At 45.0% G+C, this 71775-nt stretch overlaps 2 protein-coding genes across 5 annotated transcripts in view; both read right to left on the bottom strand.

Moving 5' to 3' along the window:
• Positions 1-528: 528 nt before the first annotated feature.
• On the bottom strand, positions 529-45922 carry LOC149320324 (uncharacterized). Its single transcript, XM_089500637.1, has 7 exons — positions 45693-45922; positions 44872-45016; positions 39636-40079; positions 17564-17690; positions 14104-14174; positions 5778-5904; positions 529-2845 (listed from the first exon to the last, which is right to left on the bottom strand). The coding sequence occupies exons 2-7, from the start codon at positions 44911-44913 to the stop codon at positions 840-842; spliced, it is 2817 nt and encodes a 938-aa protein (XP_089356763.1). The 5' UTR covers positions 44914-45016; positions 45693-45922; the 3' UTR covers positions 529-839.
• Positions 45923-55888: 9966 nt separating this feature from the next.
• LOC149320325 (uncharacterized) overlaps positions 55889-71775 on the bottom strand; it is a 21925-nt gene continuing 6038 nt past the window's right edge. For all 4 annotated transcript variants that reach the window (XM_089500675.1, XM_089500683.1, XM_089500659.1 and 1 more), the window contains 4 exons: positions 70776-70902; positions 69988-70058; positions 66215-66341; positions 55889-58609 (listed from right to left, as the gene is read on the bottom strand). In XM_089500675.1, coding sequence (XP_089356801.1) covers positions 56667-58609; positions 66215-66341; positions 69988-70058; positions 70776-70902 — 2268 coding nt within the window. In that variant the 3' untranslated portion in view covers positions 55889-56666. The remainder of the gene's footprint in view (positions 58610-66214; positions 66342-69987; positions 70059-70775; positions 70903-71775) is intronic.

Genomic DNA, 71775 nt, shown 5'->3' on the forward strand with positions numbered 1-71775 from the left:
TTACCTATAAAGCCGTAAATGGCTTGGGCCCAGGGTACTTGGAGGACCGCCTCTCCCCATATAATCCGCCCTGCACTCTCAGATCGGCCGGGAAGCAATTGTTGAGGGTTCCTAATACGAAGTACATCTCGACTGCACAGAGGGCATTTTCCATCTCGGCCCCACAGTTTTGGAACTCTCTTCCCGGCGAGCTCCGCTCGGCTACATCCCTTGACCTGTTTAGGAAGAAGCTGAAGACCTACCCCTTCCAACAGGCTTTCCCCCATGCGTTGTGACATCTGTTCTCCCCCCATTACACTGGCACTTTTAAGCTAGTTTTAGTTGTGGTTTTTAATGTTTGCAATTTTTTTATTCTGTTTTTAAATCGGGTTTTAAAATTGGTGTAGTTTCGTGTGTTTTTATGATGTGGATACTGTTGTAAATTGTACATTATTTTGCGCTCTTGTTGTAACCCGCTTTGATCTCTTTTGGAAAAGCGGGCTATAAATACAGTATTATTATTGTTATTATTGTTATTATTATTATTATTATTATTATTATTATTATTATTATTATTATTATTATGAAGGCTGTCCTCCAACCAAATGTTTTCCATAATGCTGGTATTTCTATAGTTTCTCTTTAATGTGAAAAGGCATGAAATTTCATAAAAATGTTTCCTACAGTCCTATGGTCCCTTTAGTTTTTCTCCTGTGTGGACTCCCTCATATTCGAAAGGTGTGAATTTTGAAGAAAATATTTCAGCTATAACAACTGAATGATTTTGCTCTTCTGTGAATTCTCTGAGGATTCAAAGGATGCCAGGTTTGAGGAAAGCATTTCTCACACTCCTCGCATTTTTATTGTCTCTCTCCTGTGTGGACTCTCTGGTGCCTCACAAGAACTGACTGATGACCAAAACCTTTCCCACACTTCTGGCATGTGTATGGTTTCTCTCCTGTGTGTACTCTCTGATGGATCACAAGATTTGACTTCTGAGCAAAACTTTTCCCACACTCCTTGCATGTGTATGGCTTCTCTCCTGTGTGGGTTATCTGGTGCCTCACAAGATGTGAATTCTGAGAAAAACCTTTCCCACACTTCTGGCATTTGTACGGTTGTTCTCCTGTGTGGACTCTCTGATGGGACACAAGACATGACTTCTGAGCATAACCTTTCCCACACTGCTGGCATTTGTACGGTTTCTCTCCTGTGTGGATTCTCTGATGAATCACAAGAACTGACTTGTAGACAAAACATTTCCCACAATGCTGGCATTTGTATGGCTTCTCTCCTTTGTGGACTCTCTGATGCTTCACAAGACCTGACTTATCAGCAAAACCTTTTCCACACTCCTGGCATGTGTATGGCTTCTTGCCTGTGTGCACTCTCTGATGGACCACAAGAAATGATTTCTTAGCAAAACCTTTCCCACACTGCTGGCATGTGTATGGTTTCTCTGCTCTGTGGACTCTCTGATGCCTCACGAGAGTTGACTTCTGAGCAAAACCTTTTCCACACTTCTGGCATGTGTATGGCTTCTCTCCTGTGTGGACTCTCTTGTGCATCACAAGACCTGTCTGATGAGCAAAACTTTTCCCACACTGCTGGCATGTGTACGGTTTCTCTCTTGTGTGGACTCTCTGATGGGACGCAAGAATTGACTTCTGAGCAAAACCTTTTCCACACTGCTGGCATGTGTATGGCTTTTCTCCTGTGTGGACTCTTTGATGATTCACAAAGACTGACTTGTCAGCAAACTCTTTCCCACACTCCTGGCATTTGTACGGTTTCTCTCGTGTGTGGACTCTCTGATGGGACATAAGATGTGACTTCTGAACAAAACCTTTCCCACACTGCTGGCATTTGTATGGTTTCTCTCCTGTGTGGAGTCTCTGATGGGACACAAAGGCTGACTTGTAAGCAAAACTTTTCCCACACTGCTGGCATGTGTATGGTTTCTCTCCTGTGTGGATTCTCTGATGGGACACAAGGTATGACTTCTGAACAAAACTTTTCCCACACTGATGGCATGTGCATGGTTTCTCTCCTGTGTGCATTCTCTGGTGCCTCACAAGGGATGACTGGTGAGCAAAACCTTTCCCACACTGCTGGCATGTGTATGGCTTCTCTCCTGTGTGGACTCTCTGATGCTTCACAAGCTTTGACTTCTCAGCAAAACCTTTCTCACACTGCTGGCATTTGTACGGTTTCTCTCCTGAGTGGACTTTCTGATGCCTCACAAGATGTGACTTTTGAGGAAAGCATGTTCCACACTGCTGACATTTGTACGGTTTCTCTCCTGTGTGGAGTCTCTGATGGGACACAAAGGCTGACTTGTAAGCAAAACGTTTCCCACACTGCTGGCATGTGTATGGTTTCTCTCCTGTCTGCATTCTCTGGTGCCTCACAAGGGATGACTGGTGAGCAAAACCTTTCCCACAATGCTGGCATGTGTATGGTTTCTCTCCTGTGTTGTTTATCCAGTTGGTCATAAGATCTCTATGCACTTTCAAATGTGCCATAAGTAGTGAATTGTATGCAAAGCATTTCCCACACGTCCAGCATTTGTGTGGTTTCTTTACTATGTGGGCTTCTTGATAGTTTACACTATACAATTTAGAAGCAAAACCTTTCACACATGAAATTTCACACCTGAAGTGTTTCTTTAGGGAATGAGACCTCTTGCAAAGCACAAGCCCCGTATTTTGGGAAAACAATTTCGCAGATACATTGTGTTTGTGGGGCTCCTCTCTGATATAACCTTCCTCTTCTGAATGTTGACCTTGCTTAGTAAGTTCCAGTTTTTGCCTAGAACTATGCTTCCCGTACTTAGGGCATACATATGTTTTCCTCCAGTCTTCTGCTGTGAAGAAGAAAAGCAGAAAATAATAATTTTGTGAAAAAGCATCTCAGAGTATGGGAAGCAGATTAAAGACAAATGAATCATCAGAACAAAAGAAGACATGCTATGCTTCCTTTTACGGCATAAATCCAGACTATCTAATAGCTTGTATCTTCCCACAAGAGCTTCTTTGAGTGTTACAAGCTTCAAGGGAAGACTCGTTCCAACCCTCCAGCAGATTTTGACCATAGAGTCATGCTGGAGGACCTCTAGATGCCTAGAGAGGCAACCTCTGAGGTTCTTCCAGCATGAATCTAGCCTCCAGCAGAAATATCAGGGATTGTAAATACATATATATATAAAACTTGCTCCTCAGCCAGCTTTTAAGCTCCACATGAATACATTTTTATTCATACACCACCCCCAGGATGTTTTTTAAACACTTTCTGTTTTAAATGCCTGTCTAAACAAAAAGCCTTAGCTTGCCATCAGAAGGATGATAAAGAAGAAGCCATTCTGGTCTCCCTGGGCAAGGAGCTTCAGAGTCCAGGGGCAGCCATGGAGAAGACCCTCTCTTGGGTCCTCCCCAACTGTGCTTGCGATGGGCCAGGACAGAGACAAGGCCCACTCCTGAAGATCCTAGTGCCCGGGATGGTTCATATAAGGAGATATGATCTGTCAAATAGCCCAGATTTGAACCTTTTAGGGCTTTATAGGTCATAACCAGCATGTTCAATTGTGCCCGGAAACAGACTGGCAGCCCATGGTGCTGTTTCAATAGGGGCATTGTGTGGGGTCTATAATCTGTCCCTGTTAAGAGTTTGGCTGCAGTTCTTTGGACTAGCTGAAGTTGAAGAACACTCTTCAAGGGCAGCCCCAAGGAGAGCACAGTACAGTCGTCCAAACTGGATGTAACTAAGGCACCTACCACCGAAGCCAGATCTACCATTTGAAGGAATGGGAGCAGCTGGCACACAAATTTTAAATGTACAAAAGCACTCCTGATCATTGCAGAGAACTGGGACTCCAGGTTCAAAACTGAGTCTAGGAGTAGCCCCAAACCATGAACCTGCGTCTTCAGGAGTACTGTAACTCCATCTAAGACAGGCTGAATCCCTATTCCCCGATCTGCCTTCCAAGTGACCAGGAACACCTCTATCTTGTCTGGATGTTTGCATCTGAGAAGAGATGTAGGACTTAAATCCTGGAAGCCAGGTGGAGAGCATCTGGATAAAAATTAGAGGGGAAAGAAGCAACAGTGGAACATACTGCCTCTGAGTGTGATGGAGTCTCCTCCTTTGGAGGTTTTTAAACAGAAGCAAAAATTCAAAGTGCTGGTTTTGACCTATAAAGCCATACACGGCTTATGGCCAGAGTATTTGAGAGACCATATCTCTCCATACGAACCTGTTAGAGCCCTAAGATATTCTGGAGAATGCTTTCTTTTAGTCTCACCAATATTGAAGACTCACGTGATGAGAACACTAGAGAACACTAGACACTAAACATCCTTTGGAATACCCTTCTGCAGGAGGCTAACCTGGCCCCTTCCCTTCTTGCATTTCACTGGCATTTTTATTGAAGCAAGCTTTTAAAGATAAAGTTGGACCTCCATATACATGGGTACGACACTTGCAATTTTGATTATTCCCGAGGTCAAGGCAGTCTATGTGTGCACTTCTCCTCCTCCTCCTCCCTCCCAGATTTTTCTCCTTCAGAGGAAAAAGCTCAGGAGGGAGAAGCTGGGGAGGGTGTACATCCAGCTCCTTTCCAAGTGGGAACAGCTTCCTTCCTAAGGCAGTTACTCCACTGGGAATGAGGCAGAGGGGAATAGATCCTCCTCATCCATTTCTTTGTGGGATAGGTGCCTTGGGTAGACATCCTTAGTAATACTCATACTTGACCTCTGCTCTTCAGTCTTGCAGAGATCCTCCATTATTGTCACCCTGTCACACACGCTATTGCTATTGCCCACTAGCTGTTGGCACATTTTGTCTGCCTCTTCAGCAAAAGCCTGTCTTAGGAGACTCTACTACCAGCCATACTCTGTCAGCATAGCTTCTTGCTTCACAGAAGCATGCAATCCAACTGCATTTTTAAATGAAAATAATCAATAAAGGAACAAGAGAGCCTAACTAACACAGCCTATAATCCCACAGGTTTCTTCCATGATCTGCATATACAGGGCTCATCCATTTCCCATCGGGATCCTCTTCAAAGTAATGCTGCCAGTACACACACGAACACACACTGATAATGATGGCACAGCACAGCGCAGAAAACAAACTAAAGACAGAGTCAGGATTCTAGAAGTCACAAAAGCCAGTTCAGTCCAAGGTCGAGGAAGTCAGAAGGTGTGGGTAGTCAAGGTTGTAGGTTCAAGGATAGCCACAGATCTAGGACGCCAAGGGTCCAGGAACAAGAACAGAGGAGCCAGCCAACAGCACTCATTGCAAGGAACTTGTGATAAACTCTGGCAAAGGGTCAGCGTTCTCCAGCTGCCTTAAATCACAGAACCACTCCCTTATCACAGCTGTTTTTTATTTACAGAATGCTTCTCCGCAAGCCTCTTTGACCGCCGCAGGCATGCCCTTTCAGCTCTCCTTTAGCTAAAGGAAGGAATCTCATTGCTTTGCTGTTCTAAGTCTCCCAAGCTTGGCACTTTCACTGGGGCAAGACTGGGCTGCTGAGCCTCAGACTACTCTGGAGGAGACCCCACAGAGCTAATCTCTGGCTGAGCCACAACCACTGGTGCTGGGAGATCATAGCTGGGGCCTGGCAGGGCACAACTGGAGCCTGGCACAGCCTCAGGTACCTCCTGCACCTCAGGAGCCATGTCCTCCTCCTCATCCTCCTCTTGGCTGGCTGTGACATAATGTATCTGATAATGGCATTATTATAAATGAATCTTAAAAGAGAATACATAATCATCCATGGAAAGACAGAACCTTACCAAGAAAGTGCATGATCCCAGAGATCTCTGCTGTGATCTGCCTGTGCAGGGCTCTCTGTTCTGGATCCAGTAGGGCCCACTCCTCCTGGGAGAAAGACACGGCCACCTCCTCAAAAGTCAACAGGCTCTAAAGACAGAAGAAAAAGGTTCTTGCTCACACTGGACATCAAGATGGCTGCTGGCTGTAGCAATTAGAACAAAGCATTCTCACCGGCTGATACAGCTCCAAAGGCAGCTGAGATGAGACTGATTCTTCTGCCAACACCAGCATGAACATCATAAACAAAGTCTGACAAACACAGGAGCCTGAGCCCATGACATATTCTACACCGTCAATAAAAGGAGACTGCCTTTAAAGAAACATTAGGCAACTGCAGATGGGGTGGGCAGCTCAAACGTGGGCATTTCAGCATGCCAGGAGGGATATGATGCTGGGTCAGTTCCAAGTGACATGTTGGCTAAATTTCAGCTGGTGTTTTTGGATTGTTTATTTTTCACTTTTGGGGGGAGGGTTGTGGAATTTTATGCCCTGCCCCCGAACTGTCCCAACTTGGCAGCCACAATGCTTCTGGCAAGGAAGAAGTACCATGGATAACTGTTTTACACCTGTTTGCTGCTCCCTTGTCTCAGCGCGTGCCTCTGGGAGGATATAAGTAAGCCTGCCTTTTTTCCTTTTTGTTGGACTGGGCTGCTTGAAGGCTGGGGATTTTTTTTGTGCCTCCCTCTGCCTCAGCATTTTCCCCTGGGAAACATATAAGCGACCCTGTCTTTTTACTTTTGTTGGACAGGGAGCGGTGGCAGCTAGGGCGGACAACCGGAGGCAGCTCAGGAGGAGGCCCTTTAAGGTGAGCAGTGGGGCGGAGGGGCATAAAGCCACCGGCCCTTTCCCCAGGAACCCTGGAGCCTTATAGCATGTCTATTCCTGAATATTAATGTTTAAATGTTTAAGTTCATTTTAAAGTGCTAAGATGGAGGACTTTACACAGCTTTCATAGATCTAAGAGCGGCTTTCGTTTCAATTAATAGGAATCTTCTGTGGCAATTTTTTTAAAGACTAATATTGATAGGAGACTTCTCTTTCTATAAAGGAGCTGTATACAGATACAACCTTCTATAAGTTAGAACGGGTGCTAATCTGGCTCTAACCAATAAGATTCCTATTTCTAAAAGTGTTAGCAGGGCTGCATTTTGGCCCCTTTTCTTTTTAATTTTTATATTAATGTGGCCTGTTACAGACAGCCAAAATAAAGCTGCTTCGAGTCACAGTGGAGGTATGGTGTTTCAATGATGCATACGTCTTAAGAGTCCAGAAGCCACACCAAAGCCACGTTCCAGTCTTTAGGGCTGGAGTGTGGCTTTGGTGTGACCTCTGGACTCTTAGGACACATGCATCATTGAAACACCATACCTCCACTGTGACTCGAAGCAGCTTTATTTTGGCTGTCTGTAACAGGCCATTGTTTCAAATTTGTATAGTGAGATTTTCATATACCCAGCATTTTGGATAGAGCTGTTAATATAATTTTGTACGCAGATGATATGATTTTATATTCCTATACTGTGACAGGGCTGCACAGACTATTGAGAAAGTTTAGCACTTATTGCCACCTCAATGATTTAGTAATTAACAACAGCATATTTAAAGTAGTCATTTTTGGTAAAAAAAGGAAAATTCATAAATGGTGTATAGATTCTAAAGAAGTTGAGCAAGTGGAAGTTTATAATTATCTGGGCATAACTTTTGCTTCTAGAGGATGCTGGGCTCCACAGATAAAGAAGAATGAATTGAAAGCATCTACCTGTATTCATACTTTAAACAGATTATTGAATTTTAAGTATCCCTGTTCATTTTATCCTGTTTTACAAGTATATAAGGCAAAGGTTTTGCCAATTTTGATGTATGGCTCAGAAATCTTTGGAATCAATAGAAATATGAAAATTGAAAGAACTCAGAATAAATTTTTAAGATTGATATTGGGGGTTGCAAGAAGTACCCCAGCACAAGCAATGAGAGCAGAATTTGGTATGGCAGCTATTTCTGACCAGTATTTATTTTGTATATTTAATTATTGGATTACGTTAACACAAATGTGTGATGATAGGCTTCCCTAAGTTATGTTTAATTGAACAGTAGAATAGTCTTACACCAAACTCCTGGCTTTTAAAGTTTTCTAAAAGGCTCTCAAGGGTGGGCTTTAGCGTTATGGCTGTCAGAAAGATCAATACACATGCTGGCAGTTTGTTTAAACAAAGAGTACTCAACATTAGAGCTCAAAGGGAACCTAGCAGCTCTGGCTTCAGTAAAATCCTTGAAAAGGGCCAAAACACTTTTCCAGGAAGAGAAATATCTGGTTTTCTCTATGAAAAAAGAACATTGGAAGGCTTTTGCTAACCTTTGCTTTGAGCAAATGGATTCAAGGGTGATTCAAGGAAGATACCAGGGTATCCCTTTTCTTAATAGACTCTGTATTTGTGGAGCTGTGATGATCTCCTGTGGTCCAAGCAGCCAAACAGCAGGCCTGTCTTGGCTCTTAGTTCCAGCAGATCCTTAATTTCTCCCTGAGTCCTCTGGTCTATGTTCCTACTCCTAGCGGAGTAGATTGTGACCTCTGAAGATCCTTGAGTCACGCTGCCACCACCCAGTGAATTTGTAATGGATTCCCCTTAACATACATTGTCACTAGTTCTCCTTCTTTGCTAATCTACGCAAGCATCAACCGAGCTAGGAAGCGTGTAAAGGAGTGTAAAAGTAGCAGGTACTTTTAAGAAAGTATTTATTATGATTAAACAAAGCAGAAAAAAATATATATAAATCATGCAAGACCTTAAGGGCCTTGCAGGTATAATATGTATACTTATAAAATATTCATTTCATGCAAGCTACCCTAAAAATACTAAATAAGGCCTAAACGTTCTAATCTGATTCCTTCCTACTTCAGAAGACACTAACTGCTGAAGACTCTTCCTCTCAACTGCTACTCTCCAACTGTCCCTTGGTCTCAGAGGCCTTTTTATAACCCTCTCGTAGAAGCTTCCAGAAGAAACTCTTGCTCCTGCACACTGATTGGCCAAGTGAGCCTTCCGTCCGCCGTGATGTAAGCTCTCATTAGCATGTTCCTCCCCCAGCTTACCCCATGGTTGTCTGAGAGAAGCCCTCTAAGGACTAGAGGTCCAGTCATTACAGGGGCATATAAAGTTGAAGATTTTGCACTTAGTTAAATGGGGGAGGGAGACAGTATTCTGGAAGACAAAAGGACTGGAAAAAAGAGTTAAATTGTCATAGAAGGAACAAGGCACACGGTGCAACGACCCAACAGTGGGAGGCAAAAAAACTTGAACAAGCAGCAAGTAAAGGGGACACATGGTCTTAGATGTCTCTACACTAATGCACAGAGCATGGGAAATAAGCAAGATCCTAGCACAACAAAGCAAATACAATTTAATAGATATCACTGAAACCTGGTGAAAAGAGTCTCATGATTGGAATGATTGGAATGCCTGTACTGCAGCCATTCACTCAAAACCACAAGGTTGCGAGTTCAAGAGCAGCAAAAGGGCCCAAGCTTGACTGAGGCTTGCATCCTTCCGAGGTCGCTAAAATGAGTACCCAGACTGTTGGAGGCAAATTAGCTTACTTGTTAATTAGCTTACTTGCTGTTCACCGCTATGATCTTTGGAATAGCGGTATATAAATAAAACAAATTATTATTATTATTATTAGTAGTAGTAGTAGTAATAGAGAGGTATAACCCTTTAAAGAGAAACAGGCCAAACAGGGGAGGAATCGCATTCTATGTCAGGGATATTTACACCAGTGAAGAGATCCAGGATATCGATCCTGAAAGCCAGGTGGGGAGTATCTGGATAAAAATTAAAGGGGAGGGAAACAACAGGGATGTTACTGTGGGAGTCTACTACAGACCCCCATGTCGGACAGAGGAACTGGATGATGCCTTTTTAGAACAGATGACCACACACTCAGAAAGGAGAGATGTAGTCGTGATGGGTGACTTCCACTATTCTGATATTTGCTGGAAGTCAAACTCAGCCAAAATTTAATGGCTGGCAAATTCCTCACTTGCCTTGAAGACAATTTCTTTGTCCAAAATGTGGAAGAGGCAAGAAGAGGATCCACGATTTTAGATCTGATCCTAACTAACAGGGATGACCTGGTTAATGGGGTGCAAGTAGTGGGATCCTTAGATGGGAGTGATCATGTTTGTTATACAGTGGATAGGAGAAGCCAGGCAGTAGTCAGACACACATGAGCTGACTTCAGTAAACATAAAGAAGTAGTGGGTCTGATCCCATGGTCGAGAAAACTAAAAGAGAAGCGAGTTACTCAAAAGTGAGATACTGAAAGAACAATTCAGAATAGCTCCAACAAAGAAGAAAAATAGGAGGTGTTTCTAGAAACCAGGACAGATGACTAATGAACTGTCAACTGAGCTAAGTTTCAAACTGAATATGTACAGTGTGTTGATGATATACATGAGCTTGCCATACGCAGCTTTGAGCTTATGTGTACAGCAAGCCCCATAGGACAGAATGGGGGGGGGGTGCGCCTCCATAAGAATAAATGAGATTTCACTTTACATATTTTTCCCATATGTGGGGGAGGGAGGGTCCAGAATGGATCCCTTGCAAATAGGAAGGGCCCTCTGAACAAAGTATGACAAACAGGAGCCTACGCCCATGGGCATTTCAGCATGCCAGGAGGGATGAACCTGGGTCACCTCCAACTGCCATATTGGCCCACTTACAGCTGGTGTTTTTGGTTTGTTTATTTTTCAGTTTTGGGGCGAAGGTTGTGGGATTTTGTGCCACATCCTCCAACTGTCCCTATTTGGCAGCCACAATGCCCACTAATTCTCTTTTGTCCACTTTTTCAGCAGATTCTATATAACTGCTGGCATACTAAAGGCAGATTTAGAGTATGGAGGAGAAGATGGCCTAGGAAATGTGTTTTGAGGGGTCTTCCTTTAGTTTTTAACTTTTTCTTATTCACTTTTTTCTTAAGGAGCTTTTGGGGACTTTTGCTCAGAGGAAGTGAGACACAGGACTGCCACCAGAAGTAGCTCTCTAGATAACTACAGGCCCAGTTGACTGAGCTCCTAACAGAGCTTGGGGACAAAGTCCAAGCGAACAGGGGTCCTGTTGGTGCTTAACAGGGGAAGCCAACAGTCTTGTTTCAGTGCCTCCTTAAGACTTCTCAGTATGGACCCTGAGGGACCTGCTGCAGTCACCTGAAAACTTGTGGGATGGTTGTCTTCTTGCCTATGGATATGGGGAATGTCACCTACACCAAGTGCAAGCAGCTTTGAGCTTATGCATACAGTGAGACTCACAGTCAGAATGGCGGGTGCGCCTCTATAAGAATAAATGGACTTTCACCTTACGTGTTTTACACCATATGTGACTGGGGGCGGCGGAACAGATACCCCATGTATAGCAAGGGCCCTCTGTATAAGAAATGGAAAAAAGAGGAACTCACAAAAGAGGAATTCAAACAAATATTGAGGACATGGAGGGGCAAAGTCAGAAAGGCAAAAGCATAGAAGGAGCTCAGCCTTGTAGAGAGGTTAAGAACAGTAAAAAGGTCTTATTTGGGTAGGTCTGAAGCAAAAGGAAGAAGAAGGAAGTGGTAGGGCCACTGCATGGGGAAAACAGCGAAATGCTAATAGGAAACAGAGAAATAGCAGAATTGCTCAGCACCTTCTTTGCTTTAGTCTTCTCAGAAAAGGAAAAGGGTCAAGCTAAGGAAAATGAAGCAGAGGTCAGAATAGGGGAAATTCAGCACAGCATAAAGAAGGAGATAGTACAGGAATACCTGGTCTCCAGGACCAGGTGAACTACATCCCACAGTATTAAAAGAACTGGCAAATGTAATATCGGAGCCATTGGAGAACAAGAAAAGTCCCAGAAGACTGGAGGAAGCAAACATCTCCATCTTCAAAAAGAGGATCCCAACAATTATCACCCAATAACAGGAAATATTTTAGAACAGAGCATTAAAAAGAGTCTGTAAACTCTCGGAAGCAATGGCATAATCACAAAAACATGGATTTCAAAGAAACAAGTCATGCCAGACTAATCTGATCTCTTTTTTTGATAAAATTACCAGTTTGGTAGACAAAGGAAATGCTATAAATAAACCAAGGTCCCCCATGGTATTCTCGCAATCAAGATAGTAAAATACAGACTAGGCAAAGTAACTATTTCATGGATTTGTAATTGGCTGACCGGTCAAATCCAAAGGATGCTCAAGAATGGCACCTTTTCATCCTGGAGAGAAGTGAACAGTGGTGTACCACAGGGCTCTGTCCTGGGTCCAGTGCTATTCAACATCTTTATCAATGACTTGGATGACAGAATTGGGGGCAGGCTTATCAAATTTGCAGATGACACCAAATTAAGAGGAGTAGCTAATACTCCAGAGGACAGGATCAAAATTCAAAATGACCTGAATAGACTAGAAAACTGGGCCAAAGCTAACAAAATGAAATTCAACACAGAAAAATGTTAGGTACTGCACTTAGGGCAGAAAAATAAAATGCAGAGATATAAGATGGGGGACACCTGGCTTAACAAGACTACATGCCTGAGGAAGAAGGCTGGGAATATTTATCAGCTCCCCGTTTGGGCTCAAGAAAAAGTTCAGAGAGAAGGAAGAACAACTCTAACTCAAGAATAAGAAGGCTGAAGACACAGGGATTCAAACCTAGAGAAAACGTTTGCAAATTTTTACAATTTTTAAAAACCCAAAGTAAAGTGAAACAAAATTCTCCAGCAAAATAAAATAATAATAAATTTTTTATTTATATTGCCCCGCCTCTCCCTATGGATAACGGCGGGGTTACAACCTGATAAAAACATACAGTGCAATCATAAAATCCAACGCTTACAATAAATACATCCAGTTCCAATAAATACATCAGTGGTTATGTACAGAGTCTTCTTCAAGGGGAATATCCTAATCAAGCTCAGGAGGGTAGGCCCACTGGAAGAGCTCCGTCTTGACTGCCTTCTTAAAGGTGTCTAAGGTAGTGATAAGAAGGATCTCTTCTGGCAGGCTATTCCACAGTTTAGGGGCAGTGGCAGTAAAAGTTCTTTGGGAAGTTGTGTGCAATCTGGTAGATTATATTTCCAGTAGATTTCCCCCAGATATTCTGAGAGTGTGGGGCGGATTGTGTCAGGAGAGGCATTCCTGCAAGTAACTCAGGCCCAAGTCATATAGGGCTTTTAAGGTAATAACCAACAACTTATACTGCGCCCAGAAGCTGATTGGCAGCCAGTGGAGTGATTTTAAAACAGGAGTTATATGGTCAAATCTGGAAGTACCAGTGACCAATCTGGCTGCCATATTTTGAACCAGTTGAAGTTTCCAAACTTGGTATAAGGGTAGCTCTATGTAGAGCGCAGAAATCAAGACGAGAGGTTACCAGTGCATGTACCACTGCTTCAAGGTATCTCTGGTCCAGGCAGGGGTGCAGCTAGCGTATCAACCGAAGTTGATAACAGGCACTCCTGGCTGTCACGTCAATTTGAGGTGATAGCTGTAGTGATGAGTCCAGGAGTACTCCCAAACTGCGAACTTTGTCCTTTAGGGGGAGTGTAACCCCATCCAGGACAGGTCAACAAATTTCCTTTCCCCGGGCCAGGGGTACCTATCGCTAGTACCTCCATTTTCTCTGGATTCAGCCTGAGTTTGTTTTCCTTCATCAGTCCATTACCGACTCAAGGCAGGTATTCAGAGGAGAGACGCCATCCTTAGTCACTGCAACAGTTGGAGACATAGAGATGTAGATTTGGGTGTCATCAGCATACTGATAACACCATGTCCCATGTCTCCGGATGATCTCTCCCAGCGGCTTCATAATGTTAAATAGCATGGGGGAGAGAATGGCACCCTGAGGGACGCCAGATGTCAGGTCTCTTTCTGAGGAGCAGCTGTCCCCCAGCATCACCATTTGGAATCTGCCTGAGAGGTAGGAACAGTAGCACTGAGACTGTAGGGTTGCCATAATTCTCTACTAAAAATTGGGACAAAACATAGGACAAAATTTAGACCAAAATATAGGACAATTGTGGGATAAAATTTAGCCCAGAATGAAAAAAAATTTAAGAAAAATTGAGGACCTTAAATGTCCTACATTTTGGACTATTTTTTCCCTACAATTGTCCTATATTTTGGTCGAAATTTTGTCCTACATTTTGTCCCGTTTTTAGTAGAGAATTATGGCAACCCTAGCTGAGAGGGATGTTACCTGGGAAAAGAGGAACCCAAGCTGCTCAGCCCTCTTGTTCTAGGATTCCTTCTCCTTACCTGATCTGGTTCTGCTCCACTGGAAAGAGGAAGTGGCGATGGAGTCCTTGTTTGTGGGATCATTCCAGCCTCTGTAGGGGAGACCAAGGCGGGAAGGGGGAGGGAATCCAGTCACATCTGTTGCTGTTAGAAGCAGGAATCTTAAAGACTCCCTGGGCAGTACAGGCATCCCTTAATTAACAAAGCCTCTGACAAATAAGCTCCTTTTTACAAAGTCATATTCTACCTGCCTTTCCCCATTTCCTCTTCATCCTCTGTACAGCTGAAACTATTTTAGCAGCATATGCACTGGAAGGATGGTGAAAGAGGGCTCGAAACAACATTTTCAGCATCTGGTTGCACGATATGTCTGGAGTAAACAATGCATTAACACTTGAGCTAGGAAACAATGGGATTCTGCTCTATCTGATCCTACTGCAGCCATGTGTGCCTTCCCAAAACACACAAGGGAAAGAGCAGCTGTCTTCAGCGAGGGGCTGAATATGAAGGCACAGCTAAAGAGAAATAAAATGGAAGAGTAGAGAAATGAACATTGGTTTACCTTGTGATATTTTTGTTTTCAGCGATGGAGGCCATGGAATCCTCAATTAGGTTAGTTCCCTCCTCTCTCTCCAATAGGCAGGAACCAAGAAGTTGCAGGTGATGTCAAGGAGGGAACGCCCCTGAACTTCCAGTCATTGAAACAGCCAAAGCTAAAGATTATTTAACACTAACATCTAGTAGGTTAACAATGGTAAACTATGTAAAAAACAACTTGTATCTAGCTTGTCCTCTCCAAAACCGAAGTGTGACCTCAGTTCTGGGAGGGTAGGAACCTGTCGCCTCCTTCGCTAAAAACAAAACATATCACAAGATAAGCCAATGTTCATTTTTCCAGTGATGGAAGGAGGGAATCCTCAATTGGGATATGCCAAAGCTATCTACTATGGGAGGGAGAACTGACAATGGCAACTAGACAATAGCTTGGAGGACTCGCCTACCAAACGATGCCTCTGCTGATTGGAAAATATCCAAACGGTAGTGGCGGGCAAAGGTGGAGGGGGAAAGCCCAAGTGGCAGCCCTACATATATCTAACAGGGAGGCATTTGTTGAGAGGGCAGCCGACGTGGCAGCACTGTATGTGGAATGGGCAGTGATAGCCCGTGGGACAGACGAGCTATTAGAAGTATAACATTTTGATATGCAGTCTCTTATCCATCTAGATAGTGTGGGGGAGGAGACTCTTTTGCCCTTAGATGATGAAGCAAAAGAGACGAACAGGCGATCAGAAGTACGAAAACAACATGTACGCTTGATGTAGATTCGGAGGGCCTGCCGGACATCTAGCGTGTGCCAGGTTTTTTCTAATTGTTTTTTGGGGTTAGGGCAAAAGGACAGTAACACAGTCTCCTGGGACCTGTGGAAGGAAGAGTTGACTTTGGGAATAAATGTTGGGTCTAGACGTAACACCACCGAGTCCTCTCTGAAAGAACAGAGCTCCGATCTGACTGACAAGGCTGCTAGCTCAGACACTCCTCTTACAGAGGTAATGGCTATAAGAAATAACACCTTCCAAGTAAAGAATCTGATGTCCATTTGGTGTAGTGGCTCAAAAGGATCTGTAGTGAGAGCTGCCAAGACTAAATGTAGGTCCCAAGTTGGATAACGGTGGACTATGGATGGGCCAAGTAGTGTAGCCGCCCTCAAGAATTTCTTGACATAAGGAGGGGAAGAAATCTGACTTTGACAGGTAGAGCCAAAGTGATTGCTAATATTTGTCTTTTTAGAGTGTTGGCCTTGAGTCCCTTGTCAAGTCCTTGTTGAAGGTAGAGGAGAAGATCACCTACTGAAAATGAGGATGTAGAAATATTGAGTTACACCAAGAAGTGAAGTTGCGGTAGGTATATTCATATTTTCGCCTAGTCCAGGGTCTTCTAGACTGGATGATGGTATCAACTACCAGAGAGTTTAGGCCATCTCTTAACAGGATGAGGCGTTCAGTCTCCATGTGTGAAGATTGAGCCATTGTGGATCTGGATGAAATATCTGACCCTGGGATAACAGGTCTGGACGAAGAGGAAGTCTGAACAGGGATAAGATTTCTGGAAACCAGCCCTTCTCAGCCAATGTGGAACAACCAGTATCAGGGTTGATCATTCGCTTCTTAGCTTTAGCAGTCACCTGGATATCAATGGGATAGGGGGAAAGGCATAGAGCAAACCCGGAGGCCACGGAGCAAGTAGGATGTCTATGTCCTCTGAGCCCTGAGACGAAAATCGGGAGAAGAATCTTGGCAGCTGATTGTTTATTGGAGATGCAAACAGATTTAAGATGGGAGTCCCCAGAGCCCGGCATATAATTTGTCACCCTTCTCTTATGAGAAGCCTTAAAGTGAGTGGGTTTGGCAGGCTTTTTACCGCCGCTTTTAACATCTCTGTGGTGTTTGTGGAGCCTAGGTTTGAATTTGCCCCTCTCATTGGCTGGTATAGCCTCTGATGAAGATCTGGCTAGCACTGAAGAGGAGGGAGAGTGAGCCTGGTGGGAGGAATCGTTGAGTCCTCTGACAGAGTCCCTGGGAGGATTTTGGGAAGGAGGTAGGGCCACTGGTATCCCACTGGGCATGGCCTAGGGTTGGAGTAAGGAGGATGGGGCGACCTGGCCCACAATGGCAGAAGCCTGCGCAGCGATTAGGGAGGCCAGAAGGGAGGAAATCTCGGGGGGGAGGATAAAGGGAGAGGCTGCCGGGAGAGGCAGAGCGGGGCTATTTACATGCCCGATGGGCTCTGCAGGCTGTGCCACCCCTTCCTGATCGCGGGAAGGGCGCAAGTGGCGTGGCACATCTGGGCTCGGAGACGAGGGTTCTCCCTCCTCCGGCCACACCACTCTGGGGGTCCCCGCTTGCACATGCCAGGGCTCTCCTCTGCGTCCTCCATGATGTAGCTCCTAACTCCCTATCTAGTCCTGCACTCTGAAGGAGGGAGGGAAGGAGAAGGAAAGGTGGGGTGTTTTTTTTTAAAGATGGAGAAAGAGAGAGAGAGAAAGGAAGGAAGAATGACCTATTTGGAGAGAGGCAGGAACAAGACTGGAAAGTCAAGGGCGTTCCCTCCTGGAAGTCACCTGCAACTTCCTAGTCCCTGCCTATTGGAGTGAGAGGAGGGAACTAACCCAATTGAGGATTCCCTCCCTCCATCGCTGGAAAAGCCTGTCTCAATAGCTATCCCCGACATGTAAAAACAAAACAAAAAACCCACAGATGTATGAGTTTGGCTACCAAAATGGAAATGCCAAGAAAAGTTGGGGCTGGCAAAAGAAAAGGCCATTCCTGAATTCATCATGGAAGAAGCCTTCAGATGGGTTTTAGATGGTTCCAAACAGTTTTGTATATTCATATAAGGCTTACCTAACCCCATGGTTCACTTCCTAAGTGCACATTACAAAATTAATTGAAGACACACAACAACAACAAAGAGGCATCCTTACCTTTCAGTGGCCCCCCTCCATCACACTCCTCCTCGACTGCCCTCCATCTGGGACTCTGCCTGGGATCCAAAGGAGCCTTCTCTGCTGCAGGGAATTCAGAGTGAATTTCCGACAAGAGGGTTTTGGCCTGAAAGAGCAGTCAGGATTCAAGAATTGGATGAGAAAAAGGAACGTTGGGTACTTACCGTGACATGTTCATTTCCTGCAGAGAAGGGTCCTGGCATCCTGTAATCTGGGTTTAGCTCCTCCTATTTGCTCCTGTAGGCAGGGACAATAAACAAAAGACCAGCCCCTATATAGGGAGGAGCTAGCCCCCCTGAGTCTCAGTCAATAACAAGCCAAGTGACTAGTAAGGTCAATCAAGGAACTGAACTTTAGTAACATCAGCTAAGGGTTAACTAGAACACCTTAGAAAAAACTAGTCCAAGAACAAACAAGAACTCAGAAAAACCGATCCAGCAACAAGAAGAAGAACAAGGCAGGTCCACCAACAGGCAGGCAGGGTCAGAGGCCGCAGGCAGCACCCGGGTGGGCAGGATGCCAGGACCCTTCTCTGCAGGAAATGAACGTGTCACAGTAAGTACCCAACGTTCCTTTTCCCAGCAGAGAGAGTCTTGTCCTCCTGTAATCTGGGATTTACAAAAGCCCTCTCGAACTGGGAGGGAGGTGCTGCTAGGAGACTGTGGCCCCCGACACAATCTGTTGGAGGACCCTCCTTCCAAATGACGCCTCAGCGGACTGAGATACATCCAGTTTGTAATGTCTTATGAAGGTTGAAGGCGACTTCCATGTGGCCACTCTGGAAATATCTGACAGGGAGGCGCTAGTGGCCAAGGCCGCAGAGGTAGATGCACTCCTGGTTGAGTGCACCATCACCCCCTCGGGTGGAGTGAGATCAAGAGTAAGGTAGCTCTTTTGAATACAAGACCTGATTCACCTACTCAGAGTCGAGACTGGTACCTTGGACCCCAAAGAGCCCAGGCGAAAGGAAATGAACATCTCAGATGACCTTAAGGTTGAAGTCCTCTTGATGTAGATTTTGAGGGCTCTGCACTCATCCAATGTGTGCCAGGTCTTTTCCAAGTCCTTCTTAGGATCGGGGCAGAATGAAGGCAGGAGAATGTCCTGTGACACCTGAAAGGTTGAGTTGACCTTAGGCACGAAGGTAGGGTCTGGACGAAGGCACACTGAGACAGGCTTAAAAATACACAAGTCTTTACGTACCGACAGGGCCCCAGCTCTGACACCCATCTGGCAGAGGGAATGGCCGTGAGGAAGATGACCTTGAGGGAGAGGTGTTTGAGGAAGGCCTCCCAAAGGGACTTGATCGGTCCAACCGTCAGAGCCTTTAAGACCGTGTTCACATCCCAAGATGGAAAACGATGTCTGGTGGGCTCCCCTCAACAGCCTCTTAATGTGAGGATGGCTGCCATTCTAGCTGCTCTCGTATGGAGCAGAAATGACGTGATGGCAGACACCTTCCTTATAACCATGTTGGGTCAAGTCCCCTCTTAATGTCATCTTGGATGGACTATAGCAGGTCAGCCACTGAAAACTTGAAGCAGTTGATGAGAACTTGCCTAAGCAGTGGATTATGTGATCAATCAGAATAGAACCTGATCTAATCTGGACCTATGGCAGCTTCCAGCCTATCACTGATCACCTTGTCAACTGGTTATAGCAATGAAAGTGATATTAAGGTGATTTCATTTGTAGTAATTAGGACTTACCACTCTGAAAGAGGAATGTTAATGTCTGACCTCCAATTAAAATTTCAAAACAATGTGCAGTTCTTTACTGGAACATCTGTGAACCTGTGTAAAATAAGACTAATCCCATGGTTAGGCAAAGAAGACCCTGGATTAACCTTTATCTCGCAGACATTGGTGAGTCCTGGTGGCCAGTGGTTAAATGCCTGTACTGCAGCCATTCACTCAAAACCACAAGGTTGCGAGTTCAAGACCAGCAAAAGGGCCCAAGCTCGACTCAGGCTTGCATCCTTCCGAGGTCGCTAAAATGAGTACCCAGACTGTTGGGGGCAAATTAGCTTACGTGCTAATTAGCTTACTTGCTGTTCACCGCTATGATCTTTGGAATAGCGGTATATAAATAAAACAAATTATTAAAATTATTATTATTAGTCCATGCAGAAGCATAGATGCACTCTGTGTTAACAGGGCCTGTGGTCAAAATGAACTTGTCTAGAGACTTTAAAAATCACCCCAAGTCCATGTAGCAGACTATCATCAACCTGTACGAAGGCTGAGGGGTCTCCCAGCTAAATGAACTGCTGACTAAGGAGTCATGAAATGGGAACAGAGGGCTTGGCAAAGATAGCCCTCTGGTATCTAATTTCGAGGAGAGAATTTTCTCCACAAAAGGGATCTGTCAAAGGAACACAAACCTAAATTATAGTGGACCCTCGATATGTGTTGGAGTTGAATTTAGGACTTTGCATGGATACCAGATCCATGGAATTTGAAGTCACAGAAAATATAATGGTATAGTAAAATGGAGTCTCCTGTATAAAATAGTCAAATCACAGTTTGTTTTTTGAATGAATGAATGAATGAATGAATGAACATATATATTAATTAGAAGGCTATGTTTAAAATTATGGAAGCTATGAATATAGGTGAAAGATTTTGCAAACGCGTCAAAAACCTTTATACAACCCAAAAAGCCAATATTCTGATAAATGGAGATAAGACCCCCCCAATTCCAATAAGTAAAGGTACACGACAAGGATGTCCTTTGTCCCCTCTCCTTTTCCTACTGGTAACAGAGACGCTAATTAGGAAAATCAAATTGGATAAGGACAGGTTGCTTACCTGTAACAGTATTTCTTCGAGTGGTCATCTGCGAATACATACAAATGGGTTTTACTGCACCTGCGCAGTGCTGCTCGGAACCTACTGGAATCACTGGGCAAAGTTTACTTTGCAACATATAGAAACTTTTTGGCGGTAACTCCGCCCACCCGTTATAAGGCCCCTGCCTTCCCGCTCTTTTCCCCAGTTCCTCAATTTTTCCGCCAAGCAGGCGATGGAAAGAGCCAATAAGAGCAAGACACTGAGGGGATGGACGGGTGGGATTTGTATGTATTTGCAGATGACTACTCGAAGAAATACTGTTACAGGTAAGCAACCTGTCCTTCTTCTTCGTGGTCTCTGCGAATCATACAAATGGGTTTAGACTGACAAGCTTAGGTATGCGGCGGAGGGAGTGTCCTGAAACCAAAGCTATGGTAAACCAAAGGTACATTTATTGAAACAATAAACACCTTGAACCATAAAAAGAGTCAGTCTTTTTGTTCATGCACATAACCAACACAGCAATAACATTGCCAAACCTGAGAAGGGAACAATAGGTCATGCAAGACCGGTCCCATAGAAATTGTGCAAACTAACCTTCAACCAAATGTAAACAGTGGTATGTGTCCAAGTGGTGAAACACAAACCATCAGTAGTGCAATCAATGCAACCCTGAAACCAACACAGCCCTCCCGAAAGCTGCGTCTCGGATGGCTCTGGTATCCAACCTATAATGCTTAATAAAAGTTAGAGGTTGGGACCAGACAGCAGCCTTGCAGACATCCTCCAAGGGAATCCCTGACAGGAATGCAGAGGATGCTGACATTGCCCTTGTGGAATGGGACCGAACCCTGCCAGGGAGAGGTTTGCCCAACAGTTGATAGCAGAGGTGGATGGTACTGGCCACCCATTTGGAAAACCTCTGCGCAGACACAGGCAACCCCTTCTTCGGCTCCGAGTAGCATTGGAAAAGTCTCTCGGACCGACTGGAGGCAGTAGTTCTGTCCAGGTAAAACGCCAACACTCTCCTGACATCAAGAGAGTGCAGGCGTCGCTCCGCATCCAAAGTCGGATTGGAAGCGAAGGTAGGCAACACAGTGTCCTAGCACATGTGGAACGCAGACACAACCTTCGGCAAGAAAGTAATGTCCGTCCGGAGGACCACCTTGTCCTTGTGAAATCTCAGGAAGGGCTGGTCCCTCCGTAAGGCACAGAGTTCGCCCGCACGGCGGGCAGAGGTGATGGCCACAAGAAAGGCGGTTTTCCAAGTCAATAGTCTCAAGTCCGCTGTGGCCATTGGTTCAAAGGGCTTGGATTGGAGTGCGGACAGTACCGCCTCCAAACTCCAAGCTGGCGCTGGTACCGACACAGGAGGATGCAAGTTGACACATCCCTTAAGGAACCCCTTCACCAAGGGATCCCTAAAAAAGGAAGCCCTCCCCCCGAATTGGTACTTGGCACAAATGGCAGACATATAGCACTTAATGGATGCGAGGCACAACCCCTCATCCAGAAGTGCCATCAAAAACTCCAGCACCACTGGAGTGGACACCTGAGCAGGAGACAAGCCCTTTCGATCAAGGAAGAGGCTAAACCTCCTCCATTTCAGGGCATAGGACCGCTGGGTGGAAGGTTTCCTTGCAGCCAGGATCACCGTCCTCACCGCCTCCGGCAGGGCGGTCAGGGCCGTATCCTCCAGGCCACCAGCGGTAGGCTCTCGATGTCCGGATGGAGAATCCATCCGTTCTGGATCGACAGCAGGTCCGGGCGAGGATCGAGGCGGAGGAAGCATCTCTCGGAGAGGTGGAGAAGAGACGCGAACCAAGGTTGTCTCAGCCACCACGGGGTGATCAGGATCGCATGCGAACGGCCCATTGTCATCTTGGACACCACCCTGATGATGAGAGGGAACGGAGGGAAGGCGTAGAGGAGCTCTCCCATCCAAAGGAAGGCGAACGCGTCTCCTAGGGATCCATCCATTCGCTTCCTGGAGCAGAACTGGGGACAGTGGCTGTTCCATCTGGTCGCGAAGAGGTCGATCCGGGGAGTTCCCCACTGGTCGAAGAGGTCACTGACCGTCTCGGGATGGAGCCTCCACTCGTGGCACACCGACGGAGATCTGCTGAGACGATCTGCCAATTCGTTGTCCTCTCCGGGAAGATGAATCGCCTGGAGGAGGACCTGTCTCTGGATGCACCAGTCCCAGATGCAGAGAGTGAGGTCGAGCAGGGTCCTGGATTTGGTGCCCCCTTGCTTGTTGATGTAATACATCACGGTGGTGTTGTCCATCCTCAGGAGGACCACCTTGCCTGCGACAGCGGATTCGAATGCCCTTAGTGCCTTTTCTACCGCCAGCATCTCCAGAGCGTTGATGTGGAGAAGCTTGTCCTGGGCAGACCACTTGTCCTTGACGACCAGGTCGAGCAGGTGGGCGCCCCATCCCTCCAGGGAAGCATCTGTTGTCAGAGTTAGTTGGGGCTGAGACTGATGGAAGGGCACCCCAGTGCAAACGTTGTGACAGTCCAGCCACCATCTCAGGGAAGCAGCTACCGGTCTCGGTACCGTGAGCCATTTGGACGGGGGGTCCTCCATCGGGGAAAAGACCGACAGGAACCAGAACTGGAGAGGTTGAAGGCGAAGTCTTGACCAAGGCGTGACAAACGTCGTCGATGCCATGTGGCCAAGGGCGACTTGAACATCTCTGGCCCTCACCCTTCTGTGGGAGATGCAAGGCCTGAGCGATGCCGTCAAGGCCTGGAAACGGTCTGGAGGGAGAAAGGCGGAGCATCCTTCGGAGTCGAGGATGGCCCCGATGAACTTGACCTGTCTGGTAGGTGTGAAGTGGGACTTTTCCCGGTTGATGACCAGACCGAGGGAGTCCAAGAGGTGCAAGGCGAATGAGACTGCCTCCTGCAGTTCTTGCTGGGATTCGGCGGCAAACAGCCAGTCGTCCAGATATGGGAAGACCATGAAGCCCTTTTGATGAAGGTATGCCACCACCGGTGCCATGCACTTCCTGAAGACTTGCGGTGCCGTGGCCAAGCCGAAAGGAAGCATGTTGTAGTGGTACGAGGTGGAGCCAACGGCGAAGGCGAGGAATCTTCGGTGGGACTCCCGGATCCCGATGTGGAAGTAGGCGTCCTTCAGGTCGACTGTTGCGAACCACAGGCCCTGATGGAGCAGAGGCAGAATGGAAGCCAGGGTTACCATTCGAAAACGACGGTATTCAAGGAACAAGTTCAAGTGTCTCAGGTCCAGGATGGGCCTGATGCCCCCCGTCGGCCTTCGGTACCGTGAAGTACCTGGAGAAGAAGGCCCTGGAACATTGGTCGGGCGGCAAAAGGGAAATTGCCCCTTTACCAAGCAAGGTGCGCACTTTGTCGAGAAGGGTGTCCGAGGGGAGAGTGGACATGAAGACTCCGGTTGGAGGGAGCTCTTTGAACTCGAGGGCATATCCCCTACGGACGATGTTGAGAACCCACGAGTCCGATGTTATTGAGGCCCAGGTGTTAACAAAGGGCCTTAGAATGTCCAAAAAGAAGAGGGGCGAAGGGAAGACAAAGCGCGCTGCGTCCCTTCAGGCTCTCTTCTTCCCCTGGTCGGTGTCCTGCCGACGGGACTTGCGGTACCGAGGCGGGAAATTACAACGGCCAGAGGAGGAGGAAGACTGCGAGGGGTAACGGCGTCTCTGGGAGCCCTGTTGCTGAGACTGCCGATCCTGAGAGAAGGTGCCCTGCGACTGACCTTGTGGCTGCCACGGGCGCTGTCTCTTCCGGAAGGGCGAGACGGATGCAGAGGACATGCCATGCTTCTTCGCTGCCGCCTTCATCCTGAACTTCCTGTTCAGGCGGTCGTCGGTTTCAGCATGGAAGAGCCCGGTCCCGTGGAGCGGCATGTCCTCGATGGCTGCCTTGATGCTGGGGTTGAGGTCCGAGGCCCTCAACCAGGCATGTCGCCTGAGTGCCATCGATGCCGACATGGCCCTTCCCGCACAGTCAGCCATATTCCTGGAGGCGGTGATGAGCCAACTCCCGATGGAGTGGGCCTCGTCCCTGATCTCAACCAGCTGTCTTTGGATCTCATCTGGGACATCCGGTATGAGGGGGGAAATCCGCTCCATGAGAGTCTGTATATAGGCCCCCATGCAGGCGTTGTAATTGACAGCCTTCACCGCGAGGGCCGCTGCCGAGTAGGCCTTCTTGGCCAGGCCATCCACCTTCTTAGCCTCCCGGTCAACGGGGGAGGTCGCCTGCTTCGGGACGAAGCTGTGCTGGGCTCCTTCAACAATCGCCGAGTTCGGCTTGGGGTGGTCTGACAGCCAGGCGCAGCCTGTCGGAGCGACCCTGTAGAGGGACTCGACCTTGCGGGACGAGCCGGACAGGGAGGCCGGGGCGTCCCAGGACCTCCGAACTATGGTCTCCAAGGACAGAAGCAAGGAGATGGAAGGCGGCGTGGGCACTCGTCCGTGCACCCGACGTTCCACCGGGTTGCGGGCATCGTCCTCCAGGAAGGAGAGCTCGATGTCGAGAGCCTTGGCCATCTTCACAACGTGCTCGCTGAAAGAACGCACATCGTCAGACGGAGACGAAGGCTCCGGGTGGTGCATCCTCTGAGGGGAAGCTGACGCCGACAGTTCATCTTCGTCCGATGGAACGTCCGATGGAGGCAGGGGCTCATCCTCAGAGTCCATGTCCGAAGTGAGAGGTATGTCCGGGACCCTGACCTGGGATCTCGGACGAACCGGGATGGGGACTGTCGAGGTTTGAGACCGCCGGCGGGGCGACGGAGGAGGCTTTTCCACCACAAACACTCAGGATCAACCAGGCAGACGTGCCCTCCCGCGGATCAGCAGGGTGAGGATTGAGCCTGGTGAACTCTTTGAAGGCCACATCCCTCGGAACGGACATAAAGTACCAGCCCGTCTTGGAATTGAAGAACAGGTCCGGGGCTTCCTCTCTACGGGCCTCGTCGCCGACGTCCTCATCCTCGGAGTGAGGGAAGAGCGGAGGCCGTTCCCCACGAGGAGAGCAGGGGGTGGTGTCCTCCACCTCGTGGACGAAGTCCATGGTGGACTGAGCCGGTGTATCCGGTACCAGGACCGGCTGTACCTCAGGAGCAGGCTCCGCAATGGAGGGGACTGCAAGAGCGCGGGCCTTCTTAGAAGGGGAGCGCTTCTTGTCCTTCGCCTTGGAGGCCAAGTCTGTCACGGCGTGCTCCTTTGGCCGTTTGGACTTCTTGGGCGCGGGATCCTGATCAGCCTCCTTATGGTGTCTCTTCTTCCCTGCTTTTGGAGTCTCTTCCGGCAGGAAGAAGGGGTTCTCCGGGAAGTCCAAGAGGACGGCGGCGGCTCCCGACGACGAAGGCTTTGGAGACCTAGCCTTCTCGAGGGGCTGGGCCCTCGTCGCTCCCGAAGGCGAAGCCGGCTCCCTCGGCTTGGAGGCGTGTCGGGATGACTTGGACGCCTTGGAGGACGAAGGCGAAACGAGCCGGACCTCCGTCTCCATTCGTTCCTTCGCGTGCGAGCCCTCCGGTTTTCTCCCGGGTATTGGTTTAGGCTCGAGACCCTCAGTCCGCAATTTATGGGGGCACTTGGAGGGTTCGTCGGTGGCGCTGGGCGGTTTCGAGCCACAGGCCACATCGGAGGTGGTGGGAGCCCCTGTCCCGGCCGGGACAGACACCACACTGGACACGCTGGCCCTGACAGATGTCACACTGGAGACGCTGGCCCTGGAGGATGAAGCGGGCGGCGCGGAAGGCGGGACGGATGACGAGCGGGGACCTCCCTCCTGTACCTTGCCCAGGGCGATGGCAGAGGTTAGCCGGGACTCACGGTTTTTCCGGGCTTGCGCTGAGAGGGACTTGCAGAGCAGGCAAGCCTTGGCATCGTGGTCCTTGCCGAGGCACAGAAGGCAGGAGGAGTGCGGGTCCTGGACGGGCACCTTGCCCCCGCAGACATCACACTTCTTAAATGGAGCAGGCATTTTCAAAGTCGACGAGTTGAAAGGGAAAGTCCAAAGCGAGGTCAGCAGTCCGAGAGTTCGAAGTTACCAGGGGCGGGAGACAAAGAATGATCAAGAGACGGTCCGAGGTCAAAAGTGAAAGTGATTCCAAATGCAAGCTAAAGCGAGCGAAGTTCCCTGAAGCAGCTAGCGCGGCGGAAAAAAGGAACTGGGGAAAAGAGCGGGAAGGCAGGGGCCTTATAACGGGTGGGCGGAGTTACCGCCAAAAAGTTTCTATATGTTGCAAAGTAAACTTTGCCCAGTGATTCCAGTAGGTTCCGAGCAGCACTGCGCAGGCGCAGTAAAACCCATTTGTATGATTTGCAGAGACCAAGAAGAAGAAGAAGGGAAGGCCAAGAGAATTCTCAAACCGCTTTCGAGAAAGGAAAAACCTTGCTGGCTCGAAGAGACACATCCTGCTAGGAGCATAGGCAGGAACAAGACTGGGGCTCAGGGGGGCCAGCTCCTCCCTATATAGGGGCCGGTCTTTTGTTTATTGTCACTGCCTACAGGAGCAAATAGGAGGAGCTAAACCCAGATTACAGGAGGACAGGACCCTCTCTGCTGGGAAATGGCAAAGACTTGGGAAGAGGTTTGGGCTTGCATAGGATGAGCCTTCTAACCAGCACTAAGCCAGTAAAAAGGGAGTAGCACATAAGTCCAACTTGAAAATGTCATACAAAATAAGAGTTCAAATTTACCCTCTGTCAAAGCTACAACGAGAACTTTATGAAAATGATGTATCAATGGTACCTGTCCCCTATCAAATTGAATACTATTTATAAAACGGGTAATACCCAATGCTGGAAGTGTGATAAATCAGGCCCCTCCTTTTCCACATTTGGTGGAAGTGCCAGAAAGCACAGAAATACTGGGAGAAAATCCACAATTTGATGATGGAAATCTTACAAATAAAATTTCCAAAGAATGCATTAGTCTTTCTCCTTATATGACATGTATTTTGGATAGCAAAATCAATAACAAACAGTCATGAATCTTATTATACGTAGTATCCTATGGCTAGGATCTTATATTTGAAATATTGGAAACAAAATTGATACCAACAGCAGAAAAATGGATTATAAAACTAAGAGAGGCAATGAATATGGGCATTTTAACGGCAGCGATGAAAGAGAATTCAACCGCTACTGTTGAAGAAGACTGGAAATGCCTTAGATCTTTCGAAAGCAAAATAGGCACAGGATTATTATAATGAAATATTACAATACCTATAACTTTGTTTTTGATTTCCTCTCCATACACCTGTTTTGCTAAAATAAATTAAGCTGTAATAGGTACAAGATAGTTAATATTATATTTTTATGTTCAAGGCAAATCAAATAAAATTTCTTTAAGATGCTCATAAAGCTACTGAGCAAGAAGTTAGCGAACAATGGATAACTCTGAGATAAGAAATGGGCAAACTTAACTTAATTCTATTTTTCTTTTTTTCTCTGCTTATCATATTAAAATGAACCAGATTATAAAGCAAGTTACATTACAGTACTTTATAGGACCATTAACCCTGGAAATAGATAGCTCCAACTCAACATGCTGGAACAGATACCAGATTGTGATTGTTGTGAACCACAAGAATGATTTATTTTTTTACCTTAAGGGAATATTTCATGTTCGACTTTGCTGCTTTTGTTTTTATGTGATATGTTGTATGTGTGGTGAGAAGGTGTTGTATTTGTATTATAATAAAAATAGTTAGCAAATATATATATATAGATAGCAAAAAAAGTTCAAAAAGGTGGGATACAGAATGACACTTGTGTTATTACTTGGTATACATTTATTGTATGTGCTGGAACACAAACAATTCCTTGGAGCCCACAACAAGAACATCTGGAGTTCTGGAAAACTCTGCTTTGACTTATAATGGCAGTCTACTCATGTATTCATTTGTTTGTGTGCATGTAAGGAAGAACTGAAATAGACATATGGGGAAACAAACATGAAAACCAACTGTTAGTGTATAGATATCCCCACCTGTACACTCTGTGGGCACAACCCTAATGTTGATAATTTGTTATGTTGGCTTTGGAATTAAAATAACATGAAAAAACTCAGCAGTGGTAAAAATGTTTGACCCCTTAGAGGTGAAAACTGGCGACTTGCTAGAGTGGGTGGAAACCCATTCTGCTCCTGAACACATCATGGGTGCAAGTCAGGTTGTGTGGCAGTGTCAGCAGGGAAACCTGGGAACTTCCTTTGAAAATCTGGCACACACGGAGCACACACCTGGTTTTAAAACAGAATCACTCTTTTCAGATGCTTCAGAGACTGAGATTCCATTTCAGCAGAAGGCTGATCCTCCCCACACTTCTCAAAGCCAAGTCTGGGAACACCAGATTTCAGCCTTTGCCCCTCAATGCCTCAATAAAGGCAGCCCATATATAGAGAAATATATCAATACATAAAATCTTACTATATAAATCTATCAAGGTATACTAAGTTGTGACTGGATGAGTGTAGTAAACTGGCAGGTGTAGACCATGGTAATAAGCTAAGTAGACCAGGTGAATATGTTAACCAATTAGAAAGGTATAACCACCTTGCAGGTCTGCTGAGCAAATGGGAGCATTCTTTGTATATGCCTCTCCATGCTGCTGTGATGGTAAGACAATGTTAGCATGCTGCTGAATTAGGATTTTTGACTGTGCTTTCATTTTTTGCTGCTGTATACTGTGCCATTCATATTGTTTTGTTTTTGCTTCAGTTTTTAAAGACTTCTGTTAAGTAAAGCTTTTGTTAAATGCCTCAAAACTCTGCTGTTTCTTTTACCACAATACACACACCCCAACAATGGTTATGGGCCCAAAGCACCACGATGGCAGTGTTGTAGTTTGGAGGAAATTAGAAGTCTGAAGAGTCTGTAGCTTTTTTTCCCTATTTTTTTGTTGGGCAGACAAGAAGCAAAAAGGGCTTCTTGTCTGCCCAAGGTGCTGAAGATCAGCAGCCATGGCCAGTACAATGATTGGTGGTCTACCACTTGAGAGACTCAATGACCATAATTATTTGACTTGGTCTGTGAAGATACGGTGTTCTCTTGTTAAGGAAGGCTTATGGGAAGCTGTTGAAAATCCCCCAGCACAGCCTGACAGAGGTCAGAGGAGAGCAGACTGCAAAGGAGTGTTGGGAGGCTCTGTGAGGAATCCATATTTGCACCTCTGCTATTTCTAAGATGACCTTGTCTAGGAAGCACTACAGACCACACCTGGAGCCAGAAGGGGATGTTTTGCAGCATTTGCAGCAGCTTTTGTTGAGTTGTCGGAGAGGGGCACATTTTTTGAAGAAAGTGACAAAGTATTTATTGTTTTGAGTTCCCTTGATGATTCCTGGGACAATTTTTCCCAAAGTCTGGAAGTTCTTCCAGAAAAAGACTTGACAATGCACTACTTCACTGGTCGTCAGAAGCTAAAAGAAAGGAACGCCAAGTGGAGCGGGCAGTTTCCAGGCAGCATTTCAAGAATTCTTCTTTCAGTTAGTACATTCTGATGTTGTAGGGCCCTTACAAGCCAGCTTAGATGGAGCTAGATATTTTGTTACTTTTGTAGATGACTACAGCTGTTATAGCTGGGCTTATGGTATGAAAAACAAAGGGGAGGTTTTTCAAATATTTAAGTACACTCTTACCCCGGGATACGAATGCGCCGGGATACGAAATTTCCGGGTTACGAAAAAAAAATAAAATAAAAAATATTTCCGGGTTACGAAGGTTATTCCGGGTTACGAATAACCTTTTGGTGCTTTTCGGCGCTATTTCGCACCAAATCGCGGCTTTTCTCCATTAGCGCCTATGGCTTTCTCGGCTTACGAAGCCTTCCGGGTTACGAAAATGGCGGCGGAACAGATTAATTTCGTAACCCGAGGGCCGAGTGTACTGGGTTGCCTATGTAGAAAGGCAATTTGGCCACAAGGTGGCACAATTACAATCAGACCGAGGAGGAGAATACTTGTCAAGCTGTTTTCAGCAGTGGCTGGAAAAAAAAAGGCATCCTGCATAGACTCACCAACGCTTTTTCGCCTTGGGAAAATGGCATAGTGGAGCACCATGGGAGAATGCTCCAGGTGGTAAAAGACTCACTATTGTGTGACTCTGGTATGAGTACTAAATATTGGGCTGAAGCTTTACTCACTGCAAACTATCTTGTAAACAGGATATGGAGCTCTGCAATTAACAACACCCCATATTTTTTGTTGTTTGGTAAGCAACCCAACCTTACACATTTAAGGATTTTTGGGAGCTATGCCTGGGTACATATTCCAAAGGCACAAAGAAGAAAGGGTCAAGCTAAAGCTGCAAAGCTAAGATTCTTGGGCTATGCCACAGGGTGTAAGGGATATAGGTTTGATGCAGGCTATGGTAAGGTGTAATATCCCAGAATGCAAGTTTCATTGAAAGCAATTGGAGGCATGTTCATGCCAATTCAGAAATTCTTTTACCCGTGAATGGGAGTGACGGGATAGACAGTACTGGTGTTACACCTTCACCACCTCAATCTCCTCTTAATGAAACCATTTCATCTAGTCGTCAACAGGTAAAAAGTCCTGAGAAAAGCCCTGGAAATGTTAAAAAGGAGGGGCAGGAAAGCCCAGAGGTTTCAATTGAGCAAGATACTACTATTTATCCAAGGAGGTCTCAGAGAGAGAACAAAGGGGTTCCACCTGAAAGGTTTTCAGTTCCTAATATTATTAGAGTTTGCAATATTATGTTAGAGCCCCAAGTTATCAGGAAGTTTTGAGTCTGCCTTCCAGTGAGAAGGCAAAGTGGGAAGAGGCGATGCAAGCTGAAAAGAAATCCATGAATGACCACAGGGTATATACTGTTGTGAATCTGCCAACAGATAAAAAGCCTGTAGGATGGCGCTGGGTATACAAAATCAAACATTCTAGTTCAGGAGAAGTAAAATACAAGGCTAGACTCGTAGCTCAAGGTTTTTCACAAAGGAGGTTTGAGAGCTATGATGAAGTTTTTTCAACTACCTCTAAGGCTGAAAGTCTGAGGTTAATCCTTGCTATAGCTGCATAAACATGTGCATTAGTTCACCATTTTGATATAACTACAGCCTTTCTAAATGCACAGCTGGATAAATCAATATTCATGGTGCAGCCTCCTGGTTTTCAAACAAGTAATCTAAATATGGTTTAGAAACTGAATAAGGCTATTGATGGATTAAAACAGTCAGCTAGATGCTGGTACAAATGCCTTGAAGCTGAATTACTGAGACATGGTTTCAAACAAGGTATTGCTGATCCCTGTGTCTTTACCAAAGGGTCAGGTAAAGATTTACAAATAGTGCTTGCATTTGTAGATATTTGTTTTGTTGCTCCATCTATAGACCATGTAAATAAGTTTGCAGCAGACCTGGGAAAGAAATTCCAAATAAAGCATTTGCGAAGTATTCACAAATACTTAGGTGTAGAAATTGAAAGAACAGCTGATGGAAGTTTTCTGCTCAGCAAAAAGGAAAAAATTAAGCAGCTTTAGCAGAAACTCCATATGAAGACTGCAAAGGTCAGGTTACTCCCATGGTAGTAGACTTTGTTAAAAATGAATGTGATATAGTGTTTGATGTAGAACTATATCAATCAGCAGTAGGGAGTCTACTATATCTTGCACACTGGAGTCGGCCAGATTTATCTGCAACTGCAAACATATTAAGTTGTTTTTGTTCAAAACCAACCATTGCAGCCTGGCAAGCTGTGAAGAGAGTCATGAGATATTTAAAGGAGACAATGAGTTATAATTTGTTAATCTCGTCTTCAGTATCAAATGAGTTATGCTGTTATGAAGACAGTGATTTTGCCAATGATGTACAGGACAGAAAGTCTACAACAGGCATTGTTATGTTTTTTAGCAAAGTTCCTGTAATATGGAAATCTAAGAAGCAGAGTTTTGTGTCAGTTTCTTCAGCAGAAGCTGAGTATGCCACTTTATCTGATTTATGTTGTGAATTAGTATGGTTTATACAACTCCTGAGGGATCTACAAATTGAAGTAGAGAAACCTGTCACTGTTTATGAAGATTCTCAAGCATGCATCGAAATGGCAACAACAGAAAGGGTAAAAAGTCACACTAAGCATATTGATGTAAAATATCATAATGTAAGAGATGTTGTACAAGCCAATGTAATACAACTAATATATTGTGTGTCACAAGAAAATGTAGCTGATGTGTTCACCAAGCCATTGGTTGCCGTAAAACACAAAGAGATGATGTCCAGGCTTGGCTTGATTCAAAATGTTGTATAAGTCTACCAGTTGGTTATGCACTTCATCCAGTACACAAGGATGGGTGTCAAGGTATGCTAAGTTGTGACTGGATGAGAGTGTAGTAAACTGGCAGGTGTAGACCATGGTAATAAGCTAAGTAGATCAGGTGATTATGTTGTTGTTATTATTATTATTATTAACTTTTATTTATGAAGCGCTGTAAATTTACACAGCGTTGTACATACAATCTTTTTAGTTAGACGGTTCCCTGCCCTCGGGCTTACAATCTAAAAAGACATGACACAGAAGGAGAAGGGAGTGGTGGAGGGAAAGGGTAAGAGGTCCAGCAGTTCCTCTCTACCTCCAAGGCCTGGACCAAGGCAGATGGACTGGAGGGAGGGCTTGGCTTCATAATGGATGGTTAATCTTCTTCCAGGGAAAATACATACTCTCAAGTAGGATAATACATATACAATACATAGCAATACAGGAAATGGATAGATAAACAGGCACCAAAAGAACATCAGATAGTAAGCGACAATTATGCAATGCCTGGGAAGGCTTCTCTGAACAGGATGGTTTTCAGCTCCGTTTTGAAGCTGGTTAAAGAAGTGATGGCTCTTGCTTGTGTGGAAAGAAGGTTCCAGGAGTGAGGGGCAGCAAGTGAAAAGGGGCAAATCCGGGATGGGGCAGAGGAAATCCTGGGCTGAGACAGCAGACCTCGACTACCAGAATGGAGAGCCCTAGTGGGAAGGTGGGGAGAAATAAGGTCTGATAAGTAAGAAGGGGTCAGTCCATGGAGGGCTTTAAATGTCGACAGCAGGAGCTTATACTGAATGCGGAAAGGGAGGGGGAGCCAGTGAAGGGATGCCAACACATGAGAGATGTGGTCAGAGCGGTGGGTGGAAGTGATAGTGCATGCAGCTGAATGCTGGACAGAAATTAAAGGACGGAGGTGAGAAAGAGGAAGCCCAGCAAGGAGGACGTTACAGTAATCAAGTCGTGAGACCACTAGGGCATGGACCAGGATCTTGGCAGTAGAGGTGGAGAGATATGGTTGGATTTTGGCAATATTGTATAAAAAGAATCTACAAGCCTTGGCTGTGGTCTGGATCTGAGGGATACACGACAGAGAAGAATCAAAGATAAAACCAAGACTGCGGGCTTGCTGGACTGGTTGAATAGAAATGTTGTCCACAGAGACAGAAAAGGAGTGTTGAAGGGTGGACTTAGGAGGGAAGACAAGAAGCTCCATCTTGGACATGTTGAGCTTCAAATGCCGATGGCGCATCCACTGCGAGACAGCTGTGAGACAAGATGAAACTTGCTGTTCAAGCCTTGGAGAAAGGTCAGGGGTAGAAAGATACAATAACTGCCTTGCAGGTCTGCTGAGCAAATGGGAGCATTCTTTGTATACTGCTCTCCATGCTGCTGTGATGGTAAGACAATGTTAGCATGCTGCTGAATTAGGATTTTTGACTGTGCTTTCATCTTTTGCTGCTGTTTACTGTGTCATTCATATTGTTTTGTTTTTGCTTCAGTTAAGTAAAGCTTGTTAAATGTCTCAAAACTCTGCTGTTTTTTTACCATAATACACACACCCCAACAAAATCTTCTTAGAAATTAAAATGAGTTATACACATCAACAGTCATGATAAGAGATACGGCAGCAAAAGAAAATGAAAGGAAATTACCAGGACAAGCAGAACAGAAGCTAACTATGGTAAGAAGATCATCTGCCATTTTTGGGGAAGGTGATCGAGAGGGCGGTTGCAATCCAACTTCAATCGATCTTGGACGAAATGGATTATCTGGATCCATTTCAAACTGGCTTTCGGGCGGGTTACGGGGTTGAAACGGCCATGGTCGCCTTGGTCGATGATCTCCGTCTGGGCATCGACAGGGGAAGCGTGTCCCTGTTGGTGCTCTTGGACATCTCAGCGGCTTTCAATACCATAGACCATGGTATCCTTCTGGAGCGCCTGGCAGAGGTGGGAATTGGGGGCACTGCGCTCCAGTGGTTCTGGTCCTACCTCTCTGGGAGGTTCCAGATGGTGCAGCTGGGAGACGAATGCTCCGATAAGAGGGCCCTTACAACTGGGGTCCCTCAAGGAGCTATTCTATCTCCCATGCTTTTTAACATTTACATGAAACCACTGGGAGAGATCATCCGGAGACATGGGGCGCGGGGTTATCAGTACGCTGATGACACCCAAATAATCTTCTCTATGTCTCCGACTGATGCAGTGACCGAGGATGGCGTCTCTCCTCTCGTGGCCTGTCTGAGGTCAGTAATGGGCTGGATGAGGGAAAACCGACTCAGTCTGAATCCAGAGAAAACGGAGGTACTTGTGATAGGTTCCCCTGGTCCAGGAATGGCGATGGTTCCACCTGTCCTGAACGGGATCACGCTTCCTGTGAAGGACTCCGTGCGCAGTCTGGGGGTGCTTCTTGACTCGTCGCTCCACCTTACAGCTCAGGTGGATGCGACGGTCAGGAGCACCTGTTATCAGCTTCGGCTTATTCGCCAGCTGCGCCCATACCTGGCCCAGAGAGACCTTGAAACGGTAGTACATGCTCTGGTAACCTCTCGATTGGATTTCTGCAACGCGCTCTACATGGGGCAACCCTTGTACCAAACCCGGAAGCTACAGATGGTACAGAATATGGCAGCCAGACTGGTCACTGGTACTTCCAGGACCAGTCATATTACACCTGTACTTAAAGATCTACATTGGTTGCCCATCCGCTTCCGGGCACAATACAAGGTGTTGGTGATAACCTATAAAGCCCTACATGGCTTGGGCCCAGGATACCTGGAGGACCGCCTCTCCCCATACATTCCGCCCCGCACCCTCAGAACATCTGGGCAGCAACTTTTGAGGGTCCCAGGGGCTAGATTGGCCTCCACAACAAGGAGGTCATATACCATCGTCGCCCCGACCCTCTGGAATACGCTGCCCTTAGAGCTCCGCTCATCCACCTCCCTTACCCAGTTCAGGAGGGAGCTAAAAACCTTCCTGTTCAGGTTGGTGTTCCCTGAAATAGATCCCAGCTAGTCTCCCCCTACCCTTCGACAGCGATGGCAGCTGGCTATTGGGGTTTTAAAGTCGATGATGTGTCTAATGTCTATTTTAATATTGTTATTGATATATGTATTAGTATTTTATTGCATTAGCTGTTGTACACCGCCCTGATCGCTGGAAGGGCGGTATATAAATAAAATTTTATTATTATTATTATTATTATTATTATTATCATCAGTAGAACTGAAAACTTCAGACCCAAATCTTAAAGTATTGGAGGCAATACAAAGGATTGAAATGAATATAAGACAATAGATAAAAGATTCCAGGAATGAATTAAGGAGAGATTTTAAAGAAGAGATAGATGACTTGAAAGAGACTATGAAAGGAATAACAATTGAGGTTAAAAATATGAACAAGAGAATGGGAGAATTAGAAAGGAGAATGGAAGAAGTAGAAAAAACCATTAAGAACTTCTTGCAAACACAGGAAAAAATGCATTAAAATAAGAGGTTTGAAAGAACAGGTTAACAAAGATTTGTATGAAAAAATTATACCAGTGTTGGCAGAATCAATTGAATGTTAAACAGAATACCTTGATATGGATGTGGCTAAGATCTTCCAAATTAATTCTACCTCGGCAAGAAACAGGAATTTACCTCGAGATATCGTAGTATATTTCACAAGAGAAAGAATCATAGAAGAATAGAGTTGGAAGAGACCGCAAGGGCCATACAGTCCAACCCCATTCTGCCATGCAGGAAATCACAATCTAAGCATCCCCGCCAGATGGCCATCCAGCCTCTGTTTGAAGACTTCTAAGGAAGGAGACTCCACTACACTCCGGGGGAGTGTGTTCCACTTTCGAACAGCCCTGACTGTTAGGAAGTTCCTCCTAATGTTGAGATGGAATCTCTTTTGCTGTATCTTGTATCCATTGTTCCGGGTCCTAGTCTCTGAAGCAGCAGAAAACCAGAAGATCATACAGGCAAGTATGACAGAAAAATGACAATAAATGGAGAGGAAATCAAAAATTTTAAAGATGTCCCAGCAGAAATATTAAGGAAAAAGAGATACAACACTAACAAGAATGTTGCAGATGAAAAATATGAGATATAGATGGGAACCTCTGGAAGGGATATCCTTTACATGGAGTCAAAAACAAATAAAAATAGACACACCAGAAAAAGTGAGAACTTTTTACAACAGATGTTTTAGAGAAGAAGAAAGAAGCAGGGAATTAAGAAGGAGAGAAAGATTGGATTCAGAAGATATAAGAAGAGAGAAAGAAACCTCAGAGTTGAAGAAGGATCTCATTGGAGAAATATATAGAGACAAGACACAAGAAGAACAGGGAGCGGTCGGAGGAGCAGGAGGTGATATAGATATCAGGAACATAAGCAACAAGGAGGAGGGAGAGCAAGAAGGAGAGGAAGGAGAACAAGGGAGAAGAGACAAAGAGATCTGAGAGAAACTTAACAAAGAAGAAAAATGAAGTTCCTTTCCTGGAACGTTAAGGGAATGAACTCCGTCTATAAAAGAAAAAAAACTTCCATGTTCTAGAAAAAGTGAAAATTGAAGTTTTGAGCATCCAAGAAACAGGAATCAGAACACAAGATATAAAATATCTAAAAAATCCTAAATTAGGACAAACCTTTGTAAGTGCAGGGAAAAAAAAAGAAAAACAGAGTTGCAATATATGTGAAAAATTCAATTATAGAGATCAAAATAATTAATGACGCAGATGGAAGGTATATCGGAGTAGAAATTAACTTAAAAGGGAAGAAAACTCTGGTATTAGGAATCTATGGACCCATTCAAAATAAAGGAAATTTTTATAAGAAGCTCTACTAAAATGGACAGACAATCAAGGAAAAAAATCCAAGATAAAGGAAACTCCTGAATAAATTTTTTGAGTTATAAGACTATTTTTCACTTATAGACCCTTGGAGACAGAAATTTCAATGTATGAAAGATTTTACCTTTTACTCAGCCCCACATAATTCGGCTTCAAGAATTGATATGTTTTTCATCTCTAAAGAACTATTTAAAAACATAAAAGATGTGAAAATAAGGATAAACAAGCTGTCAGATCATAATCAAATATATCTAGAGGCTAAACAAATGACCCTTCTCATGGAGACTAAATGAAAACTTGTTAAAAGAAGAATCAATTAAAAAAATTAGCGAACAATTAAAGCTTTACTTTGAAGAAAATATAGACCCAAATATATGGATGAAAACAGTATGGGATACATTAAAAGTGGTTATTTGAGGCTTTATTATAAAAAAATGCTGAGAAGAAAAAAATGAAAAATGAGGAAATTCAAATAATTTCAGAAAAAATCCAAGAGAAAGAAAAAGAAATTATGGCTGATTTCAGGAAAAATAATAAAAATCTTAAAAACCAATTGGGTCTGCTTAGAAAACAACTAAATAGAAAAATGACAGAAGAATTTGAAGTATCTAAAACAAAAAATTTGAATTTGGAAATAAGATTGGAAGATATTTAGCATTAAAAGTAAGAAAGAGAAGAGAAAAAAATATATTAGAGATGAAGGACAGAAAAAATATACAAAGGAGATAAAAAGAATTTCTCTCAAATACTACAAAAGAACTATATAAAGAATTGGCTGAGAAAAAAGAACAAAGCGAAAAAATACAGAATTACCTGGAAGATATAGATAGTTTAAAAATAACGGAGGAAATCAAGGGATTATTGAATGGAACCATTACTATAACAGAAATAAAACAAGCAATCAAAAAACCCAAAAGCGGAAAAGCACCAGGCCCAGATGGGTTCCCTGCAAGTTTTACTACAAAGCTTTTCAAGAAGTACTAATTGACCCCCTACAAAAAAGATTGAATGCCATTTTAAAGGAAGGAGTACTTGACACATGGAAGGAAGCCAAGATCGTGTTAATACCAAAGGAAGGGAAAGATAAGATACTCCCGCAAAACTCTTTTGAATAACGACTATAAAATATTTGCAAATATCATAGCTGAAAGGATAAAAAAAAATTAAGTAACTTGATTCACCAAGACCAATGCGGTTTCTTACCTAAAAGACACACAAAACAACACATAAGAACAATCTTGATTGAATATTACGAAAAAAATCCAGGAAAGGAGTTGACTTTTCTTTTCTTAGACGCCAAAAAGGCGTTTGACAATTTAGATTGGACTTTTTTGATGGAATCAATTAACAAATTATACTTGGGTAAAAATATATTAATGTGGATAAAGCAAATATATAAAGAACAAAAGGCAAAAGTCATAGTGAATGGAGATAAAACGGAAGAATTCAAAATTGGAAAAGGAACAAGAAAAGGGTGCCCATTGTCACCCCTATTATTTATCATGTGTTTAGAGGTTCTATGTAAGAAAATAAGGCAAGAAAAAACGAGTGTGGAAAGAATGTGGAAACCACTGATAAGCTATTGTGAAACAAGATGGGCCAAGGCAAAATAATGGTTTAAATTGAAAATAAATCTTATAGAAGCCTCTGATTTGTATATATGATAATGACATGATGTATATGAAGGTTAAGACAGAAAATAATGAAACGAGAAGAAATCTCATAAAGGAACCAAATGGGTTAGGAAAGATTAAATTTTCTTTAGTTATTGTTAGCAAAATGATACATATTTATATTATCAAAAGAGATACTCTGCAGTCTTGTCCAATGAAACATAAACATTTACTTTATGAGGAAGATATGAGGAAGATATGAGGAAGATAATACAATCAAAAATTGAGGAATTTTGTTATAAGAAATAAGCAATTATAATTAAGATGCTAAGCTAAGCGAAGGAATGAACTTTGTTTATTGGCTTTTTTTGGAGGGGGAAGGAGGGGGACATTGAAGAGAAAATATTAAGATCTAGCAATGTTTGGAATGCATAAATTTTATTTGATGTATATATGTTGTAATAAAGAATACTTTTTTAATAATAATAATAATAATAATAATAATAATAATAATGGTAGCCCAGAGCCAAATCCTACTCACCTTGGCCCCAGGAAGATATGCTCTCACCTGCTGCTCTTTCTCCTTCTTCTCTGCCTCTGCCCGACTCAGGAGGAAACCTTCTGCCAGGGCCACCGCCTCGGAGCAGGTCTCTGCCCCACATTCCCTGACCCAGTTCCCCATCTCTGGGGGCAAGATGCTCAGGAACTGCTCCAAGATCACCAGGTCCAGGATCTCATTTTTCGTGTGTCGCTCTGGCTTCAGCCACTGACGGCAGAGATGGTGGAGTCGGCTGCAAACCTCTCGGGGTCCCTCTCCTTCCTTGTAGGAGAACTGTCTGAAGCCCTGGCATTGCGTCTCTGGGCTGGCAAGCTCCTCCCTCATGGACTCCTGGTTTATCCTCTCCCAGATTCCCCCTCTGCTCTCAGCAATGAGGTCTTCGTGTCCTTTTCTTCCTTCAGGATCAACTGGTTTCGGTTTCTCCATCTATGTTTTTTTAAACCAAATGAAGCCACAAAAAGGGTCAAAGTTATTCCTTCATTATCCGTCTGAGGGCAAAGATGTCCCTAAGATGCTCTGCTGCAACAGGTTCAGTTGACTGAGCTCCTAACATACCATGATAGGGTCGCTTTCAAATTCAATTCAAAGAGGTTGGAGGAGTGAATGTAGCTGCTCAGCTACTCTATCAATCCATATTTATTTGTCTCAAAATACAAATAGGTGTACAGCTGCTTAAAAATAGCACACCTATAGAGATTTGTTGCCACATGAACAGCCATAGCTGTGTGTCCTATGGAATCCTGGGATGTTTAGTTTTGTGAATTATTTCCCAGAAAGCTCTTAGTGCCTCCCCAAACTACAAGCCCCAGGATTCTACAGGACCTGGATAGAATCATAGAATCATAGAGTTGGAAGAGACCACAAGGGCCATCCAGTCCAACCCCCTGCCATGCAGGAAAGCACAACCAAAGCATCCCCAACAGATGGCCGTCCAGCCTCTGCTTAAAGACCTCTAAGGAAGGAGACTCCACTACACTCCAAGGAAGTGTGTTTAACTGTTGAAGAGCCTTTACCGTCAGGAAGTTCCATCTAATATTGAGGTGGAATCTCTTTTCCTGGAGCTTGCATCCATTGCTCCGGGTCCTAGTCTCTGGAGCAGCAGAAAACAAGCTAGGTCCCTCCTCAATATGACATCTCTTCAAATATTTAAACAGCTATCATATCACCTCTTAACCTTCTCTTCTCCAGGCTAAACATACACAGCTCCCTGAGTCGTTCCTCATAGGACATGGTTTCCAGACCTTTCACCATTTTAGTCGCCCTCCTTTGGACACGCTCCAGTTTCTCAAAATCTTTTTAAAATTGTGGTGCCCAGAACTGGACACACTATTCCAGGTGGGGCCTGACCAAAGCAGAATACAATGGCACTATTACTTCCCTTGATCTAGACACTATACTTCTATTGATGCAGCCTAAAATCGCATTGGCCTTGTTAGCTGCTGCATTGCACTGTTGACTCATGTTCAACTTATGGTCTACTTGGACTCCTACATCCCTTTCACATGTAGTTTCATTCAGCCAGGTGTCCCCCATTCTACATCTGTGCATTTCATTTTTCTGCCCTAAGTGCAGTACCTTACATTTCTCTGTGTTGAATTTCATTTTGTTAGCTTTGGCTCAGCTTTCTAGTCTATTCAGGTCATCTTGAATTTTAATCCTGTCTTCTGGAGTTATAAGCTACTCCTCCTAATTTGGTGTCATCTGCAAATTTGATAAGTATTCCCCCAATTTTGTCCTCCAAGTCATTGATAAAGATGTTGAATAATACTGGGCCCAGGACAGAGCCCTGTGGGACCCCACTGGTCACTTCTCTCCAGGATGAAAAGGAGCCAATGCTGACCACCCTTTGGCTTCGGCCAGTCAGCCAATTACAAATCCATGTAACAGTTGCCTTGTCTAGCCCACATTTTACAAGCTTGTTTGCAATAATATCATGGGGAACTTTGTCAAAGGCCTTACTGAAATCAAGATATACTATATCCACAGCATTTCCCTCATCTACTAAGCTGGTAATTATATCAAAGAAAGAGATTAGATTTGTCTGGCATGACTTCTTTCTCTGAAACCCATGTTGAGTTTTTGTGATTATGGAATTGCCATCTAAATGTTCACAGACTCTTTGTTTAATGATCTGCTCCAGAATCTTTCCTAGTACTGATGTCAGACTAACTGGACAATAATTGTTGGGATCCTCTTTTTTCCCCTTTTTGAAGATGGGGACAACATTTGCCCTCCTCCAGTCTGCTGGGACTTCTCCTGTTCTCCTGGAGTTCTAAAGATTATTGTCAATGGCTCCGATATTACATTTGCCAGTTCTTTTAATACCCTTGGATGTAGTTCATCTGGTCCTGGAGACGTAAATTCATTTGGGATCATGGCCAAGTGGCACCAAAGAGCTAGGATTGTGGAACATGAAGAAATGCTTACAGTTCAATACAATTGTAACATTAATAGAAATAATGAGACAGCACTAATACTCAAAAGTATAAATAAGACTCTTTTTCAACAAACTTTGTTCTTCTTGTTTTTTAACCTCCACCTAAGTCACTCATTGACAGAAATGGTGGGAATCTTGGTTATAGGCACAGAAACCTGAACCCACAGGACTAAAATGGTGAAGGCTCTGGAAACCATGCCCTATGAGGAACGACTCAGGGAGCTGGGGATGTTTAGCCTGGAGAAAAGAAGGTTAAGAGGTGATATGATCACCCTGTTTAAATATTTGAAGGGATGTCATATTGAGGAGGGAGCAAGCTTGTTTTCTGCTGCTCCAGAGACTAGGACCCGGAACAATGGATGTAAGCTCCAGGAAAAGAGATTCCACCTCAACATTAGGAGGAACTTCCTGACAGTAAGGGCTGTTCGACAGTGGAATACATTTCCTCAGAGTGTAGTGAAATTTCCTTCCTTAGAGGTTTTTAAACAGAGGCTGGATGGCCATCTGTTGGGGATGCTTTGATTTGGATTTCCTGCATGGCAGGGGGTTGGACTGGATGGTCCTTGCGGTCTCTTCCAACTCTATGATTCTATGAAACCAGACATGTTGGTTCATAGTTGGCCCACTAGGCAGTGAACCCAAGGGAGAACTGAAAGCCAAGGGGCAAAGTGGATGGATGGCAGGAGCCCAAGGAGACATTCTGGGTGAGGAACCTGCAAGGGAGAATTACCACACTTCTCCTACACAGAGAATATGTTTATGTTTTACCACACACACCATGGCTCTCAGATTGAGAAAGGAACTGATACCCAGGCAGCTCTGGTTAAGCTGTTTGATATTTAAGAAATTATGGTTTCCTCCTAGAGAAACTGAGAAGTTTATAACTTTCTTACTTGGTCTTCTTGATATCTGCTATCAGCTTCAATGGTTAAGAATTCAGCCCTGGGGGTCTGGTAGCTTTTCCTCTTCCACCCCAAAGAACTGAGGGTCTGGAAGGCAGCTATGCTCACCACTATACCACCAACGCAAAATTTAAGGGAAAACTTTTTCAAATATGTTATTTTATTGGTATCTCACGTCTGTTAAAAATGCTAAAATTTACAAGACAAAAAATAATACTTGTTGGAAATGTAGAAAAGAGGTGGGGGCTTTTTATCATTGTTGGTGGACATGTAAACGGGCAAAGAAATTTTGGAAAGCTATAAATGAGCAGGTTAATATAATCTTGAAAAGGAAAATAAGATTAATGCCAGAATGTTACTTGTTAGGAATTTTTGAGGAAGATATAAAAAGGAAGGATGAAAAAATTATGTATTATATGGTTACTTTAGCGAGGATTTGTTTTGCGCAGAAATGGAAAAGTGAAACCTGCCCGACAGTTGAGGATTGGATGTTAAAACTGTACGAAGGAATAGAAATGGAAAGGTTAACACAATTAATGAGAGATAAGCCCAGAGATCAAACTAGAGAAGAATGGATGGAAGTTATCAAATTCTTGGAGCGAAGATGGGGAAGAGTAGCAGTAGTGAATTTGTAAGAAGAATTTAAAAAATATATTTAAAAAATTTGTAAGGAAAGATGTTAATCATGTTAAATAAAGACAGATAAAAATATAGTTAAGGGAAGATGGATCCATGAATAAAGGGGAAAAACTGTTAGAAAGAGAAGACTAACAAGACTAGAGCGAAAGTTGGTAGAAGGAAGTCAGGACGAATGTGGAATGTGTTTGTGTTGGTATGTATGTTAAGTAGAAGACAGAAGCAAGACGGAATAAGACGTAAGAAGAGTAGGATGGGAAGTAAGAAGTAAGAAAAATGGGAAAAGTAGGTGCGGATGGTTAGTGTAAGTAAGTAGTTAATATAGAAGGAAGCTAGTAGGGAGTAGGAGGAGGAAGAGAAGAAAGGAGGAAAGAACTTTGGCAAGGTTCAATGTAGAGAGGTAAAGGTTTGAAGAAGGGGGTAGGGAAGGGAGACTCTTCTTTGGGAATGTATAATTCGGATGGGACAGGATGTTAAAGATGGGTGTTTCGAACAAATGTGTAGGCTTGTATGTCTATGTTTGTATATGTATAAATACATGGTTGTTTGTACTAAGATTTTATATGTGTGTTTTTTATATAATAAAATAATAATAACAACAACAATAAAGAATTGAGGATCTGGATTAGTCCTCTGGTGCCACGGAGTTTCAGGAGACAAAGAAGGAGAAATGATGCTGTTTGATGGACTTCTCCTGCCCCTCTCCTGCCCCAGACTGAAAAGGGAGGGGAACCTGACTTGGGATGTAACTGGGAAATGGGTGCCTGGCACATCCTTTTGGGTGGAAGAGACAGAGGATGGGGAAACTTTGGCCTTTCTCCTCACCTGGATTTTCTATCATTCTGTTAAATAGTCTGCCACCTGCATTTCTTCTCTGGCAAATAAAATACAAAGATAAATGACTTTTCATCTTCTTGATCTTATTTTTCCCCAGATATCTTTGCTTCCATTTCCAGAAGGGGGGCTGAGTGTGTCTGTTGCCTCCAAGGGCATAAAAAGTGTTCTGGAGCCTTAAAGGCTGAGAGAGTTGGAGGGGCCTTTCCTCCCAGGAAAGCGGGTGAAGGATGGCAGCCTCAGGGCTGGAACTGGAAAAGGGAAAAGGATCAGGGGAACATGAAGAACTCTTTCCTATGTTACAAGCAGAATACTTTCCTATACAGTCACCCAAATGCTTGGAAGACTTATTTCCCCACTTTGCAGACCTTCCGACCTGAATCCTTCAGAGCAGATCAAAGAGACTCACCTCTTTCCTGACAGGGACGTTTCTGCCTTTTTGGACGGTCATAAGGTTAGTCTGTGGTCTTCATGGTCCCTCTCTTGTGTCTACCTCACTGGGTTGTTGTGAAGGTAAGAGGGTCAGGAACATTTGTGCCTCTCTGGTCTCCTTCCTACATTCATAAGGAGAGACATTCTTTAAACATCCGAGAGAGTATTTTCTGGTGTTTATTTTCTTAAAGCTGGTTGTGTTTGTGTTTGTGAGGAGTGATGAAGGGGGTGCAGGGTGACCTTCCTTCCCCTTTTTCTCTCCTGGGGCCCTTTTCCATTCAGGGAGCCCATAAGAGCCTCTCTCTCTCTCTGGGTCTCCTTGTGAGGAGGAGAGGCTCAAACCCACCCAGCAGCCCCAGGAAGGAAGGCCCTCTCCCCTTCTGCCCCATGAAAGAGAAAGGAAGGGGAGATGGGGGAGAAGGGGCTCCCCATGGAAACTGCCCTCTTCCCCCTTCCATGAGGGTCCTTGGGGAGAGGGAGGAGGAGGGGAGGCTGGGGATGCAGAGGGGCTCCTCCATTGCCAGGCCCTTTCCCTGGAGAGAAAGAGGGCAAAAGAGGGGCAGCCCTTCCTCCTCCCCCAGAAGCCAGGTCTCCATGGGGCTCCCTTCATCATCCCCCTCTTTCCAGACTCTCTCTCTCTCTCTCTGGGGAGCAGAGCTTCCGTCCATTCCTAGAAGGGACCCCATCCTCTCCCTCCCTTCTTCCTCCTCCTCCTCTTCCTCAAGGGCTGCATCTCCCTTCATCCCAAAGAGCTTTCTCGCTCTCTCTTTCCAAGGACCCCTGGCCCCTCCGACTCACCGACTGGCCCCATAGAGGGGGACCCACTCCCTTCCCACCTCCTTCTCTCTCTCTCTCTGGGCTTCTCTCTCCCACAAACACCTGGCCTTTCCAAACACTTTTCCTGCCTCTCTAGGAATCTCAGACCTCTCTGCTCTCTCCTCCTTCGCGGACTCCCTAGGAATCAGAGCCTCGGCTCTAAGGCCTCTTTGGGGGACTCTCTAGGAACCTGGGCTCTCCGTTCTCTCTCCCCTTGACGAGACTCTCTAGGAATCTGAATTCTTCTCTCTCTCTTTTGGAGGACCCTCTAGGAATCGGAGCTCTGTATTCTCTCAGCTCCCTTGGGGGCTCTCTAGGAACCTGAGGCCTCTCCTCTCTTTCCCTTGCATGACTCTCTAGGAATCTGAGGGCTTTGCTCTTTCTCCCTTGATGGACTCTCTCTCCCCCCCCCCCCCCTGAGCATCCTTAGCAATCTGAGGCCTCCACTCTCTCTGTCCCCTTTGAGAACACACTACAATTCCCAGAATTCCCTAGCACTGAGCCAGGGCAGTTAAAGCAATCTCAGATTGGATTACTTCTGCAGTATGGATTGGACCTTGAGCGTTTTAATAACTAAGGTCCAAAACACACTGCAGAAATAATCCAGACTGCTTTAAGTGCCCTGCTTCAGTGCTAGGGAATCCTGGGAATTGTAGTTTGTTGTGGCACCAGAGTATGACAGAGAAGGCTCAATGTCTCACAAAACTACACTTCCTTGGGTTCCCTGGCACTGAACTGGATTGTTTCTGCAATGTCTCTTGGACCCAACTCTTTTCCCGGAAAAACACTGGAGCCCCAAAAGGGGAGCTGGAGGGGCGAATGAAACCCCGGGCCAAGTTCTTGTTGATGAATTCCTTCAGTGTCACCATCTCCCTTGGAGTCATGGAGTACAGTTTGGGTTTGGGGAGTGGGGCCCCTGGTGTCAGCTCTATAGCACAGTCTGTGTCTCTATGTGGCGGCAGGGTGTCACACTCAGTTTCCTCAAATACTGCACTCAAATCCTTATATGCCATCTCCTGTAACCAGCTGACTGCCTCTCGTGGAAAAGGCCCATAGACTGTCACCGCTGTGGCTCGGTGAGGCTCCCTCCCCAGGGTCCTACCAGGGGCCACATGATTACTGCACCCAGGGTCGTTGAACACCAGTTGCTTGGTTTTCCAATTGATGAATGGGTTGTGAAACGCCAGCCAGTCTATTCCCAGCACCAAATCACAACCCCTGGTAGGCCCCACCACAAACCGAATAGCTTCCCAGTGCCCTGAAATCTGCAGGGTAAGTCTCTCTGTCTGATAACTGCTGGGTTCTCCCCCCATGACCGTCCCGTCCATCTGTAGGAACGGGATCAGCTCCGGCAAAGGCTCCTGCTCAATCTGGAGCGATTGCACCAGCCTTTCGCTGATCAGACATCGGGTGCACCCCGAGTCCAAAGCCGCCAGCATTGGCTCTGTAGTCCCCTTTATTTTATGTCCCAATTTAACTTCCAAGAAGTATATGGAGACCCCTCCACTCACCAAGTCCGGGATTGTCTGGTCCTGAGCCGGTCCAGCGGGGCACTCATCCTCGGCCCCAGCCTGTGCGGCTGCCTGGCCAGCGGCTTCCTTCCCTGGGCCTCCGGTGCCGGCAGACGCCGCCTTATGAGCTCTTTTGACGTTGGCCCTCTCAGGGCAGGTGGCAATCATGTGGCCTTTTTCCCCACAGGCCAAACAGAGGCCCAGCCGCATCCGCCGCTGTTTCTCCGTCTCCGCCGAAGCCTTGGGTTTGCCCGATCCGCTGTCTCGGCCCGAGGTTGCTGCCACCTTCCCTTGTTGGAACGCGGCCCGCTGCTTCGCCAGCCGAATCCGCTCCCTGGTGGCCTCCGCCTCGCCGGCACAGCGAATCCACTCCTGTAGCCCCACTGGCGTTTCTTTCATCAGGATCCACTCCAGCAGTTCCGCGCGGAGCCCATCCTGGAAGTGACGGGTCATCATCGCCTCCGGGTAATCAGGGATGTGGGCGGCCACGCTTCGGAACTCCAGCACATATTCCGCCACGGTACGGCTCCCCTGCTGTAGGGTGGCGAACTTGGCCTTGGCCCAATCCACTCGGAAAGGGTCCTCGAACCGGGCTCGAAGCGCCGTCATGAAAGCTGTCAGGGACCGCAACTCACGCGCCCCACAGTCATACAGCTGCATCAGCCACTGAGCCGCTTGGCCCTCCAGCCTGCCGGCCACGCATCTCACCTTCTCGGCTTCATCCGGGAAGTAGTCCCCTCTGGCTCGCATGTGCCCGGCGACCTGCGCGAGGAAGAATGGAAGCTGCTCAGGATCCCCATTGAACTTGGCCTCCAACTTGCCAGCCAAAAGCTCCCTCCAGGCCTCCGCTTCTCCACGCCGACGCCTTGGGGTTCCCCAGGCATCCCCTTGGCGTGAAGGGGCCCGAGTGCTCTGGTCCTCCACGGCCTCTTCCTCCGAATCGTCGTCCTCCTCAGCTTCGCCCGATGGGGCTGCTAGGGCGGCCGCCGTCCCCGGTGCCCTCCTGGCTCCTGGGCCCTTGGTCTTCCCGGTCTTGGGCATCAGGCTGGCCACCATAGCCTTCAGTTCTCGAAGGTCGTCCTTGACACCAGCCACCTCGTCGGCAAGGTTCTTTGGTCTCGGACTCTGCAGCATCGTCTCACCTACGGCTTGGTCCCAATTAGTCAGCCTGCCTGCTCGGCGCCGTTGCTTCCCGGGCCCCGTTGGCAGGAACCACCAGTCCTCCGGCTGGTCCTCTGAGCTGGGCCCTGCCTTGGGCCTCGCTCCCTTGCGCTCCTCGGCGCCGTCCTCAGTCTCGAGGCCCTCTGGGTTCACCACCGCATCAGTCTCGATGTCGGTGTCCTCAACCTGCACGGTCACGTCCATCAGGATGTTTACAGCAGTTTCTGCAAACTGTAAGACCCAGCACTTCCACAAGAATCCACACAGCAACTTGCTCAAAAAGCAGTGAAGTTTATTGGAATACAAGGGATGTAGCCAGACAGACTTCTTTGCAGAAACTGAAACCCAAGCCTCAAGCAGTAGGTTAAAACCACTCACTCTCCACCTAATTTTTCTGTGGGCTGTCTTATCCCCCCCTTTCACTGGCTTCCCAGGCTAGATCAGCCTGTGAAGCCAAGGCACGACCTTGGACAAGCCGCACAGATGTCTCTAACTAATTAAACATTACATTACATTCTCCAGCATCACTATCACCCAGCAAACTAGCATCTAAGCAATTCCCTTCCCCCTCCCACCTTTGCAAGCAGGCAGAACTAAAAGCTAAAGCAATGGCTAGCAAGGTGAACAGGAACTATAATACTATAGGAACTGTGAACATTGAATAGCAATTGTCTTTGGGAGTTCTGACAATCAGGGATAGCCTGAAGGAATAGACTCCTCCCTCCTTTAACTGTCATCTTGGCCTGAGAGGGAGCGATCAGGCAGACCCAGCTCTATCAGGGATAGCCTGAAGGAATAGACCCCTCCCTCCTTTAACTGTCATCTTGGCCTGAGAGGGAGCGATCAGGCAGACCCAGCTCCATCAGGGATAGCCTGAAGGAATAGACTCCTCCCTCCTTTAACTGTCATCTTGGCCTGAGAGGGAGCGATCAGGCAGACCCAGCTCCATCAGGGATAGCCTGAAGAACAGCTGTGTGGAGGGTGAGGGAGGCATGTCAGTGAGAGCAGCACTTCTTAAAGCTGGCTTGCCGGCTCCCCCTTCGTTCTGACCCCAAGGACAGGTGTGTGTTGGTGTGTTTTTGTGCCCCAGGACTTTGTGTGAGTCGACCCCTGTGCAGCTGCGCAGCGCCTGAGGAGCACCGGACCATCTACACCTCCGCAGCTGTGCACATGCGCAACCACGTTGTAGTGTACTAGTTGTGTTGTGTAGTTGTTGGGTGGGGTTGTAGTGGGTGAGCACAGGGGTGAGAGGAATGAGCCTAATGTGGGCTCTCCTCCAGGTACTGACTGGAAATGTTGTATTGTAGGGATGACTCTGGCGGGGAAGTGGGGGGTTGCGTTAATTTAGATCTACATGATGGAGCTCCAATTGAAGTAGTGCGGGGCAGGGGGAGATATAGCGGTAGAAGGGTGGAATTACGATATAAGAGAAGGCAGGATCGATGCTTGATACCTATCCTGCCTTCCATCCACCCTCCTAACCCAAAAGAACCGAGGGTCAATCCAACCGTACCACAGACCCTGTCTCTGCTCCTGTGCAATGCCAGGTCAATCAAGAATAAGACCCACATTATTTACGATCTTTTGGAAGATAAGAACTGTGACCTGGCTTGCATTACAGAGATCTGGCTGGGGGCTGAGAGCAATGCAGTGTGGCCACAGGCTCTTCCAGCCGTGTATACTGTTAGGGAGCAGACCAGGACATGTGGGCGGGGGGGAGGTGTTGCCATAGTCCATAAAAATACTCTCACCTTAACCAGGAACCAAGTCCGGAAAACGGACTTCATCGAGTGTATTTACCTGACCTAGAAGGCTAAGGATAATCTGGGGATCCTGTTGGCCTACTGGCCACCCCGTGGGCTAACAGACTCCCTAGCCGAGCTGACACAACTGGTCTCAGAACTGGTGCTGGAGTCTCCCAGACTTCTGGTTCTGGGAGATCTCAACATCCCTTTCGAGGCCAGCTCACAAAATCTAACAGGTGCAACTCGGGAGTTCATGGCTTCGATGATGGCCATGGGCCTATCCCAGTTAGTCTTGGGTCCGACGCATTGCGCAGGTAATATGCTCGATGTTGTCTTTAGTACGCACTGGGGCACTCCGTGGGCAGAGGTATGTAGTACCTCTGCTCTGTCATGGACAGGCCATTACCTGGTTGAGGTTCAACTTAAGGCAACTACCCAAATCCACCCAGGGTGGAGGACCGATTAGGATGGTCCACCCTCAAAGGTAGATGGAACCCAAAAGGTTCCAAGAAGCCTTAGAACTGTGGGACTTGGGATGTGCTCTGACCAATAATCCACAACAACTTAATGTAAAACAAAAAGTTTATTGTAAAGAACAAAGGTAGCAGCACCCTGGACCACGTCTTTGCAGAATCTGAGGCACACAAAGGGGGAGTCTTAATTTAAACTGATCCTGCTGGAACAGGCATGTATTTTTCTATGGAATGTCTGCACAAATGCCGCGTTTGTAACACCTCAATTGGCATTATTGACTCTGCATGTAAAGTTCTTCCTATTTCCCCCCAAATATCTACTTTTAAAGAGCCCTCTTCGGGATACCGGATGCACTGGTGACTAATCTCCATTATAAGTCAGACTTATTAACTTTGGTCCCTGCATTCTGTAATAAATAATAAATCTCTTCAGCATGTTTCCACTGAGCCATTGATAAAGAGCTACCCATTCTTACTGTGATCCTTTAGGGATGCTAGGTGCACCTGTAACTCCTGCCAGGTGAGGTAAATAGGGCGAAGACTGGAGGAAGTCCCTGGTTGGGCGCCACCTGTAAAGAAATCAAACAAAGCCATCTGCCATCTGATATGGACGGTTTAATTGACCCCTGGCAAACTCAAGTGACCCCTGGCCAATTCAACTGACACCTGGAACTATACAAGTCTCTTTCTTTTATAGGCAGAAAACAAAGAGGTAGGAAGAATGCAGCATTACTGGTTAATGATCTGTGCCTCGACCTTTGCATTTGTGTACTTTGAATAGTTAACTTGTTTTCTGCCTCAGAGGGAAGTGCCAGATTAACTTTGCAGTTTATGTCTAACTAGTAGGAAATTCTCCCATGTTAATCCAAAACACAAGTGCTCTTCATGTTTGCATGAGTGCAAAAGCATTGTCTGTCAGCACATACGGAAGAATTTTCCAGCGCCATCGCTGGACATGGGTCGCTTCCATCTCTTGCTCCGAAATAGGCAGGAAAAACAGACTTGAAGGAGTCAATGCCACCAGAAGGAGCAACCCCCACCATCCCTCAGTCCTTTTCCTGCCTCGCTCTCAGTAGGCTGTGTTTTTCCTTTTCTCCTCCTTCTTTGTCTTAAAGACGTTGATATTTCTTCTAATATTTCTTCTATTCTTCTTCTATTCATATTCTGTTCTCTCCTGCCTTGGCAACTACCTGCAAAAACAGCAATGTTTTCTTTAGTCTTGCTCTATCCTTTTGACTTTCTAACAGCTGAAGCAAAGCCAGGCAGGGAGAGACAGTTCAGAAGCTGCTGTGTTGTAAGCCAACTGGGTCCAACTCCAGCATTAAAGAAGAAGAAGACAGCCCAGCCATGTCTGGCCAAAGGGGCTGAAAGACCAGAGGGCCCAGGCGCAGCCGGAGGAGGGAGATCCCTCTGCCCTTGACCAGATGCGCTCCACTGCAATCTCCATCCCTGACAAGGGGTCTGCGCAGTCAGATGGACATCCTGAAAGGAACTGATGTGGTGGAGGAAGGAATATTCCCTGTCCTTAACCAAATGGTGCCACACCACAGTCACCAACCCAAGATAGGATTTGGGCGGTGAGATGGACGACCTGAGAGGACATTGTCATGGCTGGAGGAGGGAGAACCACCTGTCCTTGGCCAGAATGCGTCCACTGCAGACATCAGGCCTGGCAAGAGGTTTGGACAATGAGAGAGAGAGAGAGAAGGCAGACTTCAAGAGGTGAGTGAGGATCCTACTTCTAATCCAATGTTTGTGGGTTAGGATTTATCCCAGAAGTTTGTTTCTGCCTTGCATTGCCAGTTTTCAAGGAGATTTCAATTACCTCAATAGTGTGAGTGGAGAGTTTGTTTCTGGCTTGCATTGCCAGTTTTAAAAGAGTTTCTGGCTTGCATTGCCAGTTTTAAAAGAGTTTCTGGCTTGCACTGCCAGTTTGAGAGAGACCTCAGTTGCACAGAAATGCAAGTGGAGAGTTTTCCTCCAAACCAACTGCCTCCTCCTCCTCTTCTTCCTCCATGATCCACTCGACTGAAGGGATCAGAGAGGGTTAGGAAAAGGATTTGCCAGGTGCATCATCCCCTAGTTGGATGTTTCAGTCACTCCTTTGGGGGAATTTGTCTAAACTATTTATTTATTGTGCTTCCTTTTTTAAGATAAGAGGCAAAGCTTCAACTTGAGGGGCGGCAGCCATTTTGATTAAAGACAGCAAGTCAAAAGAACAAAGTCCTGCTGCTTCTTCTCCAGTCTGCCTCTGTTAAAACAAAACAAAACATTACCTGGAGTTCATTCCTCAGAAGAGGAATCTGATCTGAAAAAATAAAATACAAATAAAAATGAGGGCCTTTCAGTAGCTCCTGAAATCTCTTAGACTTTTGGGGTCTGATGATCTTTTATTATTACTGTATTTGTTTTTATGGTATTATTGTATAAGACAATTAATATATTGGAGTTTAATGACACCTCTAAGCAGTTTAAGCTGGAGGATCCTGATCTCCCTCAAGGGAAGGATCCTCCTCCCCCTCAAAGTCTGGGCCTTCAACACCAATACAGTGGAACCTCGCCATACGCTGCCTTGACATACACGGACTTGAGCGTACGTGCTCAAACCGCGGGGCACGCGGGGGGCGGAGCGTCCCATTCAATTGAAAGGGCGCGCATGCCCGTTGCGCCCTGCGCGCGCCCGCACCGCCATGCCGCCGCGCACGAGCCCCATTGTTTCCAATGGGGCTTGAGCATAGGCGGAATTCGCCTTACACGGAGGGATCCGGAACGGATCCCCCACGTAAGGTGAGGACGGACTGTACTCCATTTTCATACAGACTTTATGAAGGTCATAAGGCCTCCATAGCTTGTTATTGTGAGACCAAATCCAATAGTTCTCTCCATATACAAATATATAGTTACAGCTCATCTCAATTTTGTCATGGGAATCAACAGATCCCACTTGTGGTTGCCAGTTTAAGTTCAATGAAAGTTATCTCTGCTATTTCCATTTTTTCTAGAGCTATGTGTGGCCTAAAGCGTTTGTTAAAAACAAACAAACTAACAAAAAAAATTGAACTCAAAATACTGCCATAACAATAACAAATGGTTGAAGGTAGTGGCTATTTCAGGAGACACTAGCCTAAATGTGATTCGATAAAATCCAAGGCCACAACTGGTTCAGTTCCAGTACAAGGGCAGATTTGACTAAAGAACTGACACATAGATGTCCATTACAAACAAAATCTGACATTGCCACCCTTTACTGGGGGCAAATTGTTCAGAATAAAGTCTCTTGGCTGAGACTAAGGATAAGAAAAAGACCTTACCATTTTTTATTTTTAGAAAAGGTTATTTCCTATAATACATTCCTCAAATGAAGAATGAAAACAGGGCCTGGCTTTCCTGTATTGTCTAAATATGATAATGGGGAGCCTTTAGAGATGAAGATGGCTCTAATGCAGGGACTCCATCTTCCGACTGAGTATTATGCAGTGTTACTACACAATGCGGTTAAGATTTTTAGATAACATTTTCGAGGCCACCCCTCCACTCCAATTATTCTACAAGAAAAACGGCCTTGATTTGCCACAAGGCGAAGGTGACTTTTCTTAGACCAGGGCCTTCAATCCTAGAGACATTCTTCAGAGCCGTCTTCCACAAAGCTATTAGGTAAGAGGGGGTTAAACCTGCCATGTTACACCTAAATTCTGTGTCTGTTAATAAGCTTTATCATTTACCTTGACAGGTAATGGCAAAACTGCAAATCTAACCGATGGATGACTCAGTATAAGCCCTGGGTTTCTCCCATTTATACTCAAGCTTGACGAGACACACATTCCCTCTCTCTTTCACACACACACATCTATATGTATATATACATACACTGATGAAAGAGCAGCTGTGGTGCTTAAAAGGTCATAAACAGCATCCTCCTTGGCAGTTAGGGCTGCTTCAACTATATCATTTCTCAAGGGCCGACCACATGTAGGCTAAACATTTTATGAGATCCCTCATAATCAGGTTAACATAAAATTATGTCAAGACAACCTACAAACTACTCAAAGTGGCTGTTTTCTCAGCTGATGCCAGGCCAGATGTAATACAATTCGACAAAACACCGCAGACAGCCTCTGTGTTAGTCAAGAGGCAGATTTTAAATAAAAACAAAATTTGATAATTTGATTGGTGATAAACCCTTTCAACAATCACTGGATCCAATATTGACAGAAGTTAATGATAAGGAAAAATCATTTGCTCTTTCAAATAAAAATAAAAAAGAGGTCCCTTCATCAGGGACAATCCTCCTTTTCCCCCAGAGATACAGTTATGGTACTTGTTCTACAAGAGACGATAGGTTTCCAAGACAGTGGTCTGAGCTTAGTTACCAACTTCAGCAGTCGTCCCAGGCACTGCTTAACCTGAACCTACAACAACGTCAGTGACAATACCTCTCTTGTCAAACAGTGACAGAAATAGCCTCAGTCCTGGCTGATTGGTCCTAAAGGGTGGGAGGAAGACTTTCTTTCATCTTTGATAAGAAATTCAACAGACCTATGGGTCCTCTGAACTCAAAAAAATTGCACAGATATACTTCTATACCATTCTCGTCACTATTTCATTGCTTCCTCAAGATAAAGGAAGGCAAAGAATCATTGGCTGATACCAAAAGCCACAAAATGTCTGATCAATATTGGGGCCATAAAAAAACTATACTATTTTTATAAAAACAAAAGAGGCTTGTTACAATCTTCTTTAATTATACATTTAAAACAAACAAAAACAAAATTTGGAGTGTAGTGTTAGAGCTAAAATGGGTCAATTGGTTTATAAAAATCAGTTGTGATAAGTTGTTGATCAGTCCATTTACAGTGCAGTTACTTCCTCTGCACTAACAATAATCACATCCATCTAAGATAAATGTAGGACATGACATGCACCATCTTGAGGGAGAGAGAGGCAGGCTAGCTCCAAGAAGCCAAGTCCTCCCTCCAGTCCATCTCCCCTGAGCCAGGCCTCGGAGGTAGAGAAGAACTGCTGGACCTCATCCCCTTCCCCACCACCACTCCCTTCTCCTCTTGTGTCGTGTCTTTTTAAATTGTAAGCCTGAGGGCAGGGAACCGTCTAATTAAAAAGATTGTATGTACAGTGCTGTGTAAATTTACAGCGCTATATAAATAAAGGTTAATAATAATAATAATAATAATATATTGTATTGTAGTTGTTGCACTTAGTGCACTAATTTACATTATATATATGTGTGTGTGTGTGTGGTACTGCTTGTATTACTATGTTTTGAGTATTTTCAAACGGCCCTTGGGCTATTCAATAAACTTGTTTGTATATTTCATCCATAATTTCTTATAGTTTCTGATAGTGTCACATTATTTTTTGTAACAGTGTCTTTCAAAATCTCATAGATGTTATTTTGGTTTTCTGATAAGACCTCTATGAGCCATATTTTCATTCCATTCCCTTTATCTTCGAATTCTGACTGTATGCCTGGAACTACGCTGTTTTGGTTTAGCTCTGACTTTCTGCATGACTTATAAAGATTTCATTTTTTGATATTTTTATTATAAATTTCAGAATTATCTTGTGAGTTTACTTTTTGTAAGCATAAATATGCTTTATCAGAAGAGTGCTGTTTAGATTCTCTTTTCCAATTTAAAACTGTTTAAGTTCTCTTTTTTGGCTTTTGGACATCCCTCCCAACTTCTGGTTACTCTTATGACTCCATTGCTGACACACAATTTTGTATTTTCTCTATTAATTCTTTAATTAATATTTCTGTATTTTAGTTCTTCAAATACACAGTACAATATATTTTAGCTGTTTTATTTCACCTTTATTTTGCAAATCCTAACATCCGTTCGACATAACAAACATCCAGCCAGCAGTGACAAATAAGGAATTGCTGCTTATTTATTTTTCTTCTCTTTAAAGCTTTAGTTAAAAAGTTCCATTCTATTCTCCTCCCACTCTGATTTATTTATTTGTAATTACTCACAGTCTTTTTTCCATTTAGAGGAAGTCCTTTGCCTTATTTAACTTTGGCTTTCAGGAGAAAAACAACTTAGCCCCTCACACAAATACTTGTGGCTCCTCAACGCCGTATGGTTTCTCTCCTTTGTGGACTGTCTGATGCCTCACAAGGTTTGACTTCTCAGCAAAACCTTTCTCACACTGCTGGCATTTGTATGGTTTCTCTCCTGAGTGGACTTTCTGATGCTTCATAAGATAAGACTTCTGAGCAAAGCATGTCCCACACTGCTGGCATGTGAATGGTTTCTCTCCTGTGTGGAGTATTTGATGGTAAACAAGGCTTACCTTATGAGCAAATCCTTTACCACACTGCTGGCATGTGTATGGTTTCTCTCCTGTGTGTATTCTCTGATGCATCACAAGGGCTGACTTCTCAGCAAAACCTTTCCCACACTGCTGGCATGTATATGGTTTCTCTCCTGTGTGGACTCTCTGGTGCTTCACAAGATGTGACTTGTGAGCAAAACCTTTCCCACACTCCTGGCATGTGTATGGTTTCTCTCCTGTGTGGACTCTCTGATGGTACACAAGACCTGACTGATGAGCAAAACCTTTCCCACACTGCTGGCATGTGTATGGTTTCTCTCCTGTGTGGACTCTATGGTGCCTCACAAGATATGACTTGTGAACAAATCCTATTCCACATTGCTGGCATGTGTATGGCTTCTCTCCTGTGTGGACTCTCTGATGATTCACAAGGACTGACTTCTCAGCAAAACCTTTCCCACACTGCTGGCATGTGTATGGTTTCTCTCCTGTGTGGGCTCTCTGATGTGACACAAGTTGTGACTTCTGAACAAAACCTTTCCCACACTGCTGGCATGTGTATGGTTTCTCTCCTGTGTGGAGTTTATGGTGCCTCACAAATTGTGACTTGTGAACAAATCCTTTTCCACATTGCTGGCATGTATATGGCTTCTCTCCTGTGTGCCCTCTCTGATGAGTCACAAGGACTGACTTCTCAGCAAAACCTTTCCCACACTGCTGGCATGTGTATGGTTTCTCTCCTGTGTGGACTCTCTGATGGGACACAAGTTGTGACTTCCTAGCAAAACCTTTCCCGCACTCCTGGCATGTGTATGGTTTCTCTCCTGTGTGGACTCTCTGGTGCCTCACAAAGTCTGACTGGTAAACAAAACCTTTCCCACACTGCTGGCATGTATATGGTTTCTCTCCTGTGTGCACTCTCTGGTGCCTCACAAGACGTGACTTGTGAGCAAAATATTTCCCACACTGCTGGCATGTGTATGGTGTCTTTTCTGTGTGGACTCTCTGGTGCCTCACAAGACGTGACTTGTAAGCAAAACCTTTCCCACACTGCTGGCATGTGTATGGTTTTTTTTCTGTGTGGACTCTCTGATGATTCACAAAAGCTGACTTCGTACCAAAACTTTTCCCACACTGGCATGTGTATAGTTTCTTTTCTGTGTGGACTCTCTGATGAGTCACAAGGGCTGACTTGTAAGCAAAATCTTTCCCACATTGCTGGCATGTGTATGGTTTCTCTCCTGAGTGGACTCTCTGATGCCTCACAAAGGTTGACTTCCTAGCAAAACCTTTCCCACACTGCTGGCATGTGTATGGTTTCTCTCCTGTGTGGTTTATCCATTGGGTCATAAGATCTCTATGCACTCTCAAATGTGCCATAAGTAGTGAATTGTATGCAAAGCATTTCCCACACTTCCGGCATTTGTGTGGTTTCTTTACTGTGTGCATTTCTTGGTGGGTCACACTGTACAATTTAGAACCAAAAACTTTCACAGAAATGTCATACCTAAACTGTTTCTTTAGACCATGGGGCCTCTTCCAAGACACAAGTTCCGTATTTTGAAGAAAACATTTTGCAGATACATTGTGTTTGTAGGGCTTCTCTCTGATATAAACTTCATCTTCTGAATCTTGAGCTTGCTCAGTATGTTCCAGGTTTTGCCTAGAACAATTCCCATACTTAGCACATACATATGTTTTCCTCCAGTTTTCAGCTGTGAAGAAGAAAAGCAGAAAATAATAATTGTGTGAAAAACCATTTCAAGTATGGGAAGCGGATAAAAGACAAATGAATCATTAGAACAAAAGAAGAGATGCTATGCTCCCTCTTAGGGCATAAATCCAGATGATCTGATAGCCTGTATCTTCCCATAAGAGCTTCCTTGAGTCTTACAAGCTTCAAGGGAAGGCTCTCTCCAGCAGATTTTGACCATAGAGTCAGGCTGGAGGACTACCAGATTCTCAAAGCGGCAACCTCAGAAGTTCTTTCAGCATGAGTCTAGGGTCAACCTCCAGCAGAAGTATCAGGGATTGTACTCTATTAATCAAATAATTACATATACAAATAAATAAAAACTTTCTCCTTGACGACCTTTTAAGCTCCACATGAATACATTTTCATTTTTTCATAATATTTAAGACATTTAGGGTTTTATATGCTGACACCCTTGTATCATTTTAGCTTTGTTTCACCCGGTATACCAGTTTTATTTGAGCTACAACAAAAATATTACAGTATCCGACATGAATATGTCTAAAGAAAAGGACTTGGGGGCAAGCACCTGGCTCCCTGGACTTTTGCTTTCCTCTCTCGTTTGAGGCCTTTCCAGAGGCATCTGTTCACAGAGGAATGGAGCAAGACTACTGAGAAAAGTCTGAGGGAGGGGAGCTTCCTCTCTTGAGCTGAGATTGAACCTGAGTCCTGCGGTGCCTAGTGGTCAGTAAAGATGGATCATACTGTGTTGAGCAGTGCATCTAAGGCAAGTGTTCTGTGGGCAACACACAGCCACCCGGCCTGGTTTTGCTGCCAGGTTTTCAAAATAGCAATAAGGGACAGAGGAAATTCATGACATGCAGGGTTGACAAGTGCTCTACCTAAATACCAAATGAAATTATTGATTTCAGTTAACATAGACCCTAAACATGTTAAGGAAAATGCAACATGGGATATACAGTGAAAGAAATAAAACATGTATGTGAAAGTCACAGTGACTAAGCAAGAGCAATTAAGAAGCCACACAGGTGAAAAAGCTAATGTAATTTAGAAGTCTTGAATGTCAAGGACAGAATTATAGAATGTACAATTGGAAACACCTGAGATTCATTAAGTGTACAAGGTGAAATGATGAAATTCTTAAGTATGGGTGGAACTATGTGAACCAATCAAAATGAGTGTACACGCCCACTGGGTGGAAACTGACTAGTGGGTGGTGATTAACAATGGCTATAATAATTGCTATGTTTGCCAATGTATTTTGTGGGTAGTTGTTGGATAGTTGAGTAGTTTGGAGTATTGGAGATTGTAGAGATTGTGATTTGTAGGGCATATAGCATTTGTATATAGTAGAATAAAGTAGATCTTTTATATAAGACTACTGAGTTGTCTGGTGTCTTGGGTGAAGATACAAGTGTCAGCAGAATCCTGGAGAAGTTTGGAGACATCTGAGGAAGAAGAGTGAGAAGGCTTGGAGAGTTTGTCAGGGTCTTCAGCCTATTCTCTGAAACTCTGCTGCTTGGAAGAAAAGCATTAACCACTGACCAAAGCTGGTCAGCTCTGCTGCATAACAAGGTGAGGAGTTAGAGCCAGAGGTGAAGAGCAACAACTCCCATCATCCCTGACAAAACAGACCAGAAGTAAGCAAGGGTGTGAAGAGGTGGTGTTTTGACACAATTCGCCCTGATGCTGGCCCACATGGAGGGGGATGTTGCAGTCAGACACACTGCGCCGTGGCGAGAAGGGAGTCTTTTCGCTGCTTCAAAAAGGAGGACCATTTTCCCAGCCCTTTTTGAACCAGCAAAGTGCTCAATTGGGGCTGCGGTGTGTGGCTGCCGTGCCCCGAATCTGGCGCTGAAAGGGTTGGTGGGAAGGGGCTCCTTAATTGCCGTCTGTCCAGCACCTGAGTCAAACATTTCTCTGTAGAACTTAATAATTGTCCACACATAAATTACATGATGCACACTTTCTGTCTTTATGAAGGGCCCACATCCCAAAATACAGGAATTGTGGGCATCGTCAGGGGACACTCCTTAATATAAGGTTCAGCTGTCAGCCTTATAAGGGACAAGCTTTACAGGTTTTAAATAAGGGGCATCTCTTACAATAAGGCATACTTTGCAACCTGTGTGTGCCTGTATGAATGTGCAGATCTTTGCCTTTTTGTGTTTTGATTTGAATAAACAAGATTAAAAAAACTATGCTGGAAACCTTTTCTCTCCGTAATTTTTGTTTTCCCTCCTCCCTCTACCTGATTCTTCTTCTCCAATGTATAAAGGATGCAGCCTAAGGATCATCAACATCGTCATTGTTATTTTTATTATTATTATTACTGATGTTAATTTATATCCCGTTTTTCCCAGAGCATCTTACAATCTAAAAATACAGTACAGTTATAAACTTACAAAAGTACACTCCTGAAGACCCTAGCGCCTGGGAAGGTTCATACAGGGAGATATGATCTGTCAAATAGCCCAGACCTGAACCTTTTAGGGCTTTATAGGTCATAACCAGCATGTTGAATTGTGCTCAGAAACAAACTGGCAGCCCATGGTGCTGTTTCAACAGGGGCATTGTCTGGTGTCTATAATCTGTCCCCGTTAACAGTTTGGCTGAAGTTCTTTGGACCAGCTAAAGTTGAAGAACACTCTTCAAAGGCACCCCAAGGAGAGCACATTACAGTAGTCCAAACTGGATGTAACTAAGGCACGTACAACCGATGCCAGATCCAGCATTCCAAGGAATGGGAGCAGCTGGCACACAAATTTTAAACGTGCAAAAGCACTCTTGATCATTGCAGAGAACTGGGACTCCAGGTTCAAAACTGAGTCTAGGAGTAGCCCCAAATTGTGAACCTGCGTCTTCAGAGGGACTGTAACCCCATCTAACACAGGCTGAATTCCTATTCCCCGATCTGCCTTCCAAGTGACCAGGAACACCTCTATCTTGTCTGGATGTTTGCACCTGAGAAGAAATCTAGGATTTAAATCCTGGAAGGCAGGTAGAGAGCATCTGGATAAAAATTAGAGGGGAAAGAAGCAACAGTGGAACTACTGCCTCCGAGTATGATAGAGTCTCCTCCTTTGGAGGTTTTTAAACAAAAGTGCAATTCAAAGTGCTAGTTTTGACCTTTAAAGCCCTACACGGCTTATGGCCACACTATTTGAGAGACCATATCTCTCCATACGAACCTGTTAGAGCCCTAAGATCTTCCGGAGAATACTTTCTCTTAGTCTCACCAATACTGAACACTCGCGTGATGAGGACACTAGACAATGGCTGCTCCCATCCTTTGGAATGGCCTTCTGCGGGAGGCTAACCTGGCCCCTTCCCTTCTTGCATTTCACTGGCATTTTTGTTGAAGCAAGCTTTTAAAGATAAAATTGGACCTCCATATACATGGGTACGACACTTGCAATTTTGATTATTCCCCAGCTCAAGGCAGCCTATGTGTGCACCTCTCCTCCTCCTCCCTCCCAGGTTTTTCTCTTTCAGAGGAAAAAACTCAGGAGGGAGAAGCCGGGGAGGGTGTACATCCAGCTCCTTTCCCAGTGGGAACAGCTTCCTTCCTAAGGCAGTTACTCCAACAGGAATGAGGCAGAGGGGAATAGCTCCTCCTCACCCATTTCCTGGTACGATAGGTGCCTTGGTAGACATCCTTAGTACTACTCATACTTGTCTTCTGCTTTTCAGTCTTGGAGAGTTCCTCCATCAAGGTCATCCTGCCACACACACTATTGCTATTGTCCACTAGCTGTTGGCACATTTCGTCTGCCTCTTCAGCAAAAGCCTGTCTTAGGAGACCCTACTACAAGCCATACTCTGTCAGCATTTACAGAGACCTGGCTAGGAGAGGATAGCGCTGTTACTTGGGCATAGGCCCTCCCAGCCGGGTATTCTGTCAGTGAGCAGGTGAGGGAAAGTGGGCGGCGGGGCAGAGTGGTTCTTGTTTATAAGAACAATCTGACTCTGGCCAGGATATCTGTTCGGAACACAGTCCAGTTCGAGTGTATGTGCCTCAACCTGAGGACCAGGGATAGTTTGGGGATTCTGCTAGTCTACTGACCACCCTGTTGTCTAGCCTAACCGAGCTGACACAGCTGGTCTCGAAGTTGCTGTTGGAGTCCCCCAGACTCTTAGTTCTGAGAGACTTCAACATCCCCCTCGAGACCAGCTTAACAGGTGCGGCTCGGGAGTTCGTGGAAACCATGACTAACATGAGCCTATCCCAATTGGCTGTTGGGTCCACGCATTGTGCAAGTCATACACTTGTTGCGGTCTTTAGTACCAAACAGGAATATCCGTGGGCGAAGGTTATTAAAACCACTGCCTTGTCATGGACGGATCATTTCCTGGTCAAGACGGAACTAAGAGCCTCTATCTGCCCCTCCGGGGTTGGTGGACCCATTAGAATGGTCCGCCCTCGAAGGCTAATGGAACTAATTGTATTCCAAAAAGCCTTGGAGGGTTTAATGGTTGGAAATGCCAGTGACCCTGTCAAACCTCTGGTTAACACTTGGAACACCGACCTTACCAGGGCTATCAACACGATCGCTCCCAAGCGTCCTTGCCAACCCGCTCTTAACCATAAACCATGGTATACACCAGAGCTACGGGAAATGAAGCGGATTGGACAACAACTAGAGCACATCTGGCGAAAAACTCAACTCTTATCTGAAAAGACTCGCCATAGGAACTTTCTTTGGTCCTATCAGGAGGCAATATGTGCAGCGAAGAAACATTTCTCCTCTGCACGTATTGCATCTGCAGAGTCCCGTCCAGCAGAGCTGTTTAGGGTAGTAAGGGAACTGACGCAGGTACCCTCTGCACAGAACCCTTTACTTAACCCAACAATGGCCTGCTGTGATGCGTTTAACAACTTCTTTGCAGATAAAATCTCTCAGATAAGAGCCGACTCAGATGCCAGGATTGTAACAGAAACAATGGACGAGGTGTCCAGCGATTCCGTTAATGAGATTGTACTGGATCAGCTTTAATCTGTGAGTACCGATGACGTGGACAAGCTCCTTGGTAGAGTGAGGGAAACAACTTGCCCTCTCGACCCTTGCCCATCATGGCTGGCCGTCCGGAGGGGGGGGATGCATTGAGGAAGTTCCTTACGGATATCATCACTGCATCCTTCAGGGAAGGACATATTCCATCTTGTCTGAAGGAAGCGGCTGTTAGGCCGCTTCTGAAAAAACCTTCCCTGGACCCCCTGGATATGAACAACTATAGGCCAGTCTCTTTGCTACCATTCTTGAGCAAGGTAATCGAGAGGGCGGTTGCTCTTCAACTCCAAGCTGTCTTGGATGAAACCGATTATCTAGACCCATTTCAAACTGGCTTCAGGACAGGCTTTGGGGTTGAGACTGCCATGATTGCCTTGACCGACGATCTGCGTCTGAGCATCGACAGGGGCAGTGTGACCCTGTTGGTGCTTTTAGACCTCTCAGCGGCTTTTGATACGATAGATCATGGCATCCTCTTGGGTCATCTGAGGGGGCTGGGAATTGGAGGCACTGCATTGCAGTGGTTCCGTTCCTTTCTCTCGGGTAGATCCCAGAGGGTGATGCTCGGGGACAGTTGCTCCAGTAAAAGGGAGCTCACCTGTGGTATCCCACAGGGTGCTATTCTGTCCCCAATGTTATTTAACATCTATATGAAGCTGCTGGTTGAGATATTCTGCTAATAGTGCCACAATATTCTGCTCTGGTCAGGCCCCACCTGGAATATTGTGTCCAGTTCTGGGTGCCACAATTCAAAAAGGACATTGAGAAACTGGAGCGTGTCCAAAGGAGAGCGACTAAAATGGTGAAAGGTCTGGAAACCATGCCCTACGAGGAATGACTTAGGGAGCTGGGGATGTTTAGCCTGGAGAAAAGAAGGTTAAGGGGTGATATGATAGCCTTATTTAAATACTTGAAGGGATGTCATATTGAGGAGGGAGCCAGCTTGTTTTCTGCTGCTCCAGAGACTAGGACCTGGAGCAATGGATGCAAGCTGCAGGAAAAGAGATTCCACCTCAACATTAGGAGAACATCCTGACAGTAAGGGCTGTTCGACAGTGGAACACACTCCCCCGGAGTGTAGTGGAGTCTCCCTCCTTGGAGGTCTTCAAACGGAGGCTGGATGGCCATCTGTCGGGGATGCTTTGATTTGGATTTCCTGCATGGCAGGGGGTTGGACTGGATGGCCCTTGTGGTCTCTTCCAACTCAATGATTCTATGATTCTATCATTTGATGTTATGGAGCTGGGTGTTATCAGTACACTGATGACACCCAAATCTATTTCTCCATGTCTCGTTCGTCGGCCTTGAATTCTGATGGCGTCTCCTCTCTCAGTGAATGTCTTCGGGCAGTAATGGGCTGGATGAGGAAAAACAGATTGAGGCTGAATCCAGACAAAACGGAAGTGCTCATGGTAGCGGCCCCTAAACCAAGAATTGGGTTGCAACCCCTCAGTCAAGGACTGCGTTCGCAGTCTGGGGGTGCTCCTTGACTCGTCGCTCCTGATGTCGAACCAGGTAAATGCAACAGTCAGGAGCGCCTGTTATCAGGTTCGGCTGATACGCCAGCTGCGCCCTTTTCTGGAACTAAGGGATCTTGAGACTGTTGTGCACACGCTAGTAACCTCACGTCTAGACTTCTGTAATGCACTCTACATGGGGCTACCCTTGTGCTTGGTCCAGAAACTGCAACTAGTACAGAATATGGCAGCCAGAGTAATTTCTGGAACATCCAGGAGGGACCATATTACCCCAGTTCTAAAGTCCCTCCACTGGCTGCCCATTAGCTTCCGGTCCCAGTACAAGGTGTTGGCTATCACCTTTAAAGCCCTAAATGGCTTGGGTCCAAACTATCTTCAGGACCCCCTTCTCCTCTACAATCCTCCCCGCGCACTCCACTCCTGTGGGAGAAGCCTACTTCAGCCACAAAAATCTAGGCTTTTGACTACCTCCCAAAGGGCATTTTCCATTGTTGCCCCCAGACTGTGGAACGGCCTGCCGGATGAGATCCGTCTACTTACATCCTTAGACAGCTTTAAAAAGGCTGTTAAGATGGATCTCTTCCGGCATGTCTTCCCAGAATAGAGAACCCGGCCTTAGAAAAACGTCTGGGAAAGATACTGCTGCTCCCACTGATTGTTTGCTGGTGTGAGGTTGTTGACCTTCTGGTCAGTTTTTAACTTGTTTGTTTGTTTTGTTTTTTAAATATTGCATTGGATTTAATAATTTTTAAGGAGGGGAGGGTACCAGGGATTTTATATGTTCTGTATTTTTAACTTTGTTAGCCACCCCGATTGTTCTCAGAGGGGCGGGATACAAATAAATTCATCATCATCATCATCATCATCATCATCGCTTCTGGCCTCACAGAAGCATGAAATCCAGCCACATTTTTAAATGGAAATGATCAACAAGGGAACAAGAGAGCCTTACCAAAATATCCCATAACCCCACAGGTTTCCTCCATGATCTGCATATACAGGGCTCATCCCTTTCCCATCAGAACCCCCTTCAAAGTACTGTATCTGTTAATGCCATTATTATACATGAAACTTAAAAGAGAAGACATAATCATCCAGGGAAAGAGAGAGCCTTACCAAGAGAGCCCATGATCCCAGAGATCTCTGCCGTGATCTGCCTGTGCAGGGCTCTCTGGTCTGGAGCCAGCAGGGCCCACTCCTCCTGGGAGAAAGACACGGCCACCTCCTCAAAAGTCAACAGGCTCTAAAGACAGAAGAAAAAGGTTCTTGCTCACACTGGACATCAAGATGGCTGCTGGCTGTGGCAACTTTAACAAAGCAGTCTCACCAGTTGAAACTGCTCCAAAGGCAGCGGAGATGAATCTGATTCTTCGACCAACACTAGGATGACCATTGTGAACAAAGTCTGACAAACACAGGAGCCTAAGCCCATGACATATTCTACACCTTCAGTAAAAGGAGACTGCCTTTAAAGAAACATTAGGCAACTGCAGATGGGGTGGGCAGCTCAAACGTGGGCATTTCAGCATGCCAGGAGGGATATGATGCTGGGTCAGTTCCAAGTGACATGTTGGCTAAATTTCAGCTGGTGTTTTTGGATTGTTTATTTTTCACTTTTGGGGGGAGGGTTGTGGAATTTTATGCCCTGCCCCCGAACTGTCCCAACTTGGCAGCCACAATGCTTTTGGCAAGGAAGAAGTACCATGGATAACTGTTTTACACCTGTTTGCTGCTCCCTTGTCTCAGCGCGTGCCTCTGGGAGGATATAAGTAAGCCTGCCTTTTTTCCTTTTTGTTGGACTGGGCTGCTTGAAGGCTGGGGATTTTTTTTGTGCCTCCCTCTGCCTCACCATTTCCCCCTGGGAAACATATAAGCGACCCTGTCTTTTTACTTTTGTTGGACAGGGAGCGGTGGCAGCTAGGGCGGACAACCGGAGGCAGCTCAGGAGGAGGCCCTTTAAGGTGTGCAGCGGGGCGGAGGGGCATAAAGCCACCGGCCCTTTCCCCAGGAACCCTGGAGCCTTATAGCGTGTCTATTCCTGAATATTAATGTTTAAATGTTTAAGTTCATTTTAAAGTGCTAAGATGGAGGACTTTACACAGCTTTCATAGATCTAAGAGCGGCTTTCGTTTCAATTAATAGGAATCTTCTGTGGCAATTTTTTTAAAGACTAATATTGATAGGAGACTTCTCTTTCTATAAAGGAGCTGTATACAGATACAACCTTCTATAAGTTAGAATGGGTGCTAATCTGGCTCTAACCAATAAGATTCCTATTTCTAAAAGTGTTAGCAGGGCTGCATTTTGGCCCCTTTTCTTTTTAATTTTTCTATTAATGATATTGTTTCAAATTTGTATAGTGAGATTTTCATATACCCAGCGTTTTGGATAGAGCTGTTAATATAATTTTGTACGCAGATGATATGATTTTATATTCCTATACTGTGACAGGGCTGCACAGACTATTGAGAAAGTTTAGCACTTATTGCCACCTCAATGATTTAGTAATTAACAACAGCATATTTAAAGTAGTCATTTTTGGTAAAAAAAGGAAAATTCATAAATGGCGTATAGATTCTAAAGAAGTTGAGCAAGTGGAAGTTTATAATTATCTGGGCATAACTTTTGCTTCTAGAGGATCCTGGGCTCCACAGATAAAGAAGAATGAATCGAAAGCATCTACCTGTGGCTATAATATATCTTGATTTCAGTAAGGCCTTTGAGAAAGTTCCCCATGACATTCTTGCAAACAAGCTTGTAAAATAAGGCAACTGTTACATGGATTTGTAATTGGTTGACTGGCCATGATGTAAGCTCTCATTAGCATGTTCCTCCCCCAGCTTACCCCTTGATTGTCTGAGAGAAGACCTCTAAGGACTGGAGGCCCAGTCATTATGGGGGCATAAAAGTTGAAGATTTTGCACATTAACTGATGCATTGTCAATTATATGATTGTATTACAGAGCAATATTTAGCTCCCATTCTCAGAAATTTAAGGGAAAGGAATGACGAAAGTAAGTCGTCTCTGCTTTTGCAAGGAGCTGAGCCTTTTATAACTCTTAGGGTTGCCTTGTTTGCAGTGAAAGCAGCTATTATACAGAAGCAAGAAGAAGAAAAGCACCCCTGATAGATTGTTGTGCAAATTACAAGAACAGTGTAATCAGAGCCAAATGTTTTAAATGTTATAGTGATTTCTTTTTATGTAAGTTTTAACTTTGTATGTTTTTTTAATAGAGATTTTTTAAATGTCAGTTTTACCTATGTATGGTTTTGTTTTCTTTTATCTTGTATTATTTGAAATGGTCTGGAGACTTAGTCAATAAGTCAATATTTTTTTAAATTATTTTTGGCAGATTATGCACATGTTTTTTGCTAAGGTAGATAGATATATAGATAGAATGTGCCTGCCTGCCTGTTCCCTTTCCCTTTCATTTCCTTGCTTCCAGCAGCACTTTGCAGGAGGCTTTTTTTCTACGCCAATGCTACAATGCGAATGTTAAACATTTCTCTTCCCAATTTGGCAAATTGATACAGAATGCTTTTGCTACTGTCTCTAAAGAATTCAGGGGTAGCTGAGGGAAAGCAAATGATGCATGGCATCCTTTTCTGGCATTCCGAGGTGAGGAATTTATTATTATTATTACTACTACTATTATTATTAGTACTACTGCTACATGTGTATGAGGCACTCTGGGGTGGCAAGGAAGGAGTGTACAGGATGCAGAGATGGCATTAGATTGCTTTTTGGGTTTGAAAATGGGGCCAAGGGAAGATCCATATCCTGAAGTGACCCAAATACCCACAACACAAACACGCACACACAAACACACAGGAGGTTTTTAAATTTGACAAAATATGTGCATACTGGCACCTGTTGTTTTTTTTAAAAGAGGGGGAAATCACCCATCTGGTGGCCCAATTGCTGTAAGAAACCTACCCTTGACGACAGCAGAAGAGAATTTGATTGACTGCAAAGGATACTTTTTAAAAACCGGTTCACCAAACGAGAACTCTCCCCGGAGCTGCATGGCATTCAGGGTTAAATTACCCTGATGTAAATAGTCGGCACTTGCTTCCAGAGAGATTCGGGGGCGGGGGGGCATCCAGATCTATCCAGTTCCATCTAACTCAGTGTGAATGGGGCCTGAAGGAGTTTCTGCAGTCACCTGCAAAACTTGTGGGAAGTTTGTCTTCTATGGATGTGGGGAATGTCACCTGCACCAAGTGCAAGCAGCTTTGAGCTTACGCCTACAGCAAAACCCATAGACAGAATGGTGGGTGTGCTGCCATAAGAATAAATGGGCTTTCACCATATGTGTTTCTCAACATACGTGATTCCGGGGAGTCCGGAACAGATCCCCAACGTATAGCAAGGGCCCTCTGAATAGGAAATGGAAAAATCAGGAAATCACCAAAAAGGAATTCAAACAAATATTGAGCATCTGGAAGGCAAAGTCCAGTGGTAGGACCACTGCATGGGGAAAATGGCGAAATGCTAATAGGAGACAGAGAAATAGCAGAATTACTTCCTTCTTTGCTTTAGTCTTCTCAGAAAAAGGAGAAGGGTCAACTTGAGGAAAATGGAGCAGAGGTAAGATGGGGGACACCCGGCTTAACAAGACTACATGCCTGAGGAAGAAGGCTGGGAATATTTATCAGCTCCCCGTTTGGGCTCAAGAAACAGTTTAGAGAAAAAGGAGAACTCAAGAATAAGAAGGCTGAAGACACAGGGATTCAAACCTAGAGAAGAGGTTTGCAAATTTTTACAATTTTTAAAAAACCAAAGTAAAGTGAAACAAAATTCTCCAGTAGCGCTGAGAGGGATGTGACCTGGGAAAAGAGGAATCCAAGCTGCTCAGCCCTCTTGTTCTAGGATTCCTTCTCCTTACCTGATCTGGTTCTGCTCCACAGGAAAGAGGAAGTGGCGATGGAGTCCTTGTTTGTGGGATCATTCCAGCCTCTGTAGGGGAGACCAAGGCGGGAAGGGGAGGGAATCCAGTTACATCTGTTGCTGTTAGAAGCAGGAATCTTAAAGACTCACTGGGCAGTACAGGCATCCCTTAGTTAACAAAGCCGCTGACAAATAAGCTCCTTTTTACAAAGTCATATTCTACCTGCCTTTCCCCAATTCCTCTTCATCCTCTGTACAGCTGAAACTATTTTAGCAGCATATGCACTGGAAGGATGGTGAAAGAGGGTTCGAAACAACATTTTCAGCATCTGGTTGCACAATATGTCTAGAGTAAGCAATGCATTAACACTTGAGCTAGGAAACAATGGGATTCTGCTCTAGCTGATCCTACTGCAGCCATGGGTGCCTTCCCACAACACACAAGGGAAAGAGCAGCTGCCTACGGAGACTCTCGCTGAGCATGAAGGAAGAGCTAAGGAGAAAGAAAATGGAAGAGTAGAGAAGCCTGTCTCAATAGCTATCTCTGACACGTAAAAACAAAACAAAACAAAACACAAAAAAACCCCAGAGATGTATGAGTTTGGCTACCAAAATGGAAATGCCAAGAAAAGTTGGGGCTGGCAAAAGAAAAGGCCATTCCTGAATTCATTATGGAAAAAGCCTTCAGATGGGTTTTAGAAGGTTCCAAACAGTTTTGTATATTTCCTAAGTGCACATTACAAAATTAATTGAAGACACACAACAACAACAAAGAGGCATCCTTACCTTTCAATGGCTCCCCTCCATCACACTCCTCCTCGACTGCCCTCCATCTGGGGCTCTGCCTGGGATCCAAAGGAGCCTTCTCTGCTGCAGGGTATTCAGAGTGAATTTTCGACAAGAGGGTTTTGGCCTGAAAGAGCAGTCAGGATTCAAGAATTGGATGAGAAAATGGCAAAGACTTGGGAAAAGGTTTGGGCTTGCATGGGATGAGCCTTCTAACCAGCACTAAGCCAGTAAAAAGGGAGAAGCACATAAGTCCAACTTGAAAATGTCATACAAAATAAGAGTTCAAATTTACCCTCTGTCAAAGCTACAAAGAGAACTTTATGAAAATGATGAATCAATGGTACCTGTCCCCTATCAAATTGAATACTATTTATAAAACGGGTAATACCCAATGCTGGAATCAGGCCCCTCCTTTTTCACATTTGGTGGAAGTGCCAGGAAGCACAGAAATACTGGGAGAAAATCCACAATTTGATGATGGAAATCTTACAAACAAAATTTCCAAAGAATGCATTAGTCTTTCTCCTTATATGACATGTATTTTGGATAGCAAAATCAATAACAAACAGTCATGAATCTTATTATACGTAGTATCCTATGGCTAGGATCTTATATTTGAAATATTGGAAACAAAATTGATACCAACAGCAGAAAAATGGATTATAAAACTAAGAGAGGCAATGAATATGGGCATTTTAACGGCAGCGATGAAAGAGAATTCAACCGCTACTGTTGAAGAAGACTGGAAATGCCTTAGATCTTTCGAAAGCAAAATAGGCACAGGATTATTATAATGAAATATTACAATACCTATAACTTTGTTTTTGATTTCCTCTCCATACACCTGTTTTGCTAAAATAAATTAAGCTGTAATAGGTACAAGATAGTTAATATTATATTTTTATGTTCAAGGCAAATCAAATAAAATTTCTTTAAGATGCTCATAAAGTTCCAAGCAAGAAGTTAGCGAACAATGGATAGCTCTGAGATAATAAAT

Source organism: Sceloporus occidentalis, unplaced genomic scaffold (assembly GCF_023333645.1).
Source record: "Sceloporus occidentalis isolate IW3139 unplaced genomic scaffold, rSceOcc1.0.p SCAF_1, whole genome shotgun sequence".
NCBI classification, from domain to species: Eukaryota; Metazoa; Chordata; class Lepidosauria; order Squamata; family Phrynosomatidae; genus Sceloporus; species Sceloporus occidentalis.

Excerpts from the sequence above, each read along its gene's own strand:
- LOC149320324 (XM_089500637.1), bottom strand. The coding sequence starts at position 44,913 with ATGACCGTCCAAAAAGGCAGAAACGTCCCTGTCAGGAAAGAG. Across the intron at positions 14,175-17,563 it reads TGGAGGGGGGCCACTGAAAG|AGGCTGGAATGATCCCACAA; the intron begins GTAAGGATGCCT and ends TCTCCCCTACAG. Across the intron at positions 5,905-14,103 it reads GTGGAGCAGAACCAGATCAG|AGCCTGTTGACTTTTGAGGA; the intron begins GTAAGGAGAAGG and ends TTCTGTCTTTAG.